Below are 72,089 nucleotides of genomic sequence, written 5' to 3' on the forward strand. Positions count from 1 at the left end.
GCAGGGGGAGGGGCAGATAGGGAGGGAGAGAATCCCAGGCAGACTCCCTGCTGAGCAGGAAGCCTGGCTCCAGGCTCAATGGCATGATCCTGAGGTAAGGACCTGAGCTGAGTGGGTCACTGAACTGACTGAGCCACCCAGGTGCCCCGAGAATTCTTTATATACTTTGGATACAAGCCTCTTATCATATATATGATTGGTAAATATTTTTCCCAGTTTGTGGTTTATCTTTTCTTTTTTTTTTAATATTTTATTTATTTATTTGACAGACAGAAATCACAAGTAGGCAGAGAGGCAGGCAGAGAGACAGGGGGAAGCAGGCTCCCCGCTGAGCAGAGAGCCCAATGTGGGGCTCGATTCCAGGACCCTGGGATCATGACCTGAGCCAAAAGCAGAGGCTTTAACCCACTGAGCCACCCAGGCACCCCTATCTTTTCATTTTTAATGATGTCTTTTGTAGTGCAATTTTAAAATTTCAATGAATTCTAATTTACTGATTTTTTTTCCTTTTATGGATTTAAAGCTATAAATTTCCCACTATAGCCTTAGCTATATCCGATATATTTTGATCTGCTGAACTTTCATGTTCATTCGATTCAAAAAATTTTCTAAGTTCCCTTGTGATTTCTTCTTTGATCTATAGGCTATTTATTAATGTGTTGTCCAATTTTTTTTTAAGATTTTATTTATTTATTTGACAGACAGAGGTCACAAGTAGGCAGAGAGGCAGGCAGAGAGAGAGGGAGAAGCAGGCTCCCCGCTGAGCAGAGAGCCCAATGCAGGGCTCGATCCCAGGACCCTGGGATCATGACCAGAGCCGAAGGCAGAGGCTTTAACCCACTGAGCCACCCAGGTGCCCCTGTTGTCCAATTTTTAAATATTCAAGGATTTCCCAAATTTCTTTCTGTTGTTGATTTTTTTTTTAAAGACTTTATTTATTTATTTGCCGGAGAGAGAGAGAGATCACAAGCAGGGAGAGCAGCAGGCAGAGGGAGAGGGAGAAGCAGGCTTCCCGTCCAGCAGGGAGCCCAGTGCGGGGCTTCATCCCAGGACCCTGGGATCATGACCCAAGACGAAGGCATACGCTTAACCAACTGAGCCACCCAGGTGCCCCTCTGTTGCTGATTTCTAATTTAAGTCTACAGTGGTCAGAGAATATACTTTACATAATTCTAATCTTTTTTATTTATTGAGACTTTTATAGCATAGAATGTGTTCTATCTTGGAAATATTCCATGAGTGCTTGAAAAGAATGTGTCTTCTCCAGTCATTGCGTGGAGTGTTCTGTATATGCTAATTAGGGTGCCTTGGTTGAGAGTACTGTTAAAGTTTTGCTAATTTTAACTAGTTGTTCTATTAATTATTTAAAATTGGATTTTGTATTTTTTTAAGTAAACTCTACCCCTAATGTGGGGCTTGAACTCATACCCCAAGATTAAGAGTTGCATGCTCTACTGACTGAGCCATCCAGGCACCCCTAAAACTGGGTTTTTAAATCTACAACTATACATGTATATTTCTCCTTTTAAATCTTTTGGTTTTAGTTTCATGTATTTTGGAGCTCTATTGTAAGGTACACTTACACTTACAGTTGTTATATTTTATGACATAGAGACCTTTTTATCATTTGAAATGTCTCTTTTTGTCTAGCAATATTTTTGTCTTAAAGACTACTGTAAGACAGTAACAGAGGTGTGTATATTCAATTTTTTTAGGGCTGCTAACAAAATGGGTGGCTTAAAACAACAGAAACTGATTCTCTCACAGTTCTGAAGCTAGAAGTCTGAAATTAAAGCATCATCAGGCCATGCTTTCTCTCAAGGCTCTAGGAAGGAATCCTTCCCTGTCTCATCCTAGCATCTGTTAATCATTAGCAGTCCCTGGTGCTCTTGGCTTATATCTCTCCAATTTCTGCCTCCACCATCCCATGGCATTCTGTCTGTCTCTCTGTCCTAATTTCTCTCCTCTTCTAAGGACATCAGTCATTGAATTAGGGCCTACTCTAATCTAGGATGACCTTATCTTAACTTGATTACATTTTTCAAAGACCTTGTTTTTAAATGAAGTTGCTTTTGTAGGTTCTGGGTAGAGATGAAATTTGGAAGGACACTGTTCAAGCCAGTAGAGCACTCACTGTCTTTTGGTTCCTGTCTGCAAGGGATAGCTTACACCCATCACTTTACTTCCCACCCATTTGTGTTTTTGAATCAAGTCTATGTCTCTTGTAGATAGAATTGGGTCTTGCCTTTTTTTTTTTTTAGATTTATTTATTTATTTCAGAGAGAGAGAGAGAGAGAGCACAAGTGTGAGTGGCAGAGAGAGAGGGAGAGAGACTCCCAAGCTGATTCCCTTCTGAGCGTGGAGCCCAAGGTGGGGCTGGATCTCACAACCCTGAGATCATGACCTGAGCTGAAATCAAGAGTCAGTTACTTAACTGACTGAGCCACCCAGGTGCCCCTGGATGTTGCTTTTTTATGCTGTCAATCTCTGTGTTTAGACCAGGGTGTGTAGAGAATTCAGATTTAAGATAATTATTGATATTAGCTATACATTTGTCATTTTTCTATTTGTTTTCTATCTTCTCCTTCTTGATTGCCTTCTTTTGTGTAAAGTAAATGTTTTTAGTATGCTATTTTATTTTACTTTTTAAATTAAGCTCTCTACCCAACGTGAGGCTTGAACTTGACCCTGAGTAGACATGCTCCTCTGCCTGAGCTAGTGAGGTGCCCCTAGTGTGCAATTTTAATTAATTTTTGGTTAACTTTAGTGTTTTTAAAAATATTTTATTTGGGGGGGGTGCCTGGGTGGCTCAGTCAGTTAAGTGTCCCACTCTTGGTTCTGGCTCAGGTCATGATCTCAGGGTTGTGAGATCAAGCCCCGTGTCAGGCTCTTAATCTCTACACTCAAGGTGGGGCTTGAACCTATAACCCCAAGATCAAGAGTTACATGCTCCACCACCTGAGCCAGCCAGGTGCCCCTTCTATTATTTTTTCAGTTATTTTATTGGTGTTTGCAATTGGGATTATAATGTGCACCTTAACTTTGAAAAAAAAGTTGCTGCAGCTTAATACTATGTAGTTCTATTCTCTCTCTCTCCTCCTTCATGCTCTTATTCTTGTAAATCCAACAATACAGTGTTATAGTTGTTATTTTACATAATCTTATATTTTTAAATCTGTTAAGAAAAAAGAGAAAAATGTGTATATGGTTTTGGTAATAACTTATGTAAGTAACTTTATAGGAATTCTTCATTGCTTCCTGCTGGTTTGAATTACCATTCAGTGTCATTGCCCTGTAGGCTGCAGGATAGTTTGACTTGTGGTAAACATAGACTCTCCTGCCTCGGGGAAATCACTTTCAATGACAGTGATCCTGGGTGTCATCATCCACCGCTCCAAACTGAGTGAGCCCCTCTCGATGGCAAGAGAGAAGCTACTGGTTCTTCTGGACCTCCCTCTCTGGCTGAGCTCCTTGTTGATGGCTTAGATGGAATCAGCCCCAGACTGGAATGCCATAGAGCTGCACAACGTTCAGCAAGTGCTCATGCATAACCACTCCTCAGATGGTTTTTTGCCTTCGGTCAACTTCCAGGGTGCTGAAATGGTTGTTTTAGGGCCATTTCATCCATCTTTGGAGTTGCTTCTGGGGAAGAGGATTTGACCGTCTCCTCGATCAGCCGTTACCAGAAGTCCTGCCTCAGCCACCATCCTTCCCAGCGCTGTTGTCATTAATTCCTTGAACCAAATTCCCTCTATTTTAAATACCTAAAGTGGTTTCTGTTTTCCTGACCAGACACAACTCACACAGTAATTTCTAGGAACTTCTAAAAGTCCAGTAATTTGAATAGGAAATCATCCTCAGAAACTTGGTACTATTCATATGCCTCAGTCTTCAGTTTCTTCACTCATAACGTGAACTTAATAACACTTACCTAATTACATTTTTCTATCGAATAAGTGAACTGATATGTGGGAAACACCTGGGACACAATACAAATTAATACAAATTAAAGTCTATTTTTCCTCTAGTTTAAGCCCCAATTCCTTTTTTTGTTCCAAGAAATAGCCAGAATATTCCCTCAGCAAATTCTTGTGAAAATCCACACAAAGGAACTAGAAAGAAGCCAAGTTAATTCAACTGCTCAGTGATTCATCGTCTGCCTTTTATTAGTGCTAGAGCCAAATTTCCTTTTTGATGCCCACAACAAAACTGTCCAAAGACTCATAGTGGAGTTTTATTTTTATGACTCGATTGACTAAAACAAGTTAGCTTTTTTCTCGTACTTGAACCTTGTTCTTATTCTTGTGGATAAGCAGGACTTTTAATACTGCAGAAACAGCAGACCCTCGATAGCTGCATGCATAAATTATGATATTTGCTTGTTAGCAATCCTGCCTGTGACGTCAGTGGCAGAGTCAGCTAACAGTTGCTGGGCAATGCCACAGTCTTGAACTGTAGTGTGGATGTAAATAGATTCCTGTTGCTGAATTTAAAAAAAAAAAAAAAAGACCCAAACTGGGTTTCTTACATTTAGAGTGAATTCAGGGGTCTGCTCTTTGGCTTAGAGAGTGGAAAGTATCTTCTCATCAAGGTAAGCAAAAATGTCCATGTTTTTCTCCCTTGTTGGCTCCCTGTGCGTAGCTACACTCTTATAATTATTGATCAAAAACATTTCAGTACTGGAATTTGTTCATTTGCCCACACGATGCTTGAAATTTCTATATACTATCTTTAAATTGTCATTCAGCCTCGTATACTGCCAGGGAAAGGACGTTTATTTACCTCCAAGTAATAGGACTCCTAGGGTCTTTGAGAATTTTTATTTGAGATGTCCATTGAACCTAAGTGAGAACTTTCTCTTGCCATATGACTTTCATCCCTTGTTCTGAGAAGCTCCATAGAATAAAAGTCAGGCAAAATTTCTTTGTTTGAGGGAGCCCTGGGTGGCTTAGTCAGTTGGGTGTCTGCCTTTGGCTTGGGTTGTGATCTCAAGGTCCTGGGATTGAGTCCCGAGTCAGGCACTTTGCTCAGTGGGGAGGCTGCTTCTCCCTCTGCCTGCAACTCCCTCTGCTCGTGTTCTCTTTCTCAAATAAGTAAATAAAAATCTTTTAAAAAAACTTCTTTCTTCTACTGTATGTAGTTCTCCAAATAATGAAGACCTCATCCATGTCTTCTTAATCAGATTAACCACTGCTTAAACTGGTCTTTTTGTCATACAGTTTGCATGAGTGACTCCGTTTTCCTTCTTCTTTGCCTTCCTCGGAACCTGTCTCCAGTGTCCTTCTTTTACTATTTTTAGCATGTTGCTGCTAAGCCACAATATATTCTACACTTGTAGGGTCCTGAAAATTACCTCCATTTAGCCCTTTAGTACTTTGCAGATTTCTCTCCCATTGTAGAAGTAAAATTAGATGAACATCAAGTCGGAGAAATATTTACCCATGTCAGTCAGCGTCGGCTCAGATCACGTCATGCTTCTGTTCACAGACTGGAAGACATGGAATCTTTCCTCTTGGAAGACGTTGGCTCCCTGATACAGAACAGGGCCATTGAGAGAATCATCTCCCCAATGACTGTCCAACTTTGCCATCTGATCATTTCGATGGAGAGGAAAGATATGGAAAATGAAGTATTCGCCTCTTTGGAGAAGACGGCAGAGGAATTGGCTCAAGCTAGTAAAGACTTTGTGCAAGTTGCCAAAAGGTAATAATTTCAAAGAACTCCAGCCCTGTTCCCTGACAGGATTGCCAAAGAAGAGGAGTGTTAACTAGAGCCTGTTATAGTCTCCTTAAATGCTTTGGAAAGAAGTCAGTTGGGAAAATAAATCAGTATAACATAAAGCAAACCTAGTTAATATATTGTTACTTATTAGTTGGGGTATACTTTTTTTTTTTTTTAAAGATTTATTTATTTATTTATTTGACAGAGAGAGATCACAAGTGGGCAGAGAGGCAGGGGAAGCAGGCTCCCTGCTGAACAGAGAGCCTGATGCAGGGCTTGATCCCAGGACCCTGAGATCATGACGTGAGCCGAAGGCAGAGGCTTAACCCACTGAGCCACCCAGGCACCCCTGGGGTATACTTAAAAAAAAAAAAAATTATTTATTTGAGAAAGAGAAGGGAGGGGCAGAGGAAGAGAGAGAGAGAGACTCTCAGCATGGAGCCTGATGCGCGGCTCGATCACATGACCCTGAGGTCATGACCTGAGCCAAAACCAAGATTCAGACACTTAACTGACTGAGCCACCCAGGCACTCTGGGGGATGCTTTCAATATACAGTCATAGGTGCCTCGTTAGCGCAGTAGGTAGCGCGTCAGTCTCATAATATACAGTCATTTCAGGATTAGTTCCGTTTTGCACTAAGAAGCCATTGTATGTTCCATCAAGAGGTTTCTTGATTCCTTCTTCTTTTACAGGTTATTCTGTATGGTAGAGATAAGAATTTTCAGAGTTGTCTAAACAGGATTTTCATTATCTATTGTTTATTATCTGCATTGGGCCTGATTATTAGCAAACCTGCATGCAAATTATTTCCATATTAAATTTAGTTCCAGGGTACACATAAAAAGAGCCAGTTGTAACAGCAAAACTGAACTCTATAAATGAAACAGAGGTAAATACTGCAACAAAAGATTTACATTTCACTGTCCCAAACAACATACGCACAGCAGCTCTACTGCCTGTGTTTGAATGCCAGCCCCAACGTCTTGCTGCTTGTCTAGCCATGGCTAACTTCTGAAATCTCTGGGTGCCTCATCTGGATAGGTAGAGGGAATAACCAAACCTCCCTCACAGGACTGTCATCAGTGTATGAGAGTAGACTGCCCAAGTCACTGAGCACACTGCCCAACGTATGGTGGCTGATGACCGATTGCTTCATATAGATCTTTACAATAAAAAGAGGCATCATAAATATTTCTCTCTCTCTCTCTTTTAAGATTTTATTTATTTATTTAAAAGAGAGAGAGAGTGGGTAAGAGAGGGAGACAAAGGGAGAGAATCCCAAGCAGGCTCCCAGGCACGGGGCTGGATCCCACAACCCTGAGATCATGACCTGAGCAGAAACCAAGAGTCGGTCATTTAACCGACTAAGCCACTCGGGTGCCCCAGTATTCCTCTCCCTCATCCAGCAAGTATTTATTCACCACGTGGGAAGGGGTCAGGTCCTATCCTAAGTGCTGAAATGACTAAGTGAATAAAACATTCACAGTTCCTGCCTTCAGGAGCAGTGGAGTAAACAGAAAAGAAAAACATACAAACACATAACTAGGGGCGTCTGGGTGGCTCAGTCAGTTAAGCGTCTGTCTTCGGCTCAGGTCATGATCCCAGGGTCCTGGGATCGGGCCCTGCATCGGGCTCCCAGCTTGGCAAGAAGCCTGCTTCTCCCCCTCGCTTGTGTTCCCTCTCTTGCTGTCTCTCTCTCTCTCTCCCTCTGTCAAATAAATAAACAAAATCTTTTACTTTTTTTTCTTTGAAAGATTTTATTTATTTATTTGACAGACAGAGATCACAAGTAGGCTGAGAGAGAGGAGGAAGCAGGCTCCCCGCTGAGCAGAGAGCCCAATGCAGGGCTCAATTCCAGGGCCCTGGGATCGTGACCTGAGCCGAAGGCAGAGGCTTTAACCCACTGAGCCACCCAGGCGCCCCAAATAAAATCTTTTTAAAAAGCACATAACTACATCAAGAAGGAAAGAACAAATACGTAAATAGAAAAGTGGGGGAAAGGACAGATATTTCACTGAAGAAGAAATTAAAATGATTTTTAAAAATGAAAAATATATTCAATCTTAGACTCACTAATTCTATTTATTTATTTATTTATTTATTTATTTATTTATTTATTTTGAGAGAGAGAGAATCTTAAGCAGGCTCCATGCCCAGCACAGAACCCAACATGGAGCTTGATTTCGTGACCCTGAGATCATGACCTGGGCTGAAACCAAGAGTCAGACTCTTAACTAGCTGAGCCATGCAGGCGCCCCTAGACTCAGTAATTCTTTTACCAAACAATTTAGCAAACAACAAAATGCAAATTACGATGGTAAGCTACTATGTCTCTGGCCCCACATAATTAAAAACTGTGACCAAGCAGAAACAAGCTAAATGCCCTCGTCCAGTTAAGCATGATACAGCTTTATGGTGAAACCTAAAACACAAAACGGATGCTAAAATTGTTGATGAACATTGGTTAATTAGGGGCAATCTGTAGCGTTGCTTTATGTGGAGAAGCTGGCTACCAAACAAAAATTTTAAGCTAATAGAGCTAGAATTGATACTGACAGAGCGTGCAACTGTCATAACAACTCTTCCAGGCAAGGGTCACCCGTGGATGTTGGATTCGTGGGCAAAGGTTTAAGAGGAGGAAGATATGTATATTGTCTCAAGGTGTCTTCTGGCAAAGGTTTTTCTTAACTACAAAGGGGACAGTAGTGGTTTTAAGGAAGAGAAGCCTGGCAGGTGTAATCAAAGTTAACATCATTATATTGGGAGAAAAACACAATGTACCTGCTGATGTGGTGCCCAGCACCATTGTGTGGAATTACTTCCCAAACTGTATAATGAAAATCTATTCATGAAAAGACAATAACTACGAATAACTGGCTTGTACTCTTCATAAAATGTCAGGAGTCAAGAGAGAAAGTCTCAGGAACTGTTCTAGAGTAAAGGAGACTGAGGGGACCTGAATTAGTTTCCTGCGGGGGCTCTCACAAGGGATCACCAGCTTAGGGACTTAAAACAACACAAATGTATTGTCTCACAGTTTTGCAGGTTGGAAATCGGTGGGCTTGGCTGGTTCCTCTGTTCGGGGTCTCACAAGCCAAAATTGAGGACTCTTATGCAGAGGCTCTGGGAAGAATCCACTTCCAGGCTATTCAGGGCGTTGGCCAAAGCCAGTTGCTTGTGGTGATGGGACTGAGGAACCCATTTCCTTGCCGGCTGTCAGCCCGAAGCTGACAGTCTTTGCCCTTCAAGTCTGCCTACATTCCATGTGTCCCCATCGCATGTGACCTGCGATGGCAGGTCAAGTTCCTCTCATACTTCAAACTTCTCTGACTTCTCCATCTGCCTTCTTCTATTTTTAAGGGCTCATGCGAGTACACTGGACCCACCTAGGTAGTTCAGGATACTCTCCCTGTTTTGAGTTCAGGTGGTTACTTACATTAGTTACTTCCGCAAAGCCCCTTCACGCAGCAGTACCAGATTAACACATGATTGACTAGCTGGGGGATGGGAATTTGGTGGTGGGGGAGTGCGTTGAATTGCCCATCACAGGGGGCGCCTGATTGGCTCAGTGGGTTAAAGCCTCTGCCTTCGGCTCAGGTCATGATCCCAGGGTCCTGGGATCGAGCCCCACATCAGGCTCTCTGCTCTGCAGGGAGCCTGCTTCCTCCTCTCTCTCTGCCTGCCTCTCTGCCTACTTGCAATCTCTATCTGTCAAATAAATAAATAAAATCTTAAAAAAAAAAAAAAAAAGAATTGCCCACCACAGGACTTGACAGTTAAATTTCATGCACATTCTCAGACTGGGGACAACTAGCAAAATTTGAATATTGATTTTGGATTAGATAAGAACATTGTACCAATGTTTAATTTCCTGATTTTGATGATTGTTCTGAAGTTTTGAAAGTTAATGTCCTTGTTCTTAGGGAACACGCATTGAATCATTTTGGGCTAAAGGAGCATGGTATCTGGAACTTTCTCTACACACACGCACACATGCACACAGACACAAAGAGAAGAAGAGAGAATGATAAATGTGGCAAAATGAGAGCAGTGAGTGAGTCAGGTTGAAGGAAATATTAGAGTTCGTCATATAATTTTTGCAACTTTTTTGGAAGTTTGAAATTATACAAAAATAAAAAATTACAAAAATATTGTTGAAAAATGCCCATGCTGAAAAGTTAACTGAATTAGAAACAAAGAGGATTCAAAACGGTACATGAGCCCTCAATAAATTAAAAAAGGAATTACCATGTGGTCTAGCAACTCCACTTCGGGGTATATACGCAAAAGAATTGAAATAGCTAACAGATATTTGTACTCCTAGCGTTCTTTTCTTTTTTTTTTAAGGTTTTATTTGTTTATTACACAGAGAGAAAGAGCATGGGAGGGTCAGAAGGAGAAGCAGACTCCCCGCTGAGCAGGGAGCCTGATGCGGGACTCGATCCCAGGACCCTGGGATCATGACCCAAGCTGAAGGCAGACACTTAACCAACTGAGCCACCCAGGCGCCCTAGCATGATTTTCAATAGCCAGCAGGTGGAAGCAACCCACGTGTCCATCAATGGATGAAGGCATAAACAAAATGTGGTGTACATATCCAGTGGAGTATTACTCATCTTACAAAGGAGGGAAATTCTGACAGCTGGGATGAACCTTGAGGACTTTATGATAAGTGACATAAGCCGTTCACAAAAAGACAAATACAGTGTGATTCCTCTAAGATGAGGCGCCTACAGTAGTCACATTCACTGAGACAGAAAGAATGATGGTTGCCAGGGAAATAAGCAAGAATAAGAGGGGATGGGGAGTTAGTGTTGAATGGGTACAGAGTTTCAGTTTGGGAAGATGAAAAAAGTTCTGGAGAAGGTTGGTGGGGATGTTTGCACAGCAATGTGAATGTACTTAATGTCACTCTAATGGTACACTTAAAAATGGGTTAGATGGTGAATTTTGTTAAATTTGTTATATATTTATATACATTTGTCGTATGTATTTCAAATAGATACATATGTTATATATATTTTAACACACATATACAAAAAATAGAGAGCCGAGGACTGTATGGGATTAGACTCCAATTACGTAAAAAGAAAAACATTCACAGAAAGAAACTTGCCGGAATATTTATAACAATGTACTTAAGTGTTTTATAGTAATTTAATACTCTTTGGTACATTTCAAGTTTTTTTTTAATGCAATGCATTTATAACCACAAAAAAAAGCACACAAAATTTTGGGAGTAGGTAAGCTTTTTTGTCTGTTTCAGTATGAATGTCTTTGTTGTATGGTCTGTTTCGAGCAAATAAATTATTTATAAAGAGAATTATCCATGCTCATGACCATGGGAAATGGTCCAGCTCACCCATCAGGACAGTACTGCAAATAATTCATTTTCTGACTTGGGTTTGGCTCCATTGGCTTTCAGGGCAGCTCCTTGAGCACTTCTCAAGATAGGCCAAAAGGAGGCAATCAGCACAAAACGTGGTTAAGTGTTTGGCTGGCAAGTTCCCCTGTCTCTGTCTGCCAGGTAAGCTCTCAGGAAGCCGAAAGAACTTGCCGCATCAGTGGACTAGTGTTGGCAGGAAGCTAGGGCTTCAGAGAAGACCCCACCAGAAGAGGTCAATACAAGTATATACAAGTATATGTTTCCTTTTGCTTAAAAATGTATCCTATGACGAACATTTAGAAAATAGGAGTGCAATGAGGAAAAAAGTAATTGCCCATAAGCCTCCTGCCCAAAGATAACCACTGTGAACATCTTGGTACATATTGTTTACAGGGAGTTTCCCTTTCTCTCTCGTATATATACTCATATGAGATATAAGACAGATATGAATCCTGACTCCCTATCTCCACAATATAACCACTTACCTGTTTAACCCTGGAGTACTCCTATGTAACCATAGGAGAAATAAATTGACTAACTAGAGAGCAGTATTCGTGTGTAGTTCTTATTGTTTTTGACCTGCCCCTAACCAGGAAAAATACTGTTCTCCAAAGTTACTTAGGTTGGTTCTTTTCTTTCCCGTCCCTCTTGGAGTTGTTAGGTTACCCACCTGTGATCATATTAGTTTTGTACTGTTGCATTACAAATTGCCACAGTCTAAAACAGCACATATCTATTATCTCCCAGTGTCTGTGGGTCAGGAGCTGGTCCACTGCTTTGGGTCTCAGCAGACGGGGTGAGCTGTGTGATGGAGGTGTCAGCTGGGGCTGCAGTATCTGGGGCTTGGGTCTCTTTTCTAAGCTCACTGGTTGTTGACAGAATTGATCCTTAGGGCTGCAAAACGGAGGCCCTGACATATGGTCCTCTCCGCAATGTGGCAGTTTGTTTCTTCAAGGCCAACTGGAGAGTGTCCTCGCTGCTTCAAATCTGTCTCTTCAAGAAGGACCCACACACCCTCTTTTGAAGGCTCATCTGATTTGGTCAGGCCCACCTAAGATATTCCCCTTTTGATTAACTAAAGTGAACTGATTAGAGACTCTAATTACACCCCCCCAAAATTCTCCTTTTCCATATAGCATAGCTTGATCATAGAATAACATCCCATCCTATTTGTAAGTCCCACCCACATGTAAGGGGAGGCCATTATATAGGTATGTGCACCATGGGATGAGAATTTTGGGGCCGTCTTAGAATTCTGACAACTTTATTAATAGTTAGATTCCTTTTCATATTTCATTTTGGGGTTTCCCCCCACATGCCAGTTAATTTTAACACATGTATTTTCTCAGGGGCACATGGGTGGCTCATTCAGTCATCCAACTTTTGTTCTCAGCTCAGGTCTTGATCTCAGGGTTGTGAGTTCAAGCCTCATGTTGGTCTCCACACTGGGAACAAAAGGTAGCATACTGTAGACATTGTTTGTACTTTAATTATTTTACTTAAGAATATATCATGGAGATCACACATATCACTTCATAGAAATTTTCTTTGCTTTTTTATATAATAGCATACCACTCCATTGTGTGTATGAGTATACCATGATTTATTTAACCACTTTCCTATGAATGGGCATTTAGGTTCCCAATATTTGAAGTTACAAACAATGTGGCAATGAATAACTTTGTGCATATTTACTTTCATATTGTTGGAGGTGGTAGTTTCCTGGTAGTGACATTGCTGAGTTAAAATATATCACATATTATATATTGAATATATTGAAATCTATAATATGGGTTTTTAAAAAGATTTTATTTATTTGCCAGAGAGAGAGAGCACAAGCAGGGAGAGCAAAAGGCAGAGGGAGAAGCAGGCTCCCCACTGAGCAAGGAACCAGTTGTGGGACTTGATCCCAGGACCCTGGGATCATGACCTGAGCCAAAAGCAGATACTTAGCCAACTGAGCCATCCAGGCATCCCTATATAATAGGTTTTTGTAACATATTTTGGGACTGTATTATTAACCCAATACTCACATACAGTATTAAGTGGTAAAAGCAAAGTGTACAATGCAAAGTTATATTACCAGGTTTATAAACATTGAATATATTATATATTCTAAAGTTATTACTGTCATATATACTGAAAATATCTTCTCCCTATTTGCCATGTCATTTGACTTAAAATTATTTTGCTATGCAAATTTAAGAATTTTTATGTAGTTAAATTTATCAACTGATTTTTATTGCCTTTGAATTTTGAATCATAGTAACAAAGGTTTCCCTATACCAAGATTAAAGAGGCATTCATTGGTGTTTTCTTCTAGTATTTGTATGGTTTTGACTTCACATTAGATTCCCTAATCCATTCAGAGTTCAATCTTGAATGTATCTTTTTTTAAAAGATTTTATTTATTTATTTGACAGACAAAGATCACAAGTAGGCAGAGAGAAAGGGGGATCCAGGCTCCCTGCTGAGCAGAGAGCCTGATGCGGGGCTCGATCCCAGGACTCTGAGATCATGACCTGAGCCGAAGGCAGAGGACCCACTTAGCCACCCAGGTGCCCCTAAAATGTATCTTAAAATAACAATTTGACTATATTTTTCCAATGGCTATTCAGTTTTCCCAGCACTATTTATTATAAAGTCTATGTTTACCCAAATAATTTGAGCCACCTTTATTTTTTGACGTGGAGGATAACTTTTAAAAATTAGCTACAGTACATTATGAATGAAAAATTTTAGTGCTTCTATGAAGTATTGTTTCCTTCTAGAGAAAGTTTAATTTATTCTGGTGGGCAATTAATGTAGGGGAAGATCACACTTATCCAGTCAAAGCCTTGAGACAATTCAGCACTAATTTCACTCTTTGTACGAAGATACTTGTTTCTGGCTTGTTCTTATTCCCAAGGTGTAGCCTTCTGGGGTCTCAGCTAAAATGCTGGGATATTCGTCAGGTTCCCTTCACAATAACAAGACCCAAACTCAAATGTTTGTTTTCTCAGAAGTTGTGGTATAGCTGCCATTTTGTAATGGCTTTTCTGTCTTTTGGCCTGTGTTACTCAGGGATAAGTCCTGGCTGTCTTGGCTGTTCTCTGGGTTTAGTTAACTGTTTTATTCATCTTTATAACTGTTCTTGATAAACAGGTTACTCTGATACTCTCATGACTTGACACGGAAGCTTGAGAATGTTTATAGTTATCCCTCCAATCATGATCTGAAGGATCGCCAATAATATAATTCAAACCAGAGAGCAAAAGCAGAAAGATAGAAATCATGCATGAAGAAACAGTAGAATTGGAGGACAGATCCAGAAGACCCAGCTTGTAAATAATGGGGCTTCTAGAAGGAGAGAAATGAAGACATCGAGGAGAAGCAAAACTTCAATAATAGAAGAAAATTTCTCTGAGCCTGTTAATGACCCAAATCTGTCCACAAAAACTGCTCCCTCGGTTCTTGGTGAGACTGTGGAGAAAAGATACATCTAAAGCATATGGTGGTAAAATTCCTGAACTCTTAAGTACTTTCAGACACAGAAAAAAGAATTACTCACAAAGGAAAATCAACTAGACTGGTATCAAATAGACCAGCCTCAGATTTCTGACCTGTACCTCCGGAGGCCAGAAGGTGCTGGAATCGGGTCTATGGGCTGCTGAGAGGAAAGGACCACCACAAAGAATGGTCACATCATTATATTTCCTGCACCCCCCACCCCCAGCACAGGAAGGACATAAACAGTGCAGATGTGCAAAGACGTGATGACTATTACCACCATGTACTCCAATTCCAGAAAATGAAAATCAAGAAAAATAATGATTAACAACACTAAACAGAAACCCACAAACAGGGGCGCCTGGGTGGCTCAGTGGATTAAGCCGCTGCCTTCGGCTCAGGTCCTGATCTCAGGGTCCTGGGATCAAGCCCCGCATCGGGCTCTCTGCTCAGCGGGGAGCCTGCTTCTCCCTCTCTCTCTGCCTGCCTCTCTGCCTACTTGTGATCTCTCTCTCTCTGTCAAATAAATAAATAAAATCTTTAAAAAAAAAAAAGAAAAGAAAAGAAACCCACAAACAGAAACCACAGAGACTTCAAGGTAAGGGAAGATGAAAAAGCCAAGAACTTTGTACAGGACAGTAGTATCGTATCTTGGAATGCCTTGATGATCAAAATTCTTGGAAGAGAAAATGCGATGCTAAGGGAAATTCCAAGTGTAGCTTCAAATGAATAACATTAAACTATCTCAGCTGAATCTGAAAGCAGGGATAGGAGTGCGGGTTGAGGGGAAGAGAGGAGCATGTTCCCCAGGTCTCAAGGAAGAGGGAGGAGTGTGGGGAAGTCCGGCAGGTCATGACAGGTGTCTACTGAAATTCTCTGTGTGAAGCACCCTGGACTCAAGCTTATATTGGGATATGGCCATTGAAATCTCCTTAACACAGTGCTCCGCAGCCTCAATTAACGTTGACAGGCCTGATGTTCGATAGCTTTGTTTCTTTCCCCTCCTTTTGACATCCGGAAGTGAGAAATGCCAGGAGGCCAGACTGCATGGGGAAAGGTCCCAGCTCTGCAACTGAACAGCTGACAGGATGTGTCGAGTCCTATTTATGGGCTGAGCGGACTGCATGTCAAGTGCAGCTGATGAGTATGTTCTCCAAAAGGAGTGAAAAGTAAAGTAAGGGAAGGAGACAGCTGTCACACATTCCTTGCCCTTAACATTTCAGCATTTCGACATGCTGGGTTGTTTGGTTTATCCCACTCTGCACGAGGGGAACTCAAGGGTTGCTGGGATGTTTGGAACAGGCCGGGATGAAGAGGCTTTAAAATCGACTGCCACTGTGTAAGGGACCAAAAGTGGAGAGGAGATTCTCGGTGATTACCCCAGCTGGCACTCCTGTGTTCTCTCAGCCTACAATTCCGAAGACACAGAGCTCAGCTTCATTTGCAAAGAATAATCACAAAGGGGCCAGAGGACTTGTTCTGCTCTGTGTAATCAGGGATTACTGTTGAAAAGGAAATGTTTGCATCACATGAAAACAGTTGCTGTGGACATCTGTGTTCATGGAAATTGATTTTTGTTATGCAAAATCTTTCCTCTTGATAACATGGATTGAAATGAGATTCTAGGTATTTCTTTCTTACAAAAAAGGCTTTGGGTTTTTGTGTAATTATACGTGTTCAGTGCAGAGAAAATGAGGACAATTCAAAATGGAATGAAGCATATTTTTATTTTTAAAGATTTTATTAATTTATTTGCCAGAGAGAGAGCACAAGCAGGGGAAGCGGCAGGCAGAGGGAGAAGCAGGCTCCCGGCTGAGCAGGGAGCCTGATGCAATACTGGATCGCAGGACCCTGAGATCATGACCTGAGCCAAAGGCAGACGCTCAACCGACTGAGACACCCAGGCATCCCAATGAAGCATATTTTTAAATGCCAAGCTATAACCAAAGTTTGATGATTATCCATCTAGATAGATAGTTCTTTATGTAGATATGTACATAATTGGAAACTAATGAGATCTTGCCATACATAACTTATGTCTTGGAGAGGCTTTTATCACCATTAATACACACTTACCTTACCATTTTAAGGGCTTCATAGTACTCTGTAATTTCTATGTATCATAATCTGTGTCTGTTTCTTTTTTGTATCATTCCATTCATGGACATGTCTTTAATGCTGCCTGAAAACGTGTCTGTCCAGGCTGGCAGGAGACCCTGAAGAGGAGTGGCTCTGGGAGGAAATGGGGCCTGCTGCTGAGTCTCTGAACCTGTCTGGGAGGACCATCATGCTGGTAGCTCAGAAACTCCATCTTCAGCCCAAATGTCAAAGCCACCAGGAGGAGCTAGTGACTACAGCTCAACAGATCTTGGTGGATACTACCAAGGTGAGGTAGTATCAGTATCAAGGTGATATCAGACCTGGTTAGCTGGTTAGTGGGACATAGCTCATTGCAATGAAGCATGGGTTGGGCACACCATTCCCACAGTGGATGACCTTTGCAGAGAGATCCCCTGCCCAAGCTTCCAGTAAGATCACAGCACAGACTTCATTACCAATTTAATAAATGCTAAATGTGGAAGATGCCATAGGGAGCCAGTAGACCTACTAAATTGGGGTCTATGGTCTTTTTTTTTTTTAAGATTTTATTTATTTATTTGACAGAGAGAGACACAGTGAGAGAGGGAATACAAGCAGGGGGAGTGGGAGAGGGAGGAGCAGGCTTCCCACCGAGCAGAGAGCCCAATATGGGTCTCCATCCCAGGATGTTGGGATCATGACCTGAGCCAAAGGCAGACAGTTAACAGTTGAGCCACCCGGGCGCCCTGGGGTCTGTGGTCTTAAACGCATATGTGCCTCCTCACCCCCCACACTTGGTTTATCAACCTCTAATAAAAAGATGTCACTGAGGGGTTCATTTTTCATCTGGCTCATGGCCAGGAGCTCTGAGGGGAGAGCCTGCTGAAACCTCTGTGGGTCTTAACCTATTTGGCCAATGTGCTCCAAAATGAAAGCATTCCTGAAAGTATCTTGGGGGCGGGGGGCAGAATAACCTCTTGGCCTCCAAATACTCCCCATTTTCCTGACATTCCACTGTATGGCACAACCCTTGTAAGTTGGGGCATTGTTCCTGAGTAGGATCTATATGTCTTAAACATTACAATATTAACATTCATCGTTAAACTTTTAATGATGTGGGTAATCGTGCGGGGATGGCATTGGCAACTTAACAGACCCTCATTAATGTGAGACTGGAAATGGTGCCATGTGAGAGGCAAAGCCAAAGGGCTTTTGGGCACCTGCTGATGGGAGGAGCAGAGGGGAAGAAGGGCAGTCTGTTGGAAGTGCTTGGGTACCCGCTCTGTCACTTCCTAGACATGCCATTTATCCAGCCCCTATCATCCTCATCCAAATAGTAAGTAAATCTCTCCTATAATCCCTCTTATAGTCCTCCCAACAATAGGTCCCTCCTAAACACTTTTCCTTTAGCTACGTGTCAGTTACCACACAGACCGTTGACTGCTCTTCTTCTAACCTAGAGATGCCCACTCCAAACCCAAGTTTGACCTCCCATTAAACGGAGCTCAAATTTAGGAAGCCTCACATTTTCAGCCAAGCCAAGTATTTACTTTAAAGGTCACTCCTAGATACCTTACATTGTTTTGTTTTGGCCCTGAGATTCTATACTCTGCAGCCTTGTGATGTTGGCGGGGAGGGAAGCAGCAGCCGCTGTCCGCTGTCGCTCCTGGAACGTGCCAGCGTTTTTAAGCTCTCCCCCACCCCCGGCTGTCCGAACAGGTCCTGCTCCTTGAAGACGCGGTGACGGCGAGGAAGGTGGTGCAGGCGGCGGGGTGGTGCCTGACCTGCCTGGATGCGCTGGAGTATGGGGAGGACGCGGCCTCGCTGCGCGGTCCCTTCGCGGACCTGGCCTCGGCGATGCTCCGCCTGGGCGGCCTGACAGCGCGCGGGCCTGGGGAGCGCCTGGGCCGCGCCGGCCACCTGCTGCGAGGCTGTGTCCTCGCGCTGCTTGAGGCCGCCCGCGGCCACCTGCAGCGTCCGCGGGACCCGCAGCTGGCCGCTTCCCAGAGCCACACTTTGGCCCAGACCAGGAAGACCCTCGGCGAGCTCCTGGCGCAGCTGGAGCCCCGAGCCGCGGCCCCGGCTGCCGGCGCGCTCACCTGGCACCTGCGGCGACTGCAGGAGATGTTGGCGGCGCCGGCGCCCGAGCGCATGCACGGCGGCCCAGTGGACGCGCTGCTGGCCGCCGTGGTGTGGCACTGCATGCGCCTGGCCACCTGCTCCGCGACACCCGAGAGGCTGCACCTGGTAGCCCGCTGCGGCCAGCTGCTGCAGTTGCGGGGCGCCTGGCGCCTGGGTGGGATCCACGGGCCTCCCGGGAGCCCGGAGCCGGGGTGGGAGTGCGAGGCGCTGCAGGCCGCGACCGAGGCCCTCACTCAGGGAGTCTGGGCTGGGCTGCTGCGCCAGATCCTAGACACGTTCACTGACACGCGAAGTCCTCTTCAAAGACTGGTCCAGGCCGCCTTGGCTGCTCGCCCATTGGGTTCCCCGTGCCATGGCGAGGCCTTGTCAAAGAAACTCCAGCTTTTCCTTGCTGCTTTCCGTGACCAGGCCAAGCAGATGCTCAGCGTGGCTCACTCGGTCTTGGTTTGCTGCCCCCGACAACAAACGGGCAAAGACATGGAGGTCGCCATGGCAGGACTTTGGGGGCTTGTGGTCAGAGCGCAACAGCTTTTTTCACAAAGCCCCCAAGGGTCTGGTCTGGACTGGAGCCCTGATGCCTTGCAGGCCCTGCTTCAGGCATGGACCAAGGCCTCTGAAGGCCTGTTGGCATGTTTCGATGACGTTCTCAATATTCCTGAGTTCCTGAGTGTGTCCATTCAGGAAATGACCAACCACTTGGACTTGTTTACACGGGCTTTGAGGAGTGGAGATTCCAAAGAGTTTCCTGGCCTTGTGGCATATTTACAGGGTCGAGCCACACACATAGTGCAGGTGATGAGTAGGTATGTGGACCAACATCGAGATCCCATTTTCCGGAATGGCCTGAGAGTCCTGATCCAGCAGCTGGAGCAGTCTTCCCTGTTCTTGAGTGCAGCTGCTGAGTGCTGTTCAGGTGGGCACAGCGCTCAGAGCACAGATGCGTTTCTAACCACGGCAAAACATCTGATCTCTTCAGCCCGGAGCATCCAAGAGGGGCTGGATGGGACTAACCACCCAGATATCCTCAGCCCTCTCCGGGACCAGGTCCAAAGGTTTGACGCCGCTAAGGGACGACCTTATTTTTTTCTTCCCAGCCTTCAGGACTCTACAGATCCTGCACCCAAACACCAGGAGGAACCTGGATTGGAGAAAAGCAACTCAGGTACTTCCTATCCACCGAGGGACAATCTTTCTTGCTTCCTGATTCCTGACACCCATCCACAAAGGAGGGAATCTCTGCTACCAGCCGTCAGCAAACTCATCCTTGCTGTAGAGAGCCAGAGCCACCAGGCAGTGACCTCAGCTAGCACCAGCTTGCAGGAGCAGGAGGCAGCTGTGGATGTACTTCAAGAGGCCCTGGCTGGGAAGGGACCACTGGGGTCAGAGAGGATGTTTGAACTCCAGGAAACCCCAACACTAGCACCTTCTGCTACTGACCTAGCAAGGGAGCTAGCACACTGCTCAACTGCTAGAAGTGATGGGCTTCTGGAAGTGGCTCTCCAGCTGTCTGGGAGACCCAGGGAAACTGGGCAGGATTTGGTGGCCAGGGCTGGTGACTGGTACCTTCTGTGTCAACAGCTACTTTGTCACAACCCAGCAGCTGATCTTCCAGGGAACATGGCAGTGTTCATGGAGCTTCAGCAGAATTTAGCCTCAGTGGTTCAACTAGCAGCCAAAAGTGGGCCTGTGGACTTAAAGAAGAAGGACCCTGCCTCGACTGGGCATCCAGAAACACTTTTACAAATGCAAGGCAGATTGGAGGAGGTGGAGACCCAAGCTAAACAGCTGTTGGACCAGATTCTGACTTCTGATGGTCTTCAAACCCCTAAGTCATGCAAGGAGAGCATGGACAATGGGTGTCTTCTATGGTCAGTGGCTGTCCAAGACCTACTCCAGTGCATGGAGAGACTCAGCAGGAGACAAGGCCTGTTCTTACTGCCCCTGCGACAGGCCATGAAGGACCAGCAGGGACTGCAGGAAGGGTTGGCCCAGGCAGCAGGTGGTTCTCAGAGGCTACAAGAGGCTGCCAGGCTGTCTAGCCTCCTGTGTGGGGATGTGCTGGTAAAAGGTGAGGTCTCCTTTTTGCTCAGGGAAATTCACGTGCTCACAGATGCTGTGCTGGATGTGGCTGAGATCCTGGCCTCCTCCCCCAAACCATCTCCCAGCCTGTCCACACGCTTTGAACTTCTCTGCTTGGAGCTGTGCTTTCGAGCCAAGGCCCTGACTGGCCACCTCAGCATCATCAATGCCGACTATGAACATACCTTCCAAGATGCCGTCTGTCCAAGCCTCCCTGTCTGTGAAGAACCTCAGACCAGACCAGAAAACTCCCTGGAAAGAATGGTGTCTGCTATCCAAGCTGCACAGGAAATCGTGGCAGGAAGTCAGGAGTCTGGGCCCGGCCAGGAAGATCTTTTTATGGCTCTGGAGAGCATTCTCATCCTCACCAAAGAGGTGGCCCAGAGGGTCCCAGTGCTCCAAGAACTCCCAGAAGAGTGGAGAATGCACACCCTGGACTGGCTTCAGTGGGAGTGGGCAGCCAAGGCCCATTGTGCTATAGCCCAGCTCCAGGCCTGGAAGGGTGGTCACACCGAGGCCTGGAGACTCCTGGCCCAGTGCCTGAAGCCCAGTGAGGAGACAACAGTGATGAAACCCAGGGATGAATGGGACGCTGCCCAGCCCCAGCTCTGCTGTGATGAGCGTGCATCAGGAGCTGTTGCCATGGGCAGTGTGGATTCTCAGGGTGCTGCGCCCCAAAACACCCCAGAGATATCAGCGGGGACCTATGCTGCCGATCCAGCCAGCCCCGGGACAATCGCGGCTGACCCGGACACGGTAGGGCAGTCAGCATCTTTCTTTCTCCCCCACCACAGCCCTCTTTCTAGTAACCACAGGCCGCTGCCAAGTTCCAGAAAAAGCTGTCTTGGTGCCTACTTGTGTAATTCACTTCTGGCAGGCAGCACAGAGTAGCGGAGCCTTTGAGAATCTGAGATCAAGAATCTCACTGCCCGGGGCTCTGTCTGCCTCCAGCATTTTGTAGCTCTGAGACCTCAGTGAAGCTTCTGAGCTGGGTTGGACTTCAAGATTCTAGTCTAGGAAACAGGAACACTGATACTTTTCTGGCAGAGGGTTAACGAAAGCTTCCGTGTAAAATCCTCACACTTGCCTGGAGGGACGTAGAAAGTGTCCTTCCCCTAGGTGGTGGCTGTGATTGTTGACCTCTGTGAAGCTTTTCCCCATTGCCCCGGCTGGAAGTGGTTCCCCTCGCGGGGACCGACAGCACTCCTCCTGTGGGTCAGGCTGCCTTGTGCCGCCTTGGCCTCTGTGATCTTACCCCCCTGCCCCAGTCGAGGTACTTTTGTTGGCAAATGGTAGGGATCCAACTTGAAGCAGCCTAGGCAGAAAGTTTGTTGGAAGGCTGCTGGGTCTGTTGGACACTTTCCACACGGAGTCATTTCCTTCTAGGGCACCAGACAGGACAGTCAGCCACTGGGGAGCCCAGATGTTTGATTTACTTAGACCTGCTGTGACCAGAGTCAGTGGGAGGTACAGTAGGTCGGTGATGGCCAAGAAATCCCCTAGCAGGTGTGCTCAGCCTGGCGTTTTATGCACAACTCGATCCATCCCCTTCATGACCTTATGCTTGGCTGCGTGGACCCTTCCAAGCCCTTCCCGGGGCCTTCTCCCAAGGCAAAGCTGACCAGACCGTGTGCCTCCACTCCCTTCCTCTTGAATTCCTTTCTCTCCCTGAAGGGTCATTACCATGAGAGGGGACCCTCTTCCCAAAGTAGCTGGGAGGAGAGCAGGCACAGTGCCTTTTCCTCTACAGCCTAAGGCCTCAGTTTCCAGCTGTCTTTTAGGCCTGCCTTGCTCCGTAGCTGTTTGTCTCGTGAAATCAGTAGCCTGCAGTCTCCTTATCTGTTTCTGCATATGATCTTTCTGACGCTTACTTGATGCCACTGGCTTCAAGAACATTCTATCTCTCTCTGTTCCCCTGACACATCCCCTTTTTGTCCAAACCTCCCGTCAGGAGCCTTTCTGCACAATTGCACCAGGGCAGGTGAGGCCTGCCGGCCAGGTCTGACGCCCCCTGGTGGAGAGAACAGCAGGACCGTTCAGCCTTCATTGCCACTCCTGTCCATGAAGGGGCGTCATCTCTCCTGCTGGAGGCTGGTTTCCCCTGGGTGAGGAGCAAGGCCTCACGTTCCAAGGTTCCTATCCCAGAGGAAGCACGGTCCTACACACGTCACTCCGATAGGGACAGGGGCTCTGCCTCGAGCGCCCACCCCCTCGATTCGAGGGCCTGCAGAATAGAGAATCACCATGCATGGTATCTGTCTGCTCCACTGTCCCATTCCTTGGGGACACTCTGCTCCCGGGGGGCAGAGACACACCCTCTGTCTAGCCCAGATCAACACCTCAGACAGTGAGCCCGAGAGAACCTGCTGAGGGAGGACGTGGGTTTGGGAAGGGGTTCTGCGTCTTCTGGGCACTCTGGCCACCAGTGGGAATTCTTCATTCCAGGTAAGGGGATCTTACACACAGTGCTAGGCCTTTTCCCTTATTGCAGAGCCTGGAGACTCTTCAAAGTCAGACATCTGGCTTTGAGTGCTTAAAGTCCCTGACAGTTGAATATGAGACACGAGTTGAAAGGAATTATTTTCTGCTTTCTTAACCTTTGACTCAAGGACCACAGATCGCACATTTGCCATTTTTGCCCTTGTTTGCAGTCACTGTGGTTGAGTCTTAGTCTTGGGTGGATTCTCTCCCTTTCCCCCTCTTCTTCTCACCTACTCCAGGGCCCCATCTGGGTAACCTGAACACCTCAGTGTAATCTGGTCCCTCTCCAGAAAAGCTCACCCCTCCCAGCATTCAGGGGACATCCCAGCCTGTCTAAAAGAAGGCTGACGAACAGTTTTCAGGAGGCAGGGGACTATTTAATTGAAGGAGCAGCACAAAACAATAGCGAACCAGATGATTCCTCCATGTGCACAGACCCAGAAGGCCTCAGATAGATCTGTTACTAGCGTTCAGGCCTCAGTCTTACTACTTTAGATCCTTCAAAGCAAGCACAGATGCTGCTGCTTCACAGGGCCCAGTAAGTGATTTTGCCTCTTTGCGAGGGTGCTAAAGACAGACTACAAGTGCAGAAGGGGCTCAAGTTCGGGGCAAAGTGGTCACGGAAGGAATGAAACAGAAGTTCTAGAGGTCTCCTAAGAGGAAGGCAGTCTCCAGTTGAGATTCAGAGGAAGCAGGGGATCTGTCTTGTCCACAAAGATGGGGAGGACTCTCCAAGCAACAAAACCTCTGAGTGAGCTCGTAGCCAGAAGGCCTTCCAGTGCCTGTGCTGAGATTTGCTCCTGGTGTGAAAGGGAATACTTGATGGCTGGAGAGAAAAGCAGCCAGAACCTAAGCCTTCACTACGGAACTCTGTACCCCCTTCAGCCACGCAGCTGGCTGGTTGCTGTTTTCCTCACCCGGACACTTTCTGAGTTGAGCCTGAGGCATTAATTAGGATGCTTCCCACAGTCTTAGCAGCTGTTACCTCTGCTTCCTCCTGGGCCAAGCTTGGAGCCAAATGCACGGCTTTGGAACACCCAGATCCCAGGGTAGGTCCCCTGGATCTTGTCCTCTGCGGTCTCCTGGCCGCAGACTCACGCCCCCTCGTCTGTTGCAGGGCAACTTCCATACCCGCCTGAGCTCTGTAGCAACAGCCAAAAAGATACAGTTCACCCCACGCCTTCCTGGGATGGTTGGTCTCCTGGTTCCACACCGTTAGCTATAGACCCCTTCCTGTGTGCTCGGCGTTGGGGGAGCATGACGAAGACAGAACATAGGCAGGTCTTTCCGCAGGACCGGAACACTTACCTTTGATGTCCATTCCTCTTTTGCCCAAACATTTGTTACATTAACAGCCTGCGACCAAACAGAATCAGGAACTTCTATCTCCCAATTTAGATAGAATTTATCATGTTCACGACCTCATACTTTTTCAAAAGCGACATCTAATAGTTCTATCCCTTCTGAGGCATTAGGATGCTACTCCGGCGTATTGGGGAACAACAGGTATTGGGGGCAGGCCTGGAGGTCCCTCCCACCCTGTTCTGTGCCCACCTATACCCCTGCCCTCAGGAGCTCAGGATCTGGTGGGTGGGATGGAGAGACGTCAAGGCCAGTCTTGATCCTCTGCTTTTGGATTTGGCTCCAAGCCAGAACAACTTGTCTCAATTCCAGAGTCTGGAAAAGGCTAAGGGGAGGCTCCACAAAGGATCCAATAAAAAAAATAACCTGGCCTAGCTATGCGTGCCCGCTCACTTCTGGGTGCCAGCGCTAACTCTTTTTCTCACTTGAAAAATAACACGTTCATAGGAGAATATTCCTAATTATTCATATCAGAACTGTAAAGTCCTTTCACATGGAGTGATTGGTGAGAAAGTGTCTGGGTCCTCAAAGAATATTCAAGGCTTCCCAAATTTCCTCTAGGAGCTACAGAGTCTCCCTTCTCCCATGTAAGGCCTGACACTTCACAGAAGGAGAGAAAAGGGGGATATTGGAACCATACTGGGATCTGAGTATACAAGATTCCAGTTTATGAAAGTTCTGGATGAATGGAGCACCTAGTAATAGGGATTCATGGTTTTCCTGTGTACAGGGAGAAAACCGCCTCGAGCTGCTGGCACGTGGAGAATCAGGAAGCCGTCTTGACTCCCACTCTTCCTTGAAAAGTGGTGAGAGGGCCATCCACCCAGTAGTTGAAGGCCTGAGCATCTGGAGTCTCATTAGCTGTACCCTGTCCTCTTGCAGGAGCAGCCCGTCAGCCCCACATCCAGCTCCCTGAGTCCCCTGGCCTGGCTGAACCCTGAGCTGGACCAGTCCCTCCCAGAGGATGGCGGTGCAGACGGGGGGAGCAGAATCATCCAGATTACCCGCGAGATGGCCGCAGAGGTGCTCCTGATGGCTGAGAGTCTGAGGAGGAGAGGACCCATCTTGGTACTTGGCCTTTTGCGGTGGTGGAGGGGCTGGGCACCATGGGGGCAGTGCGCCCCCTATGGCTGATGTGGGAGCTGGGACAGACCAGGCCGGGCAGCTCCCAGAAAGGAAGGGCTGCGCTCTGGGCTGATGGGCACATAGCGCTCTACCGTGTTCTCTTCTTTCTCTATCTGGGTGCGTCCTAGAATTCACTGCTCTCTGCCCCTCATCTTTTGGGCTCAATCATGAAGTCTCGGTCTTACTGCACCAGGAAAGATCATTTGTCAGAAACTGCAACTCACTAAAATCAAGGACTCATTCATATCCCCAAAGGATGAACTGAAGGGGGCTATTTACATCTTTAAAAAATTCCCCCAAAGAGGAGTGCCTGGGTAGCTCAGTCTGTTAAGCGTCTGCCTTCGGCTCAGGTCATGATCCCAGGGTCCTGGGAATGAACCCCTCATTGGGCTCCCTGCTCAGCGGGGAGCCTGCTTCTCCTTCTCCCTCTGCTGCTCCCCCTGTTTGTTCTCTCTTGCTTTCTCTCTCTCAAATAAATAAATGAAATCTTAAAAGAAATTCTCTCAGATAGAAGTAACAGAGCTGTCACCTTCCAACGGATAGCCATTCGGGGCCAGCACAGGCTGAAGAGGAAGGGGCTGCTTTCCACTGGCATTTGGAGGCCAAGTTCAATCATGTGTGGCTGTTCTAGTTCTCTTCATCCCTCGTCTTGATTCAAACCCAGCAGCCCCCGCCACACCCAAGACTCAGACTTTTCATTGCCCTGCTCAGTTCAACCAGCTACTTTCTCACTGACTACCCAGGGGTCATTCCCTGAGAAGGGAATTCCTTCACTAACTCCCATTTTCTTTCCAAACATCTCAGACAGTCTCATTTATATAGGACTTAGGTGCTGGCCATGCCCTGTGGCTGAGGGACCAGGAATATGCTGACCTTCCCCCCACTGGAGTTCCCTGGGGAAATGTGCGCATAAGGGGAAATGACAGAACAGACAAATGATAGTCTTTACTAGTGAGCCTAGTGCCTGGGAAGATAGAGTGAGTGCCTCTGTAGAATTCTCGCACAAACCTCCCAAATCTCAGTGTTAATACCTTCCAGATTTTAACCTCCAAACTCAATAAGAGAAAACAGTTTAAAATAGCTGGTGAGGGGAATACCGGCAGCCCCAGGGACCTAGGGTTTCCTGAAGCAGAATGTTAGACCCATGACACTAATCTAGAACCAGCCCTGTCAGCCACGCTTCAGCCCAGAGGCTGGGGTGGAGCTGGAGGAAACAAGGAGGAAGGTGGGGTCCATTGGAAAGACAGAAAAAGGAAGCACCTCCTTTCGTGGTGGAGGTCTACACAAGATTACTCTCCTGCGGTTGGTGGTTGCTTCAGCATTCACTGTGATGTTTAAGATTTTATTTGCATTAAAGGTTCTGTTTTCTGTCTCCAGCCCATTTATGATCGTTTCCCAGCTAGGAAGGTCTACACGGGACTGTAGTCCTTTGTGCCTTTGCTCCAGCCGAGATCCCCTTCAGCCTAGATGTTCCCCAGACGTGACCCTTCTTAGGGGCCTCATCTCTGCCCTGGGTCTGCTGAAAACACCCTGAGCTAGTGTAGGCCATGGCTCCTGTGGGAAAAGGGCTAGACCACGAGGAGGCTGGGCTGCCTTCCCTACAGCAGTTTCCCCCCAGGAGCCTGGGTGCGGACTGCTTCATTCCTCTGGTTTTCAGGAGAGTGAGCTTCTGCGTGGCTGGTCCTGAAGCCTTTGGAGGAGGTTCGGGAGATCATGGATTTAGACCAAGCTAAAATGTGTTCATTCTGGGGCTGACGTACCTTGTTGCCAAACAAGTTTTGGATGCTTTTATAGGCTTTTAAAGAATATTTTTATTTGTTTTTCTTTAGAGAGAGAGAACGTGCAAGTGAGTGTGAACAGGGGAAGGGGCAGAGGGAGAGGGAGAGAGAATCCCAAGTAGACCCCATGCTAAGCGTGGAGCCTGACTCAGGGCTCGATCTCACAACCCCGAGGTCCTGGCCTGAGCCGAAAACAAGAGTCAGTCGCTTAACTGACTGAGACACCCAGGCGTCCCGTTGGATGCTTTCTAATTTGCCACCGATTTCTTAGAGAAAACCTGGGAGGGCGCTGTTGATCGACTTCTAACCCTCTCATTTCTTTGATATAGACCAAAGATCAGCTCATTACCTCTGCCAGGAAAATTGCGACTTCTGGAGAAAACTTCGCCAGACTTATCCGCATCATTGCTAAGAACTGCATCGATCAAAGATGTTCCCAGGAGCTTTTGTGTGTGGTAGAGCAGATTCAGACAATGAGCAACCAGCTCCGCATCATCTCCAGGTGGGAAATGGCTTTGGGCCCCACGGCTGTACTCTGCCTTCTCGAGAACCAGAGGAAGGGCTTAGGAAGGGGGAGATCTTCTTTTGCTTTGGGGTTTTTTTTGTATACTTTTAAAAATGTTTCCTCCAAGAGTCTACATTTATGTTGAGAATGCTAAACAGATGTTGAAAATACAGAGAATTATTAAAGAGGACCAAAAAACACATTTCAAGTCACTGTCATTTTTCCTTTGATCCCCAAAATAGTATATCTGGCAATATACTTAAGAAAAAAAAGAAGATTTAACACACGGAACTAGATCCTGAGGAGGTGTGAACATAAAGTAACTATAAGAAATGTTTAAAAATCAGACACATCAGAACATCTGTTCCCCTGCAAGGATCCCCCTCCGGTCACGGCACTGTGTACCTGCCGCAGCCGTCCCCCCTTGCTCACATCACGTCAGAGTTCATCCAGAAACAGAAATGACGCATCTCTATTTTGTAATCATGTTTATGTTTTGAGCATTAGTTCTCTATTTGTTTTTATACCAATCATATCTAACCAAAAAACCAGTTGTCTAAAAATACCTTAATTACAAAGTGAAAGCACTGTGAATGTCATCAGCCTAAGGGAAACTGTAGCAGTAGAACACTTACGTTAAGATCTATTCATTTAGGGCACGAGGGTGGCTCAGTCTGTTGAACGCCTGCCTTCAACGCAGGTCATGATCCCGGGGCCCTGGGATTGAGCCCTGCGTCAGGCTCCCTGCTCAGTGGGAAGCCTGCTTCTCCCTCTGCCTGGTCTGCCTGCTGCTCCCCCTGCTTGTGTTCTCTCTCTCTCTCCGACAAATAAATAAATAATTTTTTTAAAAGATTTTATTTATTTGACAGACAGAGATCACAAGTAGGCAGAGAGGCAGGCAGAGAGAGAGAGAGAGAGAGAGGAGGAAGGAGGCTTCCCGCTAAGGAGAGAGCCTGATGCGGGGCTCGATCCCAGGACCCTGGAATGGTGACCTGAGCCGAAGGCAGAGGCTTAACCCACTGAGCCACCCAGGCACCCCTTTTTTAAATAATTTTTTAAAAGATTTTATTTATTTGACAGACAGAGATCAGAAGTAGGCAGAGAGGCAGGCAGAGAGAGAGAGAGAGAGAGAGTCTGACAAATAAATAAATAAAATCTTTAAAACAAAAAACAAACATCCTAATGTAAACAGGGGTTGGTTTCCTTCCAGCCCAAGTCTCCCAACACCTGCATTGGCATATTTGTCAGTAACAAACCCGTACTCATAATATTCTTATGTTATGGGAAAGGTTGATAGTTAAAATTATTATCAGTCGCTAGGAGGCATAAAAGTAACATTGTCAAGAACAGGGTATGTGAATTTTTTCAGACAATTCTTTAAAAATAAAATGTGGCTCCTGTTCTCCGGGAAATACTATTTCAGGTACACAATCATTTCAAGGATAGCTACCCAACCCTTTGTACTTAGGATACAGGAACTACAATTAATTTTAGCATTTCAGTTATGGGTACTGTTATAAGGGTACTTGGGATTTGTTTCCATCAGGTACGGTAAGATGTGGAAATGTGGAAAAGACTGGCTTGGAGGAAGAAGGTTCCTAGAAACAGGGGGCATGGCACACCAGGCAGGGCCGCACAGGGAAGCACCACGGTTGGTCAGAAAGCAGCGGGAGCCAGGGAGAAACACGATGAAAGCCTGTACTGGGGTTTTCGTGGGAAGGAATGGGCAAGGCAGAGGAAGGAAGCAAACAGGTTTAAGACAGGTTAGATTGAGTATTTTCAAGCGGCCCCAGGAGTGTAGAGATGATCTCTAATTGGTACCTGACCCTGGGGTGATAAGGGCTGCAGCCTCCAGGGAGAGAGTGCCAAAAAGGAGGTGTTCGGGGCATGGGCTGGTTTGCCTGTGTCCGGATCAACGGGTCATTTACTCTCTCTGGCCAATGGCGAACCCCAGGAGGGACAGTCGTTCCAACGTCAGCAGGGCTCTAAGAGTCAATGCATCTGAAATATGGAAAGTCCACAGGCATGATGAATACAGACGTATTTACCAAGCTCCCAGTCTTCTAAAGCACGTAGGTCCTGAGATTTTACCAAAGTTAAAGGAACGTCCATTTCACGTCTGTATTTGCCTCTGTGGAATGCCAGCTTGTCTAACTCAACCCAGTTACATACATTTAAACAAAGGTCATCGAGGTGTGTAATGGAATTCCTGTGATCTTGGAGTAGAACATTGAAGTCCTGAATGCAATCCAGTGCGAAATCTCTTGTTCCCTTCAGCATCTAGAGATGTTGCCACGTGCTCTGCTGCTTCTCTTCTGTTATTTTCTAGAAAAACACACTTCTTATTAAACTGTAGGTACTGTACGGCTCATGCTTTCTTAGTGTTAAAATATAAATTTCATTTTAACACGTGAAATTTTGCCTTTGGGACATTTTCTTCTCAGAGTCGTCCCGATAAAAAGGCATCCCAGCTTTCTAGAAGAGGCTCCCACGGTAGAACCTTCTGGTACAGGTGTATTTGACATCGCATCTCTTCTCTGGCGTAACGTTGTCTGCTTCCCTCCCCTAAACGCTCCAGCGTGAAGGCCTCGCTGGCGAGAAGCAGGTCGTCTGAAGAGCTCCTGCTGGAAAATACGGAGCAGCTCCTGCGGGCCGTCTCCAAGACCGTGAGGACCACGGAAGCTGCGAGTCTCCGGGTAGGTGCCGACCCCCAAAGCAGGCATTGACAGACACTGCACACACACGGCACCGGGGCTCAGGCTCACCGGCCGAAGGGAACATTTATTAAAATGGAAACTGCACGTGCCCTTGTGATGCGCCCTGGGAGATGGATGGAAGGGTTGGATCACTCTAAAACTAAACTCTGAAATTAAAATTTTTAAAAAGTTGACTCCATGAAGCTGCAGACCTGGAATTGTGGGCTGCTGCATGGAGGCTAACTAAATCGAAGGAGAATGTTCATGTCAAGTTGAAGGAAACTTCGTACTAGTTAAGCGCGAAGAGCACATAGTATATGCACACCCAATGAAAAGCATTTGAAGAATGTGCCTATTTTAGCTATAGGCTCCGGTCTCTTGGATATGAAGAATGATGACAGAAAAGCTCAGGCCGGGCCCCTCGGGGAACAGTGTCTGTCCCTCCCTGATGGCTTGGCCACAGTCCCAGCCCCCCAACGGACCCCACAGCACCCTTCGAGGTGGAGCCGGTCCCCACAGCCCAGCCCCCGGGCCGCTTGCGTGCTGGAGAACTTGAGAGTGGGGCTGGGTCCTGGCACCGTGCGCCTGTGTCCCGGTTCCGCTTAGGCCATGGGCCCAAGACCCACGGATAATTCGCATAAAGCAAAATGAATAAAGCAAAATCCCAAAGGAGGCAGAATTTAGGGTAGAGAGAGAAGTCTTTAATTGGCTACGTTCTCAGAACCTTTGATGGTGACCAACATAGGATCCTTTGTTCTGTTGCACTTCTTTCCCGAGTGAGTGAACGAGTGGGCTCTAATTCGGAAGACCTCTGCAAACGCAGTTCCTTGATCTTTTAAAAAAAGAAAAAAAAATTTTTTTTAATTTTATTTAGTTACTTGACAGAGAGAGAGAGAGTGCGCGAACACAAGCTGGCAGAGTAGCAGGCAGAGGGAGGGGGAGAAGCAGGCTGTCCACTGAGCAGGGAGCCCGACGTGGAGCTTGATCCCAGGACCCTGGGATCATGACCTGAGTCGAAGGCAGTCCCTTAACCAACTGAGCCACCCAGGTGACCCAACCTTGATCTTTTTAAAATTATGGCCAGGGGTGCCTGGCCTGGCTCAGTTGAAGAACATGTGACTTTTTGATCTTGGGGCCATGAGTTCGAGCCCCATGTTGGGTGTAGAGTTTAATACATAAATAAATAATTTAACTGGAAAAAAAATTAGGGTTAGAATGTCAGAAAATCAGCTCCACCCTCACTCAGCGGAGTCCCCTAACTAAGCAAGAGCTCCAGTGAGTGTGCACGGTGCCCCCTAGTACCCAAAATTACCTCTCTCTCCTCCAGGGCTTGAGACCACCTTCCTCAGACCCAGAAGAATTGGAAGTTGCTGCCTTCTGTGTGCAGCGGAGAAGAAAACTGCTGAGGCACAGACTTCGAGAAACTTTAAACCTGGACTATGATGAGCTGAGCCTGTGAAAAACTGGCACGAGAGGGCCCCCATCACTGGCAGCCCTGGTTCAGGAAGGCTTATAAAGGCTGAGAAGTATTCCCTGAGTCAGACTCTCTGTCGATGTGGACCTCAACCCTGAGATGGGGCGCCCACAGCGGGGAGTGCCTTTTAGGTGGAATCGGCCTGGGTGACATGGTGGGTTGGGCGAGGGCCAGATGGCCGGGGCCGGGCTTCGCAGAGAGCTGCCCTGGCCGCGTTCCTGGTTCGGGGGACTGTCCCTGGGCCTCTCATGAGGCCGATCTCCTCCTGGGCAGAATGCTGTTTCTGGGCTTAGAGGGAACATCATGTATAGACTGTGGAAGGAGGGGGAAATCATCCAGGCTGCATCAGCTTGAGCCCTTATTAAGGCATTGCAAAGTGAGAGGAGTCCCAGTTATACAGGAAGCTGGGTACGGGAAGATACGTAGGTTAGACTGGGAGGTCGGTCAAGTTCAAGGTACGGAGAAGCTTGAGGTGGTGTTAGCCTGGGATGGGGTCCCTACAAGGGCTTCTGGCATTGCTGCATGAAGATCAGTTAGCATTCTCTAGGATTTTTTTTTTTAACCGATTTATTTATTTATTTGACAGAGAGAGATCACAAGTAGGCACAGAGGCACACAGAGAGAGAGACATGGGGAAGCAGGCTCCCCACTGAGCAGAGAGCCCAATGCGGGGCTCGAGGTGGGGCTCGATTCCGGGACCCTGGATCATGACCTGAGCCGAAGTCAGAGGCTTGACCCATTGAGCCACCCAGGCACCCCGCATTCTCTAGGATTTTTGTAAATCTGGGATCCCATAGTAACATTCTTTCTTTCCTCTCTAGCTTCTTTCCTTCAGCATGATGACTGTGACATAACCCTTTCCAGCTCCCAAGGGCTCTTTGCAGCACTTAGGTCACAAGATTTCCTCCGATGTTTTCCTCTGAAAGATTGATGTAGAGATTTCTCCATTTTATGTGCGTTTTTAAATAACCAACTTTTAGTTTTATTGACTTTCTCTCTTAGATTTCTGTTTTTTACTTCATGGATTTCTTCTCTTTAATATTTCTTTTCTTATCATGACTTTGGGCTTAACCTGCTCTCCTTTTCAAGTTTCTGAACGTGGAAGGGAGGATCGTGGTTCTGTAGTGTTCTTTCCTTTTTCTTTTTTTCTTTTTTGAAGATTTTATTTATTTGAGAGAGAGAGCGTGAGCTGAGGGAGGGGCAGAGGGAGAGGGACAAGCAGATTGCCTGCTGAGCGGGGAGCCTGATGCAGGGCTCTATCCCACAGCCCCGAGATCATGACCTGAGCAGAAATCAAGAGTTGGACACCTAACCGACTGCGCCACCCAGGCACCTCTGTTCCTTTCTAACATAAGCTTTTAGTGCTCTAATTTTTAAGCACAGCTTTAGGATTATCTTCCAATTTTTATTGTTTTCTTTCTCATTATGTGTTCTAATTTCCTTTTTGAATTCTTTGTTGACCACGGATTATTTGCAATTGTGTTGTTTAGTTTCAAAGGATTTGGCGGGGTGGGGGATTCCAATATTTTTGTTTTGACTTCGGATTTTATTCCTTCGTGGTCAGAAAACTTTCTTTGTGTCATTCGAATCCTTTTAAGTTTTTTTAACTTTGTTTTGTGGCCTGGCTTAGAGTCTGTCTTGATAAACGTTCCATGTGTGCGAGGTAAGAATGTCCTTCCTAATGGTCCCTCTACTTTTTCCATCCATTTTGAGAGACGGTTATTGACACCAGCAACTAGGAGTGTGAATTTGCCCGTTGGGTTTGTCTCTTAAGGACGACTGTCCTGTGCTGCCTGGGGTCCAAGGCTGAGGCTGTTGGTTTTGTACATTTTCATCTGGTGCTTTCGTGCCTTCGGGTGGGCTGTGTGTGCACAGACTTGGTCTCTGATACTCCATCTCGGCCAGCAGAAGTACTCACTTCTCTTTCTGAACTACCTTTTCTCTGGCTCATGTTCACGTCTCCTTGTTTTCAGAAACATTCCCTGGATGTTCTCCTGCTATTCAGAACCAAGTTCCTGTAAATATTAGTCTCCCTCCTATTTTGTTTCTGTACCATCCACTAATTCTTCAAAAATCTGGCTTAGTATTTCATTGTTGTTCCAATGTGTCAGATGCAGTGGGCTCTTCCCAGAACTCGGTCTCCCTGAGTTGTTGACTGCACACTCTCTCCTCTGTGGGCCTCCTCTCTGTAGTTTTCCCCTTGGTTGGCTGGGCCTTTTTATGACCTTTTTCCCACCCCACCTTCCCCTATTCTCTACCCAGCACTGTTGCCATTTTATTTTATTATTTTAAGTAGAGGTGTGGAGCTCCGCACAGGGCTTGAACTCATAACCCTGAGATCAAGGCCTGAGCTGAGATCAAGAGTCAGACGTTCAGCGCTCCTGGCACCGAGCCTCTCCAGGCTCCCCCTTGTTGCCATTTCACCTCTCTAATTTGCAGCGTCAAATCTCTTTCTGAAGACAGGACAGAGCAAGAATGAGGAGTCAGCCTGCAGCCCGCCCTTCAGTCCCTGCTGAAGAAGAAGAAGCCCTGTGAGGCCAGGCTTGTCTCCTTAGGGAGACCCCTGCAGGGTCACAGTGAGGAGGCAGAGGGCCCTTCCGCGGGGGGGGGGGGGGCTCCAGACACTTGGGAGGGGTGGCTTTTGGAAAGGCGTGTGAGGGAGTTACCAACTTGGGGGTGGGGTGAAGCCGGGGTGAATCTTGCCGCAGGCTGGGATCTGTCTGGTGTGGGTCTAATCAGTTCACCCCTAAGACCAAGCCCAGAGCCCAGAGCCTTCCGTGTTGCGGAAGACGTGCGAGGGATGGATTCGGTACTCCCTCCGTGAGCCGTTACTCCGCATGGCCTCCAGATGGCGGGCAGACTCAGCTGTGCGGCCCGTAAGGGGCTGAAACAAGTACAGGCCAAGTTCCTCCGGGGAAGAGAAGGAGGCTGGCCGCTGTGTCCTTCCCCCAGCACCCTTCGGCGCAGCAGCCCTGAGAGATGTTGCTCTGAGCCCTGGAATTCCACGCTTACTGCACGTCAGGCTCCTCCGTTCAGCTGTGAACTCCAAGCCCATCTGCCCCGTTTCAGTCTGACTCCCCAGGGCCCATTGCTGAGCCTGACAAACAACAAGGCGCTTCCTATTTGCTGCATGAATACATAAAGCATGTGCAGTTATTTACAACGAGCTAAAATATCTTCCTGTTCAACAGGCTATGCACGAAGCACAGAAAGCTGTGCAGATAGACACCCCATTTTTCTTGCAGATACAGAAATATAATTAACTCTAGTGAAGATCCAGGTTTACAGAATAAGCCCCGTTTCTTCCCATCCAGGATATTTCTTGGTTTTCAATTCCGGATTGGAAGCAGGGCCCTGTGTTGACCTCCACAGGCCCTAAGTACTCTCATTTCTTAAGATCTCACTCTAGCAGGCGCCTAGGTGGCTCAGTGGGTTAAGCCTCTGCCTTTGGCTGGGGTCATGATCTCGGGGTTCTGGGATCGAGTCCGGCATCAGGACCTCTGCTCGGCGGGGAGCCTGCTTCCCCCTCTCTCTGTCTGCCTGCCTCTCTACCTACTTGTGATCTCTATCTGTCAAATAAATAAATAAAATCTTAAAAAAAAAATCTCACTCTAGCGTCATCAGAGCACCCATCTTCCTTCCACACTGTGTGTGTGTGTAATACATTTATGGATGTGCGTATACATATGTGTAAAATAGATACTTGTATAATTATTCATTATAAACATGAAAATATTTGATAGCTTTCTTTCAAAATTAAACATTTCACCTTTACGGTTTCTTACAGCAATTTGAAACTGAAATTCTTTTTCAAGTCTCAAACATTTCTGTAGACTTGTGAAAAGGCTGTGGGACCTGGAGTGTGTCACCCAAACGGATAAAGGCCTCTGATTTGGAATCCTGGTCTGTTTCGTTTCCTGCAATTACTGACGGAGCTCCTCCTGGGGAACAGAGCCTGTGTGTTGTCCCCTGTCCCAGGGAGATAGAGCAAATAGAAAAATAGCTCACGGTGCAACAGAGGACAAACTTCCAGCTCATTCACAGAGAGGACAATTCGTCCTCTGCTGACCCAGCGTTGTGACAAGAGGAGGGAAGGCATCAGGAAAAGAGCCTGGACTGCCAAGCCGCCAAGTTTGGACTTTTGGGGGCAGATGAGGGAAATCCCAGAGGGTTTTGAAGGCAGTGTGATAGCCAAATTTTACAATGAGAAGATTGCCATTGTGGGGGACGGATTTAGATGAGGGCTCTCTCAGGTGTTCCTGTTCTTTTGAGGTGACGTGCATGTGGGATCCAGCACACCACCCCAACTTCAGCCAGAATGTCTCCACTTGTATCCATTTTGCAGACTGAGTTTCCGTTACATTTTTCATTGGGCAAATGTAGGCTATAAAAGCAGTCCATCCTACCCATCTCTGTAACCCAACACCTAATAGCATATGCTACGTGTTCAGTCTTTCTTAAATGAGTGATGGATCCTGATTTTGTTGATGAGGAAAGTGAAGCTCGGGGAAGTCCTGACTTGCCCAGGGTTTGACACTCAGGGTAGTGCATGCCAGGACCAGACGGCCAGCTCTCAAAAAAGACCTTTCCACAGAGTTGCTCAATAACTAAATCCACAAATCTGCTAGGCCTCCTTATTTGAGACAGTGTGTCCTTGACCATCGAACATTCTAGAACAGAAACCAGAAAACCTCTTTTGATGAGGCTTCCAGACCTTTGAGGAATACAAGATCAGTGAGTTCTTTGTTGCTCTTGATCTGGAAGGGAAGGCAAACCCCATTGCCGTGAGCCCTTCCTTCCTCTGCAATGAGCTTCGTTCTACTCTGGTCCGGAAGAGCTCCTGCTCTGCTCTAAGCAGACCATTTGCCAGCAACCTCTCGGATTCAGATCCTTTAGCTGAAAATTCATGTAAACTAATGTACGAGACGCTTACATATCCAGAATGAAGGCAGCATCAGGAATTAGGACTTTAGATGTTATTAATCTGTGTGGCTAAGTGAAGCATAATTTTTGTGTACTAACGGTATGTTGGAGGACTGCTATCCCTTGTTTTTAGGAAGGCCTGCAATAGGCCCCAGTTCTAGGTTCTTACGTGAGTACATGCTCCCCCTGTATTCTGTATCTTTTATTATTTTTTAAAGATTTTATTTATTTGAGAGAGAGAGAGAAAGAGCACAAGTGGGAGGGCAGAGGGAGAGGGAGAAGCAGACTCCCCACTAAGCAGGGAGCCTGATGCAGGGCTCAATCCCAGGACCCCAGGATTCTGACCTGAGCTGAAGGCAGATGCTTAACCGACTAAGCCACCCAGGTGCCCTGAGATTTATTTTAGAGAGCGAGAGACAGCGAGAGCATGCATGAGCTGGGAGGGGAGGGGGGACTCTCAAGCAGACTCCTGGCTGAGCACAGAGCTGACATGGGGCTTGATCTCAGGACCCTGAGATCATGACCTGAGCCGAAATCAAGAATCAAACGCTCATTCAGCTGAGCCACCCAGGTGCCCCTGTATTCTGTCTTTAAATGATAAAGATTTGTTAAAGAAAAGCAACAGAGTGCCAGATAGATATTATCAGAAACATTTTTATTTAAAGTCAGACGATAGAAAGGTGTCACAGAAAAAAATTACAGAAACTTGCAACAACAGAACGTAACTTGGAAAGTTATTAGTAAATGAGAAGAAATAATAATCCTGATTTTACCAAATGATTTCTTAGTCCTTAAGTAGAATAATTTATCAATTCAGCAAAATATACCCTGCTGGTATCTTTTGAACAGGGAAGAGATTAACAGTTCAGTTAATTTACTAAATTGGTATCTACTAAAACCTTGCAAAGTGAAACAGTCAAGGCAGCATTTCCCCAACATTTTGAGATACAACTTGGGGAACTGAAATAATAACACTAAAAATTTTTGCTTTGTTTTAAAATCCCACCTCATTCTCAATAGGTTTAACCTGCATTTTAGCCCACAGATGGTGCTTGTGGGTCTGACAGAAAATGGATGGTCCTAAGCCTGGACACAGAACGTCCTCCCCACCTCCCCCGACACACACTGCATCCTAGGACACAAGTGCCACCCACGCCTTTGCCATGTGCAGGCATAGAAGCCCTGGACTAAAACCAAAATGACCTGGGCCCTGGAAACCTGGATCTATGCTGAGCCCTTTCTGAATACTGGGTGGGGGAGCAGGGGATTTAGGGTCAGGAATGTAAAATCCTTTTTAAAACTTTGGCAAGTAAGTATACAAATGACTACTACTTGATTGTCACTTTTATAAGGAAATATCATTCCACCCCTTGAAAAGATATTCTCCTCTCTTATTTGACTTCCTCTCAAACAACTGGAAGGCAAATGTCTGTAAAACAGAGGTGGACAAAAACCTCTTGTAATGATGATTAGTTTATAATTTTTCACTTTCTCTATTTAAAAAGCATATAAAATGTATAGTCTATCACTGACAACTAACACTAAAATATTGCTCATAATGGAGATTTGGGAACATGGCTAGATTTTTTTATTTGGGTCTCTATATATTTAATTCTTTTACAATAAACTATGTATTAGAACTCTGGCAAAATAATAATAGCTAATGCAAATTCTACTGCTCCTGTTAACCTTAATACCCTCACAGAGGTATTAAAATCAGTAATGAACCAGGAAGTATGGGGCCTGGTAATTCACAGAGCTAATATTTTTCTAAAATGCTCTAGTTAGCTATATATTAACTCTTTCCTAACAAATTCTAAGTCTTAAAAACAAGAGATTCAAGGATAAACAAGACTATAAAATACTAGTCTAAGAACTCACAATCTTGTTTGAAGAAATAGATTTTTCTCCGTGCCCACAATGATTTTGCCCACTGTAACACGTGACAGTTCTATTCCAAAGGCTAACGAATGGTATTAAGGAACACACAAGACCCAATGTAGAGTCCAAGTCATGACTTTAAAGGGTAAATTACCGTTCAAGGTGTTGGGATTAAAAAAAAAAATTAAATGCTATTGGAAATTCACTAGGGTAGGCATAACTTCATAATTGTGGCTGATATTTTGAGAATGGGAAGAGAGAAATTAGATAAATATATTTTAAAATAAAAATATGGCTCTGATCATGCAGTTCTTTCTGGCTGCAGAAAGAATCCTTCATAGATCTACAGGAAGAATTACCGATCAATTCAAACTTCCACCACGAAGGAGTAAAGTTATCTTGTAAATCTGGAGAACTCTTAGAGTTATGAATTATTGTAGAAACTTTTAACTCCTAAGTAAAGCTGCCATAACCCTACCTTCACATTGTTTGGTTGGGAGAGGGGAGGGGAGGCAAAAAGAGAGAGAGAGAGAGAGAAGGTAGGTGCCTTGTGTCTACTGAAAGAGGTATACTTTATGAATTGTACTCTTGGATACAATCATGGAATGGCTCCGCCACATCAAAATCGAAACTTGGATGGATGTCGGGAAGCAGTTAACAAGCAATTAACAAAGCACCCACCCTGTGCCTAGAATCAGACTTGTTGCTGTGGGGAAGCAGCAGAGCAAGGAGGCACATACTGTCCTGCCTCCAAAAGCATAAAATACCATTTAAAATGTGCTTTTTATTTCTTATTTAAAAATTAGAAATTCTAAATATTATGTTGATGTTAACCTAAAGTCCTTTCTCAGGTCTGCATCCTTTCCAAGAAAAGCAGGTTAATTTGGGCTGTTACAGCTGGCAGATACTGCTGATAAAGAACATACTCAAAAACAAAATCCTAGCAACTTGGTGATCAGTAGCTACTGAGACTGGTTCTGTAAATCACATTAAACTCCTTGGAGGAAAGGCATTACCTAAATGCCAAATCACAACACAGACGTGAAGAAAACAGCTTTAAACCCTCAAGCCCTGTTCAGTTACATTTTGTTAAAGCTTACATTTCCTAACTAAGCCTTATTTAAACTAATTGTTTACTAATGACTTACATATCCTACTAGATTTAATTTTGACCATAAATATGATCAAGGGCTGCCAACCTATTTCTGATAATATAATTACAACTCTTCATTTTAGATATCCACAAAAGCCCAGTTCCTGAAGTTTGCAGGGGCCATATCAGTGGACCACTTGACTGCAGACCACACCCAAGTCTGCTTCTTCCGCACAGACCACCTCTCTGAGGTGTAGCCCTCCAGCCCAGAAGGGTAAACTCAGGGAGAACATCTCTACCTTTACTTTGTGTTGTGCAATTGGAAAGATTTTGACAAGACCTCACATCTAGGTTCCTAGAAACTTCCAGACTTTAAGTTGCCATGAACCAAAGGAAAACGATACCTTTATCAAACAAGTAGTCAACTCAGAAAGACCTCCATGTCATGTGCTAGCAGAAATGTACACTAAGAAGTGGGAGTAAACATCTCTAATGTTTCTAAGAGCTAATGGCTTTTATAATGAATATATTGGCCACTCTGCCTATACGACACATGCTATAATTGAAGCAAATACACCATGCAATATGGACTGTCATAGCATTTTTAACCCTCTATCAATATCCAACTTGTATAAAACGGGCAGTCAGATCTTGCACAGACGCTACAAGTCCATACAGCTATAAATTACAAAAGTCCTATGTCTTACTAACAACACACAAAATGTTAAAGGGAATTGCTAACTTGATGGGTTCGTATTCTCTAAAACAACTTCTCACGCAATCCTATTGTGTCTTCAATATATATCATCTGAAACAACATAAAATTGGTAAACCACACAAATCATGTTATTTGGAATTTGTACAGCTTAATGCACTCTAGTGGAAGTGTAATGTTTATGTCCGTAAAAGTTATAAACCAATTTTACATTTAAAAATACTTTTATAATTCATTCACTCCTTACAGCAAGTCTGTGAGCAGTCAAAATTATACCCATTTCACAGATAAGGAACTGGACATTGAGAAAAAACACCTACAAATCACTTCAGAACAAGAATATGAATTTATTATGTTTAGGCCACCAGCCCTCCTGAGTTCTCCTATCTTTCCTCTATTTCTTCCAATTAATTGAGTGAAGTGGCTTATATGTACACTTATACAGGATTTCTTTACTAATCAACTGTTCTTCCACTCTAAAAATAAGCAGGACAAGCAAGGAAAACTAGTCCTTATGGTAGGGTAAAAGACACACAGAAACTGAAGAAAACATCATCCCATAATTAGGCTACTTCAGTTGCAGCCTAATTCTGGGGTTTGGCACACGCAGCTGGGTAACACCGGGGTCCCTACAGAAGCAGACACAATTGCTGAAGCAGAATTTGAAATCACTCCAGTATTTGGTTTACTTTCAGGTTCAGAATGAGGTCCTAACTGGGAAAGCTCCAGAGACAGGAGTTTGGAGCAAAAACTAAATACAAAATGTGGGAAAGTAGTTGCCCAAACTAAATTGTGGTCACCTGGGTGTCCAATTCAACACACTGATATATCCCATTCTACTCGACATCACAGTAAACAGGTATAAACCTTCTGTCATACATCAGTATGAATAGTTAATTACACCTCAATCAATGAGTCTCATCCAGACTCTTCTAGAGCACAAGTTATTTCTGTTACCTGTAAATGTTTGGCTTGTAAGAACAGGGACACAAAGTATTTTCCAGTGTGCTAGTGTAAATCAACTTACATGGATTCTAACAAATACCGATTCATCTTAAAGACGACCTCATTCATCAGGAAAAAGGGCTACTTATTAAATTTTGGTGAGAAAAAGAAAAAAATAAGATTAAAATAATCTAAACTGACAGGATACAATAGACTACCCCCTAAGCTAAAGTTATTTCAATTTAAAAAGACCACAAACTAAAATTATTATTTTAAACATAAATAAAACATTTTCATATAAAATATATTGTTAAATTTGAAACTATGCCCACGCTTTCTTATAAAATAGTCTCTAGGACACTAGCTGACATAATAGAGACTCAAGAATATTGAACAAATGGACATGATAATTTGCATTCATTTTTAAACCTTATTTTTTTAATAATCTTTCAATATCTCCCAAGTAAAAAGGATCTTCTGTTAAGAATTTGGATTCTATTTGGATCTTTAACAAGCCAAATTATCTTTTTTGTATGATATTTAAAATATGAACATTATTACTTTATGTAATTATAAAATATAAGGGGGAATTAAAGATCCACTAAAAATTTCAATTTAATTACTAAAATTCAGCAATTTTACCGATTTTCTTCCTGATAAATATTATATATTTGTATGCATAGAAGTGTATGTGTGTATACACACACACACACAACTTTTTTCTGTCAGTTTTAACCATTTATTTACTTTTCAATTAACAATAAAAGTTCATGTGGACAGTAAATCAGAAAATACTTTCTATGGTGGCTTTAAAGTACATTTTTTAAACCCAAAAATGTTATCCAGAGCCATTTTAGGCAACAATGTAACCAAAGTATAAATAGTAAAAATTCGCATCCCCTTGAACAACTGTCCTTCCACTTAGAACACAATGAACTCCTTAGTTCATTGTGAACAGAGTTCCTGTTCACTTAGCTGCAACATCATTGAAGTATGGAATCAAAGCCAAAAAAAAAAAAGTGAATAGAAAAATAGGCATTAATATTAAATCATATGCTAGCTGAATGTTAGGTTCCCATAGAAATATTTTGCCGTAAATTTCTAAAATCACTTCTCAAGCATAGCTATTTTCATCCAAGGACCAATTTCCTTTACTTTCATTATCTTTTATAGTGAAATGCTCCATCTCAAGTTATTTATCGGAGCCATTACCAGCAAACATGGTCACACACATCTAGTTCAAGATATGAGTATGAGTCTAATACTTAGTTTCCGTTATAAATAATATCTGTATAAAACAAGTAAGGCTGCCATTACTTACATACTGCACAAAAGACACAAGAATGAATACAAATTATTTTTCATAAAAATGAAATTTCTAATCAATTTAAGAGATTTCCAACTATGAGGACATTAAATACTTAAAATACCAGGCAGTCTCTTCTGTTACAGAATGCCAGTCAGGAGAGATCTGAAAGAGATTCTTTATTGGTAGCCATATACAGTTGATTATACCATCTCTGTGTTTTCTCGCTATTTAAAATATAGAACCTGGACATTTAAAACATTACCAATGCAATAATCACTACAGACTGTCACTGGATCTTTTAAAAGTTTGTTAAAAATTACCAAAGTCATGATGAATACAATTATCGCAGCTATATCACTTGAAAACGTAATATAAATTATGCTGCTAACGACAAAAACATTGAGACACAAAAACATCACAATGTAACACAGCAAGAACTCATAACTATTTAATATGAAAAATTAAATTTAAAAAGTTATGTTAGAGAACTTGGGGGATATTTCACTTTAGCAAAAACAATCTATGTATTTCCAACTTCTATGATACAGTATACAATAAAATACTTTTAAAAGATATGACATTCAAATGCTTCATTTACACAATATTGCCAATACTAATAAAAGTGATGCCCTTAAACACGAACTGCTCTGCTGATTGTGATTTTAAAAATGTTTTCTTTACTTCATTTTACATTTTAGTTAGCAGTTAGCATTACATATTAATCAGTTCTGTTGACAAATAGAGAAGATCCTAGTCAAAATACTGTTGCTCAAAAGTAATGTACATCATATTGCTTGAAACTAACAACCATATAAAAGTGGTAATCATTTATCTAAACATTGATTATGAAAGACGACTGGCATATATTTGGGCAGAGTGTCAAGTTCATGATGGGTTATTTACGATAAAAGTACTTTTACCGAAGCTAACATGATATATAGGTTTCTATGTCAATTACTACAGTCTCTTAAAGTTATAAAAATATTATATAAAATACCACAGGCTTTAGAGGATATAACTTCATGTGGTTCTGATACTAGCAGCTGAAAAGTATTTATAATTTAAAAATAAATAAACTATAGAGGTAAACCAGTTACAAAACAGCAGAGGACTGCAATAGTCACAGAGTGAAAAGAATTGCTTAATTACACGATAGCTAACAAAATGGTGAAGCAGTCGGATCAAAAGTTTTAAAAACCTCTTTCAGAGATTTGTCATCTGGTTCTCTACTGGGATCACCTTCCGGGGTGGGACTTGTATGCCCTGGCTGCCTGGACTGCCTTGGATCGCTGTACTGCGGTCTAATTAAGCCTGTTAATGCCTGAATAGGAAGACTGTGCACTGCTGGGACCTGAACCGTACCAGGACTCCTGAGGGTGTCTGCCTGTGGGTCAGCCGGCCCATCCACGGCGACTTCCACATTTGCACTGGTTTTCTGTGGCAGGACTGCTTCTCCAGGAGAAGGCTCATTTTTGTCACTACTTTTTAAACCACCACTTTTTTTCGGGTTCTCTGTATTTTCTGTTGCTAGCTCTGACGCAGATGATGAAGCATGCTCCCTAGGGTCATACAAACTAATGCCACTAAGAACTGAACTTGGGGTTCCCAGGGGAAGGCCAGCTGAAGAGGAGAGTTTAGGGGCATATGGAGGCAAGGCCCCCGGCCCGGAACTGCTAGTCGCAGCCCCTGAGGGCTGCGATGAAGCAGGGTTAGATCTGGCTAAGTGAGGGGTGCCCTTTAATGTATGTGAGTCCTTCATAACCGCTGGGTGAGACTCTGTACTGTGCAGTCTATGAAGTCTAGGATCAAAATTTTTTTGCAGCCTAGGATCTCCTAATTTACTTGCTGAACTATGTAGGTCTCCAAATTGTTCTAGGTAGCCTTCTCTGTTTGCGGTGTTCACTTTGGCTTTGGCTGCTGATTTTGAATCAGTGGGCACTGTGTTCTGATGAAGATCACTTTTTGTACTCCACAACCTACTGAGCCTCTGGTCAGCTATAAGAGGGGGCAGAGGTAAATTGATTGAAGATACTGGGTCAGGTTTAGGTAAAGGGACTGGAAGTAAGTCTTCTGGAGCCCACACGATGTGTTTTGCGAAGTTGGGTTTGGTTAGGATAATATCCATTTTAATGTGACTGAACTGCCTCAGCTGTGACCTCGGATCCTGGAGCATTATGCCAGGGGAAGAATCCAAAGGTATTAAGAAAGCTTTTTCTCTCAATTCTCTTTCTGAATCTTCATCATCATCATCTCCTCTTTTGTGTTTGATGGAGCCGGGATTTGTATGATGCGAATCAAACTTTGTTCCACCAACAGAAGATCCTACATGACCGCTTCCGTTCCCTCTCAATTTCCTGGGATCCCACGCTAGTCTAAGATCCAGTGGGGCAGACTCAGAGGATTTTCTCACGTCTTGCCTTGGGATAGTCCTAAGTCTAGGGTCAACAACTTGGTTTCCTTTGCTTTTCTCTTTAGCGAGTCTTGGGTCAGTAGGCGTGCTGAGATCTGTGGAAGGCTGTTGCTGATTCCTTAAAGTTTCTGTTTGTTTCTGTAATGTTTTCAGTATTGACTTCACACTGCTTCCTTCTTCCTCTTCACTACTGGAATACCAGTTAACAGTATCATCTAAATGCAGATAAAAACTTATTGTAAAGAATGAAGCATTCATATTTAACCTTAATTAAGATAACTGAAAAACATGCAATATTTCTAGAATAAGTGTAGTCTAACTTCAAGAAAATGCATCATAGAAATGCCAGAGTTTCAACACTGGAATAAAATTAGATGTGGAATGACAATAATCAATTTAGTCATCATACTCTATAGAGAAAGAGGTGTGGTATTAGAATATGTGTAGCGTCCTTCTGGTCAGGGAGAAGTCAGGACCTTTCATTCGGATTGGCCAAAAGGGAATTCAGAGTATCTGTGGTATGACAGAGTTGGGGAAGGAGGGAAAATACTCTTGGAAAAGAATACTAAAGAGTTTTGGATCTCTTTAAGTAATACTTAAGCTTCGTAGCTCTGGATTTATTGAGATCACAAGGATGCAATGTTTTTTAAAAATCTGGAAAGAAAACAAAACACTGAAGTACTGGTTAGGGGAGCATTGGGAAACAAGCAAATGAGGGATGAGGGAGAGATTTTTCATCTATAGCTTATTATATTTCTAGATGTTTGACATATGTGACTATATTAGCTATTTAAACATTTTAAAGTAAAAGTAACAAAACTAACATCCTGAAATTTATATACTTTAACTTTATGGGAACACTTTGGGCCGTACTCCTAAAGGCTTATATTTAACCCTAGTGTGTTGGACACCCTGTTAAGAAGCTTAACTGTCAGAGGTGTTCTTTCTAGTAGTACAGCAGGGATTATAAACTGATGCTCCAGGACAGAGTCTCCTTCCTTTCCATTAAAACATACATATGTTAAAAAAAAAACAACATACAGATATGGACACTGGGGAGGGTATGTGCTATGATGAGTGCTGTGAAATGTGTAAACCTGGCGATTCACAGACCTGTACCCCTGGGGATAAAAATACATTATATGTTTATTAAAATAAAAAAAATAAAAAAAACCATACATATGCTGATTCTGACTTGGTAACATACACATACACACACACACACACACACACACGTATGTGTCCTAGAATGTCATGGATTAACAGAATATTGGGCATATTCTCATTTAACTCATCTCACTGCTCACTAGCACATTTCTACTACACATAATTTCAGTGTTACACATTTAGTTTGAACAGAGTTATAAAACAGGCATTGATATTTAGGGTGGAATTATGGCTTAAAATCATATAGACTATATATCACAGCGGAAAAAAGTTTTGGCTTGTTTTTAAAGTTTTCTTTTTAAGGAATCTCTCCATCCAAAGTGGGACTTGAACTCACAACCCCAAGCATCAAGAGTCTTATGCTCCACTGACTCAGGCAGCCAGGTACCCCAACCCAGTGGAAAAAAGTTTCACTCGTATTTCGGTGTCAGTGTCAGAAAAAACTACTTCTAGACACTAGATCTCTTTTCTTCCTCTCTTTGACCTTGGGAAGACCAAAGCTGAACTAGTGATTCATTTTAACCTGTTGCCATTATTTTAAATATTTCTGCATAGCAATTCACTTCTCACAGAATTTGTTACTTGATCCAAATATGTAAGATGATCCAAATCTGACCAACAAAAGGAAGATGCTATTTTATTTTGCCTTTCTTATCAATATATTTCATAAGCCATCTTCAATCATTTCTGGAATGAGAAGGAAAGCAGACCAATGGGTAGGCCAATGAAAAGGAGATATTAGATAAGAAATGACAGTTAACAGCTTTTTCAGCTTTTTATCAAAGGAGAGATTAAAATTATAAGGGCATTACAATTTATAAAAATGAACATGAACACACACACAAAAATCTAGCTGTTCACTACTAGGTATTTACCCAAAGATACAAATGTAGTGATCAAAAGGGGCATCTGCACCCCAATGTTTATAGCAGCAATGTCCACAATAGCCAAACTGTGGAAAGAGCCCAGATGTCCATTGACAGATGAATGGATAAAGAGGGTATAGCGTGCGCGCGCGTGCACACACACACACACACACACACCCCATGGACTATTACTTAGCCATCAAAAAGAATGAAATCTTACCATTTATAATGATGTGGATGGAACTACAGGGTATTATACTAAGCGAAATAAATCAATCAGCTAAAGACAATTATCATATAATCTCACTCGTATGTGGAATTTAAGAAACAAAACAGAGGAGCACAGGGGAAGGGTGGGAAAAATAAAACAAGATGAAATCAGAGAGACAAACCATAAGAGACTCTTAATCATAGAAAAAAAACTGAGGGCTGCCGTAGAGGAGGGGAGGGGAGAGGACAGGGTAATTGGGTAACAGGCATTAAGGAGGGCACATGATATAATGAGCAGTGGGTGTTATATACAACTGATGAAACATCGAACTCTACCTCTGAAACTAATAATACACTATATGTTAATTAGCTAAATTTAAATTTTTTAAAAAACCTAGCCATTCAAGATTTTTTCTGGATACAGAGAAAAAACCTTCATAAAACATCACCAATTATATTACTATAGTACAAAATTTTACATCCAGAAAAACTGTAAATTTTCTTATTTATGAAAATGTAAATCTAAGACTTTATAGAAAGATAATCATTAAAATTTTTTTTAAGTTTAAGCACTTTAAGAAGCAAACATAAATTATATAGAAAACTAACTTATTAGGAATCCCTAATTTCCCGGTGATGTTAAATAAATGAAGAGTTAATGCTACCTTCTTTGAAAAGGTAACAGATGTTTACATAATAGCTTGTAGCTACCTAATGTTACCCAGTTTTACATATTTATAAATTTTATGCTTAAGAGTAGGCAAATGGGCACCTGGCTGGCTTAGCTGGTGGAGCATGAGACTCCTGGTCTTGGGGTCGTGGGTTCGAGCCCCATGTTGGCCATGCAATTTACTTAATTAAAAAAAAATACACACACACACACAAGAAAGTGGGCAAACATATCAATTCTATAATTAATAAGAAAAACTGGATGTGTTAAGCTTTCTCTCAACTGAATTAAGTAACTGTTATATACTTATCAAAAATACTAAAGTAAACTTGAGGTTTCCACATAATCTTTTATGTTAAAAATAATATTCCTTCATAATATAGTAGAATACAACCTATGCCCATAAAAACTCTAATAACTGAATCATTTTAAACTTGGGCTAGAAGTCAATATTTCTGCACTGGAAGATGTCTGGTTCCTGTTTTATTTCCTTCTTCCATAAAAAGGGCTTCAGCCAGGCCTCACACTATAGCTTCAGATCTACTCACTGCTTCAGAAGAAATTCTTTGCAATTAATTACTAAAGCATTAATGACACTGGAAACCATGACCAATTCCAAGCAGATAGAAGCTACAAGGTAAGCTGGAAGTAGAATAGATAGTTCAAAGGAATTCATTTTTCAAATTTTAACCTATACAAGAGCATTTTAGGAACTGGGTAATTCCAAAGTAAGATGCTACCATAACAACTGACACACCTTCATCCTTGCTTGGTGCCCTTTGAGGTTGGGTGCTGCTTGGTTCATCTTCTTCTTGGTACTTCTGAGTAAGTCTGACAAAAAGAGCTCTCTGCACTGCAGGGAGGAGGCCTGGAGCAGGCAGGGAGCTGTGGCCTGTCGTGTTGCTGCTGCCATCAGATCCACTCCCACGGTTAGGGGAGTCTTGAACAATGGGAGGCTGATGCTGGGCAAAGTCAACATGCCACATCCCATCTATACACGTAACACAGAAAGACACAGACACTGATTTAGCACCAAACTCCACTAGAGAGTGCCACGGTCAATTACAAAAATTGAAGCTTTAATAGTAACTACATTTGATTACTGTATTACTATGTGATTGTAAATGTTTTTTTAAAGATATTATTTTATTTATTTTAGAGAAAGAGAGCATTGAGGGGAGAGCAGGGGCAAGCAGACTCCATGCTGAGCATGGAGCTGGACCCAGGGCTCGTCTCATGACCTGGAGCTCATGACCTGAGCTGAAATAAAAATCTGGGACTCTTAACCGACTGAGCCACGTGGGCACACAACTGTAAATATTTTTTTTAAAGCTATCTAAAGTTGTGATGTAGCAAATGTTTGGTTAAATTTAAAATATATTTTATGGCTTCAATTTCATTACATTTTACTTAGCTTTATTAAAAACACACATTCTTATCATGTTTTTAATGAAAAATGGAGAACGCCGAAGATTTTAAATTAAAAATGAGTCGGGGCGCCTGGGTGGCTCAGTCGTTAAGCGTATGCCTTCGGCTCAGGTCATGATCCCAGGGTCCTGGGATCAAGCCCCCGTCAGGCTCCCTGCTCAGTGGGAAGCCTGTTTCTCCCTCTCCCACTCCCCCTGCTTATGTTCCCTCTCTTGTTGTGTCTCTGTCAAATAAATAAATATAATCTTTAAAAAAAAAAGAAAAGAAAAGCTTAAAAAATTAAAAATGAGTTATTTGAAAAGGTAAACTTACCACCGGAGTTACTGGGTGGCTGAAAATTAGGTACAGCATGCTGTGAATAGTAATTATCATAAAATTCAGCTGGGTTTTGTAGGGACTCATAACTGGTGTTGAGCTGCATTTCACCAGGACTTTGCAGGTATGAGGAACCTGGAGAACAGTGATTCTCTCTGGGTACTTTCATCATGTGTTCTGGAAAGCCCGAGCAATGGTAAGCACCACTCATATTCTGTGGTGTCAAAGGTGCATCTGGTTGAACAAGTACTCCAGCTTGACCGTGAGGACCTAAAATTCCAGGCGGGGCAGGCGGCAAAGGTGGGCTGTGTGGCACTGCGGCGCATGGATGATGTCCGGGGGAGCCCGGGTGCATCACAGGACTACTGTGTCCCTGAGACATATTAGGTCCAGGACCCGGACTTGATCCAGAACTATAGATATGTTGAGGATGTGGGCTGCTTTCCTGAAACTGTGGTCCTGGTGGTGAGGCACTGTTATAAAATGCTGGTGGCCTGTAGACAGAAAGAATAATATTTCTCAGTTCAAAGAAAAGAGGCAAACAAGAATGTTATATTTTAAATATGTATGGTTAAGTGTGTTTTTCTGTATCAGAATGCGTTAAGAAGCAGTTTATTCTACATTATCTCCAAATAAAAACACCAATAGATGCATCTTGCCTTCATTTTAGCCCACAGTCTTAATCAATTGACACTATCAGCTGTTCTAAAGCTTATAGCTATTTTGAAAAATACAGAAAAGTGCAAAGATAAGTAAGAATCACCTCTAATCCTGCCACCCACAGAAATATTTTTTGGTTAGACTTTTTTCTAGGCATACATGGACCTTTTCTAAAATATAACAAAATTAGAATTTTATTATATAAACACACACCTTTTCAATTTCTAATGGATTACTGTTGGCATATAAAAAGACCTTTAGGTTTTGAGTGTTGTTCTTCTTTCTGGACATCTTACTAATTTAATTACTATTTCTAATAGTTTTGTCAGTTGATTCCTTCAGGTGTATTGAGGGAGAGCGCCCCAAAAATGAGCTCCCTCTCCATTTCTTTCTTTCTTTCTTTTTTTTTTTTTTGCCTCTCCATTTCTATCTTTATATCTATTATGTCTTTCTCTTTTTGCATTGGCTAGCATCTGATCTACAGTATTAGCCAAACAATGGACATACCTATCTTCTTCTTGACCTTAAGAGAAATAATTTTAATGGTTCACATTTTCTGTCAATTTCTTGTTCCTCATTTACTGAGATCTCACTGATTTTCTGAGTGTTCAGGGTTAAAATAATCAACAGTGGGACTTGCAGCCCAGGTGCACAGACTCTGGGAAAGGGCAGTAGGACTGGAATGGTGTTGTTACAAAATGCAAATCTGGATCCAGCTTACCAAAGGTTTTCCTTTAATAGCCTAAGGAAATATTTCTCTAAAAGAATCAAATATTCTGGAGACATGCTAATGCCAATATTTGAAGATATTATCAATGCCGAATGTAGCCTCCTAATGAATTGGGAGACATACCAATTCCAGCCACCGGGCAGTGTCTCTCAGGGTTACTCTGTGGAGAGGTTTTTAAAGCTGTTAAGGATTCCACAGAGAGCAGCACTGACGGCATGCAGCACGGGACAGAGACAAAGGAAAGCAGGAAGAGCATTTGGGGTGAATGCCAGATATCTGCTATCTCTACCTAAGTTTAATTACATGATTAACATGGAATACAAGTTAGTTTCTCAGTAGGAAATTTTAGGGGGAAAATGATGCCATTTTCGAAGATTTTAACTTACTTCTTCCCAATCTTATGTGCTAAATCCACAGTAGGTTTTACAACTATTTCAAAAAGAGATGGGATTTTCTTGAAATCATCAGAGAGATCTGTCTGAAAATCATCTTCAGGATCAGAAAACGGAAAATGCTCTGGTGGAGTTGGCAGAAGCCCAACTCCTGGAGGTGGTTTGGGAAGAGGAGTTATGCCCCGTTTTCTAAGTTCTTCTAATTCTCGTTCATCTTCATTTGTGGCTTCTTCTTCAGTGTTCAACACCTAAAAATGATTGGCAAAGATTACTATTCCAAAACAAGCTTTCTTCCTTACATTTAAAAACTGTGAAGACTTCAATAACCGGTTTTGTTATTAGAAAAATATCATTCTGAAGTCAAAATGGGTCAGAGAGAGCTAACTCATTTTTGATAATAAGGTTCAAAGTGGTAAAAGATATTTCTCAAAGTACATTAGCTTTTTAATGGCAGAACAAGGGTAAGAATGAAAGATTTTAATTCCTAGTCCAATACTTCTGCTTTTCTAACATACTACACTCATAGATTAAAACACAAAATAACAAATCCTTGATTTCTCAGGAGACTTTTCTGAAATATGATTTATAAAATATGATTCAAGACAAATGACTCTGTGGTGAGACCTAAGAAATAACTGAAGTGCAAAAATATGACTTACTTTATCCAAAAGTTTCTTTGTTTCTTTAGTCAGATCATCATGTGAAAATTTACAGTTGTCTCCTTGGTAACATTTTGCTCCACTATGGTAGAACTTACACGGAAATTCATGTAAATAAAAATGTTAAGGAACAAACCAAGTGACATCAAACTCTAATATTTTGAAATCCAAAAACATATCGGTGCTGAGTCAATAAGACTGTATTATGATATATTGTACTGAATTTTTTATACACGTCATATTAGACAATTTTTAAGATGAAATATTTCAATTATGCAGCAAAACATTCAAAGATTTTAATCTTCCTTACTATATTAAGCTAGAAAATACTTTAAAGAAAAAATAATTGTTATAGCAAATACAATAGTATTTCAATTATGTAAGTTCTGTTACTTTCCACAATAAAAATTGTAGACAGAGCAAATAAATTTTGTAGCAAGAGCTTATATCTATAAAGGAAACAAAGGGGCTCGATATGTCACATTAAAGTCAAATATCCCAACATGAAAACTATAAGCTAAGCTACCTCATGATTTTGGAAACAAATTTTAAACTTCTAAAGAAAATATTAAATCCAGAAGTTTATTGAAAAATATGCCATTTTCAGGTGGCTTACATTCAGGGAATTCCTGAGGATTTTTAGGAAATTTATTATTGTAATCAACACTTTGACAAGATCAAAAGGAAAAAGTCATATGACCATAGCAGATGCTATTTTAAATTTAAAACCAAAGTAGGTTTTCTAGGGATTTTGAAAAACCTCAGTAATGTTTAATAACCTCAATATTTTGGTTAACATCTTTTTAATAAAGGATATTATGCATATAAATGCAGTTCTCTCCTTTGGTACAATATCCTTGTAAATAAAACTTGCAGATCTCCTTTCTCTTCTCCAACTCTGCATCATGATCAAATTTACACTGATCTCCCTGTCACAAAAGAGAAAAAAAGAAACAATTGAGTCATCTCTATGGTGTTTCATGGTGGAACTATGGCCATATCTTCAGTGTTTAAATAATGATCTAATAATAATTCAAATAATCTCTTGGAAGTCTTGCCCAAGTCAGCGGGTGTGGCTATGCACAGAGGCAGAGGCAGCACCGTGAGCATGGCCCAACAGAGCCTACTGCCCGGGTTCCACCAGCACTCACCGTTTCTAGCTGAGCCACTAGGGACACTTATTTAACCTCTTGGTTTGGCCATGTTTAAAATGGGGCTATTAATAGTACCTACTTTATCGGGTTGCTGTAAAGATTAAAACATTTAATATTAATAATCCACTTTAAACAGTACTTGCCACACAGTCAGCATTATGTGTTTGTTAAATAAAATCTAGGTTCAACAAATTATATTACTGCCCCAGAACAAAATTAAGTAAGCTCCGATGTACAGTATTTCCATAGGCACACTTTGAAGATACACTTTGAAGAACCAGCTTTATAATTACAAGTGTATGACAAATGAAAAACAAAAACAAAAACAAAAAAAACAACTAACCACCCCCTAAAAAGACTTTACATTTTAAAGATTATTGTCGAAGTTAAAATTCTTTATGACATTCCCCCCAAATTTACCTTAATACATCTCCCTTCCAGAAAGTATTTACAGATTTGTTTTCCTTTGTGTTCCACTGTGTGCTGATTAATGAATTCCTGAGTCATAACCTTCCATTTTTTCCCTGGTTTACTATACTGTAAGAAAGAAAAATTCATTTGAATACAACATATAAAATATTAAATATGTACTAAAATGACAGTCAAATGGATTAGGAAAGCAGTACAAATTACTATTTAAAGTGGTCAATAGTGGACATTCAGATCCTATTCATTTATTTACAGAGACAGGCTTATAATACACTGCTCATTGCTACTAGTGGTTGCAAAGAACCTATTTCTATTTTAATGAGGAAGTACAACTACTTTTTAAAAATAAAATTATGAAATGCCTGAAAATTAACAATAATACTCTGTTGGCAAAGATGTTAAATGTGCTTTCTTGTGATTTGCTGATAGCTATGTTATAAAAGATTTATAATATCCATACTGTTTGACAAAATTTGTACTTTTCAGGAGTATTCTGAACGAATTATCAGGGAGGCACACATACTTTATTCACAAAAATAATTACTGCAGAATTACTTTGCATGATAAAACAAAGAGACAGACACCTAGAAATTACACATCCCAAACGATGAGACCAGTCAAATACATTATGATGTAGGTCACTGATAGATTAGTATGTAATCATTACAAACCGATGAGATGGAGTGACAATTTAGGAACATAAGAAAATGTTCAAGATACTTTACTAAGTGGAAAACTGATCTGAATTTTATAATAATAAAGACAAAGGATAAAAGACTAAAAGAATATATCCCCACATTTAAGAGTGTATGTCTCTAGATGGATCTCCAAAAAATCAGAGATTTTTTGCATGTGTGGTTATTCTGTACTTCCTTTAGGAAAGAAAAAAAAAAGGAGAGAGGATGTATTTCCTTAAACTTTTAAAAAATAACAAAAAGAAGTATATGGTAGAAAATCTCACAGCCCTACCTGTTTTCCTTACTTCTCCTTAGACCTCTGTTCAACTTTTGCTGAGTACAAGAAGACTGAGTAACAAGGGTATGATGCTTAGCCAGGCTAAGGACTTACATTCCTGAGCTCTATAAAATAGCACTGTTTTTCAAACACCCGGTATGCATCATGCTTTATATATAGCAGGAGTTCACAATAACTATTTGCTCTTCTAATCTGATTTGTTTCCTTTTCTTTCAGTTTGCTAGGAGATGGAGAACAAAACACAACCTACTGAAAATAGGAAACTGCCTCACAGCAACCACTTGAGGCAAAAGATGGCTAGACTTAAATTTGATCCTCAGCGCTCGCATTTGAAATATATGTTTTACTCTAAGAGTTCTGGGGAAAAAGTACAAAAATACCAAGAACACAGATAATCCTATAGGTTTTTAAAAAATTATAAGTATACCCAAATTGCCCCAGAAAAAAACACAATAAAATTGTTTATACTATTCTCTGATAGGATCATTTAAAATGTCTTAAATTTATGTAAATTTGGCTCACAAACATTTTCTATTTCCAGGCTCATATAGAGCAAGTAGATATAAAAAAATAGGAAGTCCAGGAGAATGCATTATACAAAATCAACAGGCCAACTTGAAGAATATAACTGAAATTAAAAAGTAAAATATTAGGTAATCACCAAAAAAATCCAAAACCACCCTGAAAAATGCACCAAGTTGTACCTATATTTCATCAATAATTCATTCTATGACTTTCTAATGATGTGCCTCATTGTTTTAATAGAGGGTTATGGGTTTTTCTGTTTTGTTTTTTAGTTTAGTTTAGTTTAAATGAGTAGAAAGTGTTATCAGTATCCATAACCATGAGAAACCTAATTATAATGAAAATATTCTAGAAAATCTAAAGAAACTTTAACAATAAAATTTTAGGAGAAAATAACATGCCTAGAAGATCTGATTTTTTAAGTCTTTTAAGTCTAAGCCTACAGAAGCAACGTGAATGTCCTCTACCATTAAGATCTCTCGTAATAAAGGAGTTGGAAGAACCACAGAAATCATTTAGTTCATCACCCTCACTAGACAAATGTGAAAAGTGAAGATTAGAGAAATTAGTGACTTGCCAAGGGTCATATGGCGAGTCAGCAGTCAGGGTAGATAGAACTCTTTGCACTGTATTATACTACCTCTAAGAAAACACAATTCAGGGCTCCTGGGTGGCTCAGTTGGTTAAACGACTGCCTTGGCTCAGGTCATGATCCTGGAATCCTGGGATCAAGTCCCGCATCTGGCTCCCTGCTTGGCATGGGGTCTGCTTCTCCCTCTGACCCTGCCCCTTCTCATATTCTCTCTCTCTCTCTCATTCTCTCTCTTCCTCCCTCTCAAATAAATAAATAAAATAAAATAAATAAAAATAAAATACAATTCAAGAAAGGGAGGAAAAAAAAGAGGGAGAGAAAGGAAAGACGAAGATAGGGAAAACTAAACTATCTACTTGGTTATTTCAAAATGTACTTCCTCTAGAAGATGTATTATACTGGCATAAGTAACAAGAGCACAAAATTTTTTTTGAAATATATAAGGAAGAGGGAATGAAAAGATTTGCTGGCAAAATAATATGTATTTACAGAAAATGTAACAGGTGTTATAAATACAAAAAAAAAATTAAGAGGTTTTATGGTCAACAGACTAAATAAGTTCTTAAAATCTATCAAACATTTGCTTGTTCTGTGACCACCGTTGAGTTTTCAAGACAGTTCATGTGAACATGCAGGTATCTGTGAATTTATCTGGCTTTTGGAGGATCTCATACTCCCTGGAAAAGATGGAAATGGATGTATGTTGGCCACTCTAGCATGTTCACTGTACCCTGGACAGGTTTCCCCCAGACCACTCCTGAATATGAGCTACTTGCTTGGGCTCTGGCTCTCTGTTTCTAGAATCATAACAAGAAATCTCTCTTGACAGCTAATAAACTGACACAGTTGATAACATTTTAATCTTCTTTTTTAAAAGATTTTATTTATTTATTTGACAGAGAGATCACAAGTAGTCAGAGAGGCAGGCAGAGAGAGAGGGAAGCAGGCTCCCTGCTGAGCAGAGAGCCCTATGCGGGGCTCGATCCCAGGACCCTGAGACCATGACCTGAGCCAAAGGCAGAGGCTTTAACCCACTGAGCCACTCAGGAACCCCGGTAACATTTTAATCTTAATAAGCTAAAGGAAAAATATTCTAAATCTATTGAGTGCAAAAGAAATAATTTATTCTGATTTTCTATAACATGATAAAGAATTTTTTAGTTGCAATCCAGATTGTAAACATGTTAGTGCTTGACAATTTCCTTAGAGTTAATTAAATACCATACTTTCATTTTACAGATTAAGCAAATTGAAGCTCAGAGACAGGTAGTAACTTGTTCAAAGCCACACTTTGTTGGAAGCTAATTTTTTTTCCAAGCATAGTATGTACCTATTGGATATAGGAGAAAGCTTACTTTCAGATAGCATTCATATTAATATGGTCTAGGGAAAGCAACACACTCTAGAGGAATGTAGGAAGATGGGCAGGCAGGTTACAATCACTCAGAAATTCTAAATTTGTCTCCAAAGCTGCTATTCCATGGAACAGTGAGTGGCTCAATCAGTGTTAACAGATTGGGCAGGGGTTGGGGGAAGTTCAGGATCAAGTACAATATAAAAACAATTGAGGGGCGCGCGGGTGGCTCAGTGGGTTGACCCTCTGCTTTTGGCTCAGGTCATGGTCTCAGGGTCCTGGGATCGAGCCCCGCATAGGGCTCTCTGCTCAGCAGGGAGCCTGCTTCCCCCTCTCTCTCTGCCTGCCTCTCTTCCTACTTGTGATCCCTCTCTGTCAAATAAATAAACAAAACCTTAAAAAAAAAACAACAAAAACAATGGATTGAACAAAGTAAAATAGGCTTTTTTATACCTAACTTGCAAGAAGCCTTTAATACATTAATGTCTGTCAACTTAGAATCCCCAAGAGTAGACTGGCATGTGCTGGGTTTCACAAATTTATTTGGGCCTGAACTTCTTTTTTTAGGTCATACCTATTAACATCTCCTTAAATAGTATAGAGTACATATCAAGAAATCTTTGATCCTTGGGGCGCCTGGGTGGTGCAGTTGTGAAGCATCTGCCTTCGGTCGGCTCAGGTCATGATCACAGGGTCCTAGATCTAACCCCGCATTGGGCTCCCTGCTCAGTGGGGAGTCTGCTCCCCCCTCTCTGCCTGCCTCTCTGCCTACTTGTGATCTCTCTGTGTCAAATAAATAAATAAAATCTTAAAAAAAAAAAATCTTTGTCCCTTATTTAAACCCAGACATCAGAAAATCAGGCATTTTCAAATTACAATATATTGCTATCCCTTTGCTTTCACTTAAGGTTGTAGCTTTTAATAACCTACTCTTGCTCTGCATAATTTAATCAGTCTTGCTGGAACAGTGTCAGAATACTAGATTTGGACTACTTTAATCCCAAGAGTCTGTACAACAAGGCTGAAATGTACATGTTCAGAATTCAATTCAATATATATTTATTCAATATTTACTATACATAAGGTACACAAGTTCATATTTCCAACCATTTATATTGCCTTTTCTTCTCTTTCAATGTTTTCGGTTCTAGTAAGCTAATTTACCACTATAGTATCTCCCTTTTTATTTGCCATGCTTCATATTGAGCTATTAGCGTTTTATTGCCCTTTCCATCTGGGATGACTCCTAGCAAAGGAAAGTACAGTGAAGAACTACTAGGGTCACATTTTTGCCTTCCAACATACCAGTTTTATTTGAGGTGCTTTCAAACACATTAATTTTATTTCGAGGTCACCTAAATTTGCATCTTTATACTAGTATCCTGACTAATTAAAACAACAATTCCTTTAATTCTTTTTTTTAGAATCTATTTATATTCATTTGATCTTAGCTGGAAATTTTTTCATTTACTAGGAAAGTAGCATTAAAATCACAATGCTTTCTTTGCAGCCAAATAGGTTAAAAGATGGAAAAGCTCTCCTTATTATCTATAAATTCTCAGTACCTCTTGATAGTCATCCATTCCTGAAAAAATATTAGGCCCTTTATTGGTTCTTCCCCCACGGTCTTTGCGTTTGATTTTCTTCGGCAAACAACGTCCACGACCGACATTAAAACTTTTAACCCTCTGTTCAATACCTAAAAGAGTTAAAATGTACTTCAAATATTATAAAAAAACAACATACCTGTCAATCTATTAGTTTATAGGGAACAGCATATTTTAAATAGTCTATAATATACAGTGCATTCTTTTTTTTTTTTCCTCTCTAGATTTAATGAAAAAAAAATTAATTAAATCTTTACATTTTACTTTCCAGGTAGTGCTTCTCATTCCTTTTTTTTTTTTTAAGGGATGTTAACAATAATAAGGAGGGCAAGGCACAAGAATACACATGGCTACAGAAGTCAAAGGCAGTTTTGTTCTTTCCAGTTTTCCTTAGAATAAGAAATAACAAGGCTTTCTGTTTTTAGGGGAATTAAATATTATATTCATCCTTAAGGAAGACATTGTAGGTATTAGTGGTTAATTTGACCAAATTGAGTTTCTAGTGATAATTTTGAGTAGTATTACGTATATTTCTAAGTAAAATTTATACCTGTCTTCTACTTTTTAAAAACTTGGCTTAAATTTAAAAGTATCTGAAATTGCAAAAATTATATATTAGGTTATAAGTTACTATATAGAGTCATTTCTCATTTTACCAAACTCACATTGAACATTTTCTTACATATTAAGTGATCTTAAACCTACAAACAGCAAATAAATATATGAAAAAATGTTTACTTCATTAAAAGATATCAAAGAAATTAAAAATTTTAAAATAACATACCAATTTTTACCTCAAAGAATAGCATTGGTAGGGAGTTGAGTAATTGGCATTTTCACATACTGGTGGGGTGTTATAAATTGGCCTATCAACTTCTTGGAAATCAACTTGGTAAGTGGATCAAAAATCTTCAAATGTGTGGCTATATTTTTTGATTCAATTCTGCATTTCAGAATTTATTCTTAAGGAAAAATAATTGTGAAGATGTTCTCTGAGACATGTATAAATATACAGGGTTAATCACAGAGTTTAAAAAAAACTTGGTGCCCCCCCCCAAAAAAAAAATCTGGCTGCAACTTAAATCTCAAGTGATTATGATCACCCAAACCTTAAGAATCTGTTAGGCAAGCTATGGGATGTCTGTTTAATTGAATAGAATGTTGTTGGCATTAAAAGCTACTCATTAACATAAGAATGACTGAAATTCAATTCATAGTTAAGGGAAAAAACAAGTTAAACGGTATGCATAGTTTTTTGTTAAAAATAATTGTCAGAAAAATTCTGGAAGAATGTACACCAAAAATATTAATAGTAATTATTTCTGAGTGTAGGGATTCAAATTATTTTTATTTTATCTTTGATCTTGGTTAGGTTATTGTTTCCACACATAGAAAAAAAAGTCTTCTGCATTTGACCATATATTACTTTCATAACTGAGGGGGTAAAATGAATGTCAAAAATAAAAGAATACTCAATTATTTAACAGAACAAACAGGAAAAGATGAAAGAGCAAAACCTCTCTATGTTCCCTTATTCCCCAAGTGGAATGATTCCTGACACCACTATGTCTAGACTTCAGGAACAAACTTACTAATTACAATAGCATATGTACAGACAAATTCCTTTCCTTTTTAGGTCAGCAAAGCCTGGATTCATATTTTTCAAAGGAATTTTGCTAGGAAATCAAGAAAAAATAAAGTCATAAAAACAATCACATTTACTCATAACTGGTTCCTTTTTTCAACAATAGAGAAAGTACAGTGACATTGGGTTTGGGGCTCACTCCTTCACCTCAGCCTCATCTTACTCCAGTTTTCTTTAAGCAGACAATGAGTGGACAATTCGAAAGGTTGATTTGACTTTTATGTGACCCACAGTTTCTATGGCAACTTGCCCTGGTCTCTCCAGGGATCACGTCCCTCAACACAGCAGATGAAGTGATGATCACTCCAGAAATTTCTTTAGTTTATGTTCTTATTTCCAATCTTGAAGGATATCCATAATCTTTAGTATAAGTACATTAGCACAGCAAAGATGATCAACATCTTTTAAAGTCTAATAAAAGAAAAGCTACCCAGAATTCTGTCTGTACAGGTCTAAAATATGAGGCAATGTTTAGAGTAACAGAAACAACTGAAAAATACAAGCCATTTTTTCAGTATACTGATATCACTAAACAAGGAAAGGGAAAAATGTAATGGGAAAGTTGTTTTTCTATATTTTTATATACTTTAAAAATAGTAGCATATCTTTCTAATTCAAATATTAAGATATCATGCAGACTGAAGTATTTGTAGATGTTTGTCCTCAAAAATCTATAAAATAAAGAAAAACAAATTCAGGAACCATGGGAATAAGCTGGTCTTGAGACGGGACTAAGAAATTTAAGTTGTTACTCCATAGCTACCTGTTCAAAAACACCGACAATTTCACACTTACCTTGCTGAACTTTCATTCTTTGTTTTTTCCCTGGTTCTTTAGAAAATGATGAGCCTAAAGCAGTAGTTGAGGTTTCTTTAGCTTGTCTGTATTGTTTCAGCTGACTGGCAAAATCTTCCTCTGTTTCCTGACTGTAGGTACCGAAGTTGTCATCGCTGTACGTACTGTACTCATCATATTCTTTACTTTTAAATTTTTTGTTATGCTGACTCCTCTTTGATGTCATGTAGCTTCCTGATAAGTGTCCATGCTAAGTGAAAATGGACAATCATTATCAGGACTTTTCAGTTAAATAAATGAATTGATAGTAACACAGGATATCTTTTTTCCCTCAGAAATTTGGAGAAAGAAAGGGAAGACTGTTGTAGTTCTGAGTCTTGGTTAGTACTTGTCTATGATGGTATTTAAAATTAAATTCAAAAAACTAACTGCTACTCTGGTATTATTAAATATTATAAAGTTCACAGATCTGCTGGTGAGTGTATTTTGTTCACTTTTTGTTTTCCACCCATGTCTCGATATTTGTACACAAAAGTATACTTAAAAATCCATACCATTATACATGAATTCCTTCTCCAAAATATTTAGTCTTTTTGAAAATATGGAAAATATAGTAAAATAGATTGAAGTGGAAGAAAATATATATTCTCCTAATATTGTCCCAAATGACAAATTTAAACATATTATACTTAATAAACGGAAATATGTGTGGAAATTTTAGAAAGAAGAAATGTTTATATCAGAGGTCTAACAAGGACTTCCCTAAAAGTTAAAAACATCTAGTGGAAACATTGCTCGTTAAGAAATATTTATTGTAATACACATCATTAATTTTATTAATAATTTATTTTACTAAGGCATATGAAAACTTAGAATATACTTTAGTCCTACAATTGTTTTGTAAAGTAGCATGGAACCTAATGTGGGGCTTGAACTCATAACCCTGAGATTAAAACCCAGACACTTAACCAACTGAGCCACCCAGGTACCCCTAGTCCTACAATTTTATTTAATGATAGTATTCAATTCTATTGTACTCACTAAAATATTTGTATTGGTTCAGTCATATCTTCTGTCCAATGTTTTTAAAAGGAAGAAAAAATGCACCTAATTAAAGTCTGAAGATCTAGCAAAACCCAGACCATGACTCATCTTCAGCTTAGCACATTTAAAATATAATATAAAAATACTGTCTGCGCTGGCAGATTACCAACATGAAACTATGATTTTAATAAAATGCGGGGAAATATTAAGATCATTTCAGTAATTATAAGATAGATAAAAAATACTTAACTAAACATACCAAGAAAATCAATTAGCTCAACAATTTTAAATTTTAAAGATATTTTATTAGGTATCTGGCTTATTTTAAGCAGTGTTTTCGAAATTTTTGTTTGTTTGTTGTTTTTAAAAATCAACTGTTCTCATCTAGCACTTTCGAAATTCAGAAGGGGATTTATAATTGTAGCCAAAAGGCAGTGTTTCTGAAATTTTTTAATAAAAACACTATTAAAGTAAAATAAAAATAATTCTTAGATTAAGGTGAAGATTAATTAATTAGTTGAACGGTGCCAACTTTTCTTTTTATTAAAAAATGTGATTCTCCCAATTCTCATGCTCATTCTCTCTCTCACACTCTCTCTCTCAAATCAATAAATAAAATCTTAAAAAAAAAAAAAAAAAGAATTAGGGACACCTGGGTGGCTCGGTTGGTTAAGCGACTGCCTTCGGCTCAGGTCATGATCCTGGAGTCCCAGGATCGAGTCCCATATCGGGCTCCCTGCTCAGCAGGGAGTATACCTCTCCCTCTGACCCTCCCACTTCTCATGCTCATTCTCTCTCTCACACTCTCTCTCTCAAATAAATAAATAAAATCTTTAAAAAAAAATGTGATCCTATGACACACTAGATTTAACAGATACATTCAGAACATTCCACCCTAAAACAGAATACATATTCTTTTCAAGTGCACGTGGAACACTCTTCAGAATAGATCATGTATTAAGTCACAAAACAAATACCAAAAATTCAGAAAGACTGGTTATACCATGCATCTGTTCCCACCATAATGTAAACTAGGAATCTATCACAAGAAAAAATCTAGAAAGAGCGCAAATAGGAAGTTAAATAACATGCTACTAAACAATGAGTGGGTCAACCAAGAAATCAAAGAAGAAACCAAAAAATAAATGGAGACACTTGAAAATGAAAACACAATGGTCCAAAATCTTTGGGATGCAACAAAAGCAGTTTTAAGAGGGAAGTTTATAGCAATACAAGTCTAACTCAAGAAGCAAAATCAATCATCAGTCAATCAATCAATCAATCAATCTCAATAACCTCATCTTATACCTAAAGGAGTTAGAAAAATAACGAACAAAACCAAAAATCAGCAGAAGAAAAGAAATAATAAAAATTAGAGAAGAAATAAATGATATAGGGAACTAAAAATGCAACAGAACAGAACCAGAAATTCGTTCTGTGAAAAGACAACAAAACTGATTAAATCTCTAGTCAAACTCATAAAAAAAAAAACCCCACGGGACTCAAATAAACAAAATCAGAAACAAAAGAGAAGAAATAACAACCAATACCACAGAAACACAACAGACTGTAAGAGAATATTACGAAAAATATGCCAGCTAACTGGACAACCTAGAAGAAATGGATAAATTCCTAGAAACACATAACCTACCAAAACTGATCAGGAAGAAACAGAAAATTTGAACAGACTGATTACCAGAAATGAAATTGATTCAGTAATCAAAAAACTCCCAATAAACAAAAGTACAGGACCCAGATGGTTTCACAGGTGAATTCTACCAAACATTTAAAGAAGAGTTAATACCTGTTCTTCTCAAACTTTTCCAAAAAATAGAAGAAGAAGAAAAACTTCCAAATTCATTCTATGAGGCCAGCATTATCCTGATTCCAAAATCAGATAAAAATACCACCAAAAAAGTGAACTATAGGTCAATATCTCTGATAAACATTTTTGCAAAAATCCTCAACAAAATATTAGCAAACTGAATCCAACAATACATTAAAAATATCATTCATGACATTCAAGTGGGATTTATTCTTGGGCTGCAAGCGTGATTCAATATTCATAAATCAATGTGATACAAAATATCAATAAAAGAAAGGATAAAAGCCATATGATTATTTCAATAGAAGAAGAAAAAGCATTTAACAAAGTACAACATCCATTTCATGATTAAAATCCTCAACAAAGTAGGTTTAGAAAGAACATACCTCAACATAATAAAGGCCTTATATGAAAAACCCATAGCTAACATCATACTCAATGGGGGAAAAAAAACCAGAGCTTTCCCCGTAAGGTCAGGAACAAGACAAGGATGTCGACTCTCACCTCTTTTATTCAACATAGTACCAGAAGTCCTAGACACAAAAATCAGACAAGAGAAAAGAATAAAAGGCATCCAAATTGGTAAGGAAGAAGGAAAATTTTCACTATTTGCAGGTGACATAATACTATATACAGAAAACCTTAATGACTCTACCAAAAAACTACTAGAATTGATAAATGAACTCAATAAGGTCAGAGAGCCTACAAAATCAATGTACAGAAATTTTTTGCATTTCTATACACTAATAATGAAGCAGTAGAAAGAGAAATTAAGAAAACAATCCTATTTAGGGTTATACCAAAAATAATAAAATACCTAGGAATAAACTTAACCATAGAGGTGAAAAACCTGTACTCTGAAAACTATAAAACACAGATGAAAGAAACTGGAAGATGAGTGGGGCCTGGGTGGCTCAGTCGGTTAAGCATCTGTCTTAGGCTCAGGTCAGATCCCAGTAACCTGGGATCAAGCCCCACACTGGGCTCTCTGTTCAGTGTGGAATCTGTTTCCCCTCTCCCCTGACTCAGGCTTGCACTTTCTCTCCCTCTCTCTCCCCACTTCACCCATCTCTGAAATAAATAAATAAATAAATAAATAAATAAATAAAATCTTAAAAAAAAAAAAAGAAATTGAAGATGACATAAACAAATGGAAAGACATTCCATGTTCATGGATTGGAAGAACAAATATTATTAAAATATCTATACTACCCAAAGCAATCTATAGATTTAATGCAATCCCTATCAAAATACCAACAGCATTTTTTACAGAACTATAATAAATAATCCTAAAACTTGTATGGAACCCCAAAAGACTGTGAATAGGCCAAAATAATCTGATGTGATTCTATTAATTCTTCAATGATATATTTCAATAGTCTATGACTAAAGAGTACTCTTTAAAGAGTATGAATTTTTCTTTACAGATTAGATTCTTGTTATCAAAACTTCTAATTCTTTTTTTTTTTTTTAAGCAAGCTCCATGCCCAGCATAGAGCCCAATGGAGGGCTTGAACTCACAACCCTGAGGATCAAGACCTGAGCTGAGATCAAGAGTTAGATGCTTAACCAACTGAGCCACCCACATACCCACCAAAACTTCTTTTTTTTAGCAGGCTTCATGCCCAGCATAGAGCCCAATGGGGGCTTAAACTCACAATTCTGAGGACTGAGACCTGAGTTGAGATCAAGAGTTGGATGTTTAACTGACTGAGCCACCCACATGCCCCCAAAACTTTTTTTTTTTAAGATTTTATTTATTTATTTGATAGAGAGAGAGCACAAGTAGGTAGCAGTAGGCAGAAGGAGAGGGAGAAGCAGGCTTCCAGCCAAGCAGAGAGCCCGATGCGGGGCTCGATCCCAGGACCCTGAGATCAAGACTGAGCAAGAGGCTTAACCCACTGAGCCACCCAGGCGTCCCAAAACTTTTAATTCTTAGTATTAATTTAATTCTCTGATTTTTCACAGCTTTTACAAAAATAATCTCCACATTCTTACTTTTCAAAATAGAATCATCCCTAAATGTTCTATTAATCCCCCTAGCTATCTTTCCCAATTGCAAATATTCCTAATAGCCCTCTAATGGTGTAAACCTCCCCACATCCCAGGGCTCCTTCTGCAGTGAGACTCTAATGTTTGGGTCTGGGCATCACCCATGCAGTGCTAGTACGCCATGAAGCACTAAAAGGATGACATTACAGGAGCAGCCCCAGGTCTCTAGGAGACTATCTCCTTATACTTCAAATGTTCTTCATTTGGAATGAACAAAATGCATCCATCAGCAAGGATCGAGCAAGTATTTCTTAAAGTCTTCCTGCAAGAAGGTAACAAAAACAAAAAAGTCTGTAACTTCTTCCAAAGGATACAGTTTCCCCAATTACTTTGCTGACTGTCTATTGGGCTATACTCCTGGTTAGAATGTCTGCAGGGCAGACTGGCTTTCTGTAAAATGGAAACTGGTCCCATGACAATCACTTGTAGACATGAAATAAGGGAATGGGAGGCCTCGGACAAGGATGAGGAAAACGGAAGATACACTAACTCCTCAAGTTTAATAGCTAGATGTTAATACAATATTCTATTTTTGGCCTAAATTATGGAAGTTATACAGCAGATACTTGTTAACTAGGAAAACAGAATTTTTAGGATGTACTTAGGATATTTTCTAATCTCAGTGAGTCAACTCTAAAACAGATGTGGAGGAAATGGTACTGAACTTTCTTTCTCCTAGCAGACTAAATAAATTCAGATCAGTTCTCCGCCTAAAAAATGCAGAAAAGATAGACCATATTTTTTAGATCCACTATAAACATCAGAGAGCTATCAAATGTGTGAGGGATTACTGGACCATTAATATCTGTGGAGTAGATGAAAATCATGAGAAATGAGCAGCATCTGGAGCAGTTTTTGCTCTGAAAGCATCAGTCTGACATGAAAAATCAGCTGAAAGGTTCAAGAGAGCACTCGTGACTACCCCTTTAATCTATGGGAACAAAAGAAGAAACCCAGAGTCTAGATAAAGTAGAAGCCTTTGTAATCCCCATCCACCAATTTTGGGTCAATCTCAAAATGTGGATCAGAGGCTACAGTCCAACCTATCATCTGGGTGGCCAAGAAGAGTTTCAAACCCTAAAGTTAGAATTAAGTTTGTAAGGGTCACTAAAAATTTGTCAGGAGCAAGAAAGAATCCTCTCTGGAGGAAATTAATATCATCCCAGTCCTCGTATTATTTCTATAAAATGCACCATATTTTGCAAACAATGCTCAGTACACAATACAAAAGCAAACAAAAAATGCAGTTGTATGAGGAGACAAGATCAGCAACAAGAACAGTGAAAAGCAACCAGTAATAGAAACAGACTCCAGGGGTGCCTGGGTGGCTCACTCAGTTAAGCAGCTGCCTTCGGCTCAGGTCATGATCCCAGGGTTCTGGGATCGAGCCCTGCGTTGGGCTCCCTGTTCAGCACAAGGAATCTGCTTCTCCCTCTCCCTCTATCTGCCACTCAGCCTACTTGTGCTTTCTCTCTCTCTGCCTCTCTGTCAAATAAATAAATAAAATCTTAGAAAAACAAACAAAAAAAAGAAATAGGCTCCAGATATTGAACTTCATGTGACACGGATTTTAAAATATCTGTGCTTGTTATTTTCAAGTAAATGACATGAGAATTTTAGCAGCAAACTGGGAACTATGAAATTACCCTGAAGATTTGAAAAAAAAATCAAATTTCTAGATTTGAAAATACAAACACTGGAATTAAGAACTTAATGGATGGGCTTTAAGGGCAAATTAGAGCCTCTAATGAGAAGAGAAGACAAGAAAGGTAAAGGATAAAACAAAGCATACTCAGTAAAACGTTAACATTCTGGAAATCTGGGTGAAAGATATACAGGAGTTCTTTGCACCATTCTTAGAACTTTTTTACAAGTCATTATGACAAAATTAAAAGTTATTAAAAATAACAGTGAAACAATTTCCCCACATATAAAAGCTAAGAGATTTTATTGACAGTGAAACTGCACCATAAACAATGCTAAATAAAGACTAAGTATTTACATTAAAAAAAAATTGATACCAGATTGAAATTCAGATCTACACAAAGGAACAAAGAGCACTGGAAGTGAAATGTGGGTAAATATAAAATATCATCCTTCTTCTTTTCTTGATTTCTTTAGCTGAATTTTTGAAACAAAAATAATCACACTGTATTTGTAGGGATATATAATAGTATAATGACAATAAATAACTGTAACGTTTGAGGAAATACGAGTCAGTTAAAACAAATGTAATGTTGTTTATACATACAAATTGATTTTACCCTCCAGAGTAACCCCCATAGAAGGCTATATATTTATTAAAATACTTGTGCCACTTTTAAAATATTCTATACTTCCTTTTCTGGAATAATTTTTAGTGACAGTTTATGAATCAAGAGCTTATAAATCTCACTATTTGATACTTTCAAATGTTTTGCTATCTGAAACAGTAACAATCATTCTGAGCATTTTTTCATTGTTTGGAATAGTCTCTAAACAACTTTTGATTATTTCTAAAAAAATAAGTCTACCTGCAAATGATGAAATTTAGGTATCAAATCAGTGTTTGATATACTTAAAAACTTTGTCATTAGCGATAAAAATAATTCTAATGACTAACTGTTACACTGTTCTGAGAAATGGAAGCTCCATTTACTCCAGAATCAGCAGACACTGAATATACAGATACATTCACCTTACTCGATAAAATTACTAACTAGAGTAGAATTCTTTTCAAATTTAAAAGATATTAAAATAAACATCATTTATTCAATAAATACTTACTGAGCAACTTCAACTATAAAGAAGGGAATAGAGAAACAGAAGGCAATGAAAGAACTCTAACACACACAGTATTTTGTTTTCTAAGCTCACAAGAGATTAGGAACATCAAATTAGGAAAAAGAATAGAACTCTGTAGACAAGCATATTGACAGATTGGCAGAAATCAGAACTCAGAAAATCTGTGGTTTTTCAGATAAGTGCACATTGATCTGAATACTCCCTAGTGTTCCTGAGAGCATCATGATTTTTCTAGCACAAAATACTATTTATATTGAAGACTGTTCACACAGGACAACATGCCTGACAAAGATATAAAGTATATCATGTTCTTTTCTTTTCTATTTAAAACACTTCAAATAATTTTTGCACTTAAAGAGATAGATGTCACAAAATTCATGTGAAAGCCCTAACCCCTCCATACCTCAGAATGTGGCTGTATTTGGAGATAGGGCCTTTAAAGAGGTGATTAATTTAAAATGAGGTTGCTAGAGTGGGCCCTGATCTAATCTGACTCATGTCCTTAAAAGAGGAAATTTGACACACAGAGACCCTAAGGGTGTGCATGCACAGCAGAATGACCATTTAAGGACAAAAGAGAAAGACAGTTGCCATCTACAAGCCAGGGAGAAAGGCTAACAGATCTTTCCCTTATGGTCCTCAGAGGACACCACCCCTGCTGGAATCTTGATCTGGCACTTCTATCCTCCAGAGTACTGGAAAATAAACTTTGTTGTTTAAACCACTAGTCTGTAGGTATTTTCTTACGACAGACATAGCAATCTAATATATTATGAATGATTTCCAAAGATTTAAAACTTATAGCATCCATCTGCATGTTTCTTTTTCTATATTTAAAAATATAAAACATTTTTTCAAAATATCAGAAGGCAAAGAATAAAACTGAAGATTTTATTTTTCCCCTTAAAAGGCAATACCTCAGGGGCTCATGGGTTGCTCACTTGGTTAAGTGTTTGCCTTTAGCTCAGGTCATGATCCCAGGGTCCTGGGATCAGTGCTGAGTTGGGCTCCCTGCTCAGTGGGGAGTCTGTTTCTCTTCTACCTTTCACCCCTGCTCATGCTCTCTCACTCTCTCTCAAATAAATAAATAAATAAAATCTTAAAAAAAAAAGGCAATACCTCAAAATCACAATGAGAGGTCATTTCACACACATTAGGAAGGCCATTATCAAAAAAAATTAAAATAAAATAAAATAAAACCCAAAACAACACAAAGCGAAAATAAAAACAAAAACAACCACCACCCAGAAAATAACATGTTTGGCAAGGATGTGGAGAAACTGGAAAACCTCATGTATTCTGGTGGTGGGAATGAAAATGGTGCAGCTATTTTGAGAAACATTTTGGTGGTTCCTCAGAAAATTAAACACAGAATTACTATATGATCCAGCAATTCCACTCTTAGGTGTTTGTTCCAAGGCACTGAAAGCAGGGTCTCGAAGAAATATCATCCACCCATGTTCATAAAGCAGCATTATTCACAACAGCCAAAGGGTAGAAGCAATCCATCTGTCCAACAACAGAGGAACACACAGAATATGGCATATACATACAATGGAATATTATCTAGCCTTAAAAAGGAATGAAATTCTGAGACATATTAGATGAACCTTCAAAAAATCATGCTAAATGAAATAAACCAGGCAGAAAAAGACAAATACAGTATTATCCCACCTATATGCCCATAGAGTAGGCAAATTCATAGAGACAAAGTAGAATAGTGGTAACCAGGGGTTGGTCGGGAGGGGGAAGTGAGGTGTTATCATTTAATGGGTACACAGCTTCTATATAGGATGATGAAATGGAGAGTGGTGACAGTTACACAACATTGTGAATACACTTAGCAAACTGTACGTTAAAAAACGGTTAAAATGGTATGTATATTTGATCACAATTTTTTAAAAAAGGCAATACCTGAGAAAATGGAATGTCATAATCCCTGTAGAAACCAGCTCTTTTTTTGTGGGAACTTTCTGTATGTTCAATATCTGAATCAAGGCTGTAGTCTGAACTATCATCACTAGATGGAGAATTATGCTAAAAGAAAGGAAAAAACAAATAGATTTGCAAAAGGAAAAAATTTTAACTAGTAACTAGATAGGCTTGTTTCAGCCAGAAATCCCAACCATAGACTATATTATCCTAGTAGGTTCTGAAGTATTAACCCAAAAATCCTTATTCCGGGGGCACCAGGGTGGCTCAGTCAGTTAAGCGGTTGCCTTCGGCTCGGGTCATGATCCTTCTCCCTCTCCTCTCTGCTCCTGTTCTCTGTCTCTGTCTCTCTCAACTGAATTTTAAAAATATATGTATGTTTTTTTAAAAGTAGAGTAATTATTAATCTGAAATTAGCAATTGGACTATATTAAAAATAGCTAGTAAATAGAATAGGTATAGAGATGGTGTATCACTTCTGAGATTAGGTTATAAAAAAGACTAGAGCTTTCATCTTGGGTGCTTTCTCTTGTTCTCGATCACTCACGGTCCACCTGCTTTGGGGGAAGCCAGATAACATAATGAGGACATTGACACAGTCTGTAGAGAGGTCCACACGGTGAGGAGCTGAGGCCTGCCAAGAGCCATGTCAGTGAGCACGCAAAAGGATCCTGCCTCAGTCAA

General features: G+C 41.2%; 2 protein-coding genes across 2 annotated transcripts in view; one reads left to right on the forward strand and one right to left on the reverse strand.

Annotated features, from left to right (window-relative positions):
- Positions 1–5,497: 5,497 nt before the first annotated feature.
- LOC308349132 (uncharacterized protein) lies at positions 5,498–32,304 on the forward strand (the record flags this gene model as incomplete). Its single annotated transcript, XM_080813658.1, has 7 exons — positions 5,498–5,703; positions 16,801–16,984; positions 18,397–21,654; positions 25,624–25,809; positions 27,974–28,146; positions 30,728–30,845; positions 32,173–32,304. The coding sequence occupies 7 exons, from the start codon at positions 5,498–5,500 to the stop codon at positions 32,302–32,304; spliced, it is 4,257 nt and encodes a 1,418-aa protein (XP_080669784.1).
- Positions 32,305–43,620: 11,316 nt separating this feature from the next.
- ZC3H6 (zinc finger CCCH-type containing 6) overlaps positions 43,621–72,089 on the reverse strand; it is a 57,700-nt gene continuing 29,231 nt past the window's right edge. Inside the window, exons 3-12 of the mRNA XM_080812738.1 lie at positions 71,388–71,510; positions 61,769–62,018; positions 59,287–59,420; positions 54,267–54,383; positions 53,510–53,621; positions 52,693–52,802; positions 52,028–52,281; positions 50,249–50,745; positions 49,266–49,499; positions 43,621–45,810 (exon numbers count right to left, since the gene is read on the reverse strand). Coding sequence (XP_080668864.1) covers positions 44,342–45,810; positions 49,266–49,499; positions 50,249–50,745; positions 52,028–52,281; positions 52,693–52,802; positions 53,510–53,621; positions 54,267–54,383; positions 59,287–59,420; positions 61,769–62,018; positions 71,388–71,510 — 3,300 coding nt within the window. The 3' untranslated portion in view covers positions 43,621–44,341. The remainder of the gene's footprint in view (positions 45,811–49,265; positions 49,500–50,248; positions 50,746–52,027; positions 52,282–52,692; positions 52,803–53,509; positions 53,622–54,266; positions 54,384–59,286; positions 59,421–61,768; positions 62,019–71,387; positions 71,511–72,089) is intronic.

This window comes from Martes martes (genome assembly GCF_963455335.1).
Source record: "Martes martes genome assembly, chromosome: 9".
Taxonomy (NCBI): Eukaryota; Metazoa; Chordata; class Mammalia; order Carnivora; family Mustelidae; genus Martes; species Martes martes.